General features: G+C 33.9%; 3 protein-coding genes across 16 annotated transcripts; 2 read left to right on the plus strand and 1 right to left on the minus strand.

Moving 5' to 3' along the window:
- Window positions 1-280: 280 nt before the first annotated feature.
- Window positions 281-9,869, plus strand: LOC140776077 (uncharacterized). The gene is made up of 14 exons (XM_073119636.1): window positions 281-430; window positions 531-681; window positions 1,390-1,467; window positions 1,696-1,811; window positions 1,955-2,008; window positions 2,961-3,048; window positions 3,140-3,232; window positions 4,088-4,128; window positions 4,466-4,519; window positions 4,753-4,916; window positions 5,532-5,601; window positions 5,876-5,997; window positions 9,542-9,628; window positions 9,731-9,869. Exons 1-13 carry the CDS (start codon window positions 335-337, stop codon window positions 9,558-9,560), a joined length of 1,146 nt encoding a protein of 381 aa, XP_072975737.1. The 5' UTR covers window positions 281-334; the 3' UTR covers window positions 9,561-9,628; window positions 9,731-9,869.
- An 18,376-nt stretch (window positions 9,870-28,245) lies between these two features.
- On the minus strand, window positions 28,246-37,220 carry LOC140775548 (type I inositol polyphosphate 5-phosphatase 10-like). 12 transcript variants are annotated; one of them, XR_012106773.1, is made up of 15 exons: window positions 37,071-37,220; window positions 35,349-35,424; window positions 34,408-34,584; window positions 33,821-33,934; window positions 33,590-33,665; window positions 32,952-33,017; window positions 32,769-32,841; window positions 32,550-32,654; window positions 31,798-32,413; window positions 31,515-31,708; window positions 31,324-31,432; window positions 31,043-31,191; window positions 30,587-30,802; window positions 29,652-29,773; window positions 28,246-29,566 (listed from the first exon to the last, which is right to left on the minus strand). XR_012106773.1 is itself a non-coding variant. In XM_073118914.1 (14 exons), exons 4-13 carry the CDS (start codon window positions 33,848-33,850, stop codon window positions 30,592-30,594), a joined length of 1,623 nt encoding a protein of 540 aa, XP_072975015.1. In that variant the 5' UTR covers window positions 33,851-33,934; window positions 34,408-34,584; window positions 35,349-35,424; window positions 37,071-37,220; the 3' UTR covers window positions 29,610-29,773; window positions 30,587-30,591. The 12 variants fall into 12 exon arrangements, 11 of the variants coding, with proteins under 11 accessions (XP_072975015.1, XP_072975013.1, XP_072975014.1 ...); XM_073118914.1 differs by lacking the exon at window positions 28,246-29,566 and having other exon boundaries at window positions 29,610-29,773; window positions 32,769-32,838; window positions 32,952-33,014; XM_073118912.1 differs by lacking the exon at window positions 28,246-29,566 and having other exon boundaries at window positions 29,610-29,773; window positions 32,952-33,014.
- Window positions 37,221-42,458: 5,238 nt separating this feature from the next.
- On the plus strand, window positions 42,459-51,832 carry LOC140775775 (phosphatidylinositol 3,4,5-trisphosphate 3-phosphatase and protein-tyrosine-phosphatase PTEN2A-like). 3 transcript variants are annotated; one of them, XM_073119200.1, is made up of 14 exons: window positions 42,507-42,598; window positions 42,669-42,715; window positions 43,859-44,365; window positions 44,666-44,767; window positions 44,836-44,892; window positions 45,559-45,624; window positions 46,136-46,312; window positions 46,396-46,482; window positions 46,569-46,633; window positions 46,739-46,815; window positions 47,565-47,611; window positions 48,500-48,630; window positions 50,592-50,661; window positions 51,175-51,832. In XM_073119200.1, the coding sequence occupies exons 3-14, from the start codon at window positions 43,949-43,951 to the stop codon at window positions 51,700-51,702; spliced, it is 1,824 nt and encodes a 607-aa protein (XP_072975301.1). In that variant the 5' UTR covers window positions 42,507-42,598; window positions 42,669-42,715; window positions 43,859-43,948; the 3' UTR covers window positions 51,703-51,832. The 3 variants fall into 3 exon arrangements, with proteins under 3 accessions (XP_072975302.1, XP_072975300.1, XP_072975301.1); XM_073119201.1 differs by lacking the exon at window positions 42,669-42,715 and having other exon boundaries at window positions 42,459-42,598; XM_073119199.1 differs by having other exon boundaries at window positions 42,483-42,715.
- Window positions 51,833-56,763: the final 4,931 nt, after the last annotated feature.

Genomic DNA, 56,763 nt, shown 5'->3' on the forward strand with positions numbered 1-56,763 from the left:
TTAATTAAGTTTATTTTTTTTAAAAAATAAGCCTAACTAATGGAGCATTGCAGTTTGGGCTATGTGTTATGTAACATCTATATGCCTTTTGGGTTGGGCTTAATGCAGTATATTTTGTTATTGTGTTATTATGACTTGCCCCGTTCCTGAGCTTGTTTAAACTCCAAATAAGTTCTTTTCCTACATGTTTTCCACTTAAAAGGACAACAAAAGGGTATAAATGTAAATTAATTTGAAGGATATCAACAGTGATGTCTTGCTCTATAAACAAACCATTTAACTCGCAAGAATATATTTGTAACGTACGATCGACCGCACCAACTCGAGCGTGGAGATGAAGACAATCCCCGTCCTTCTCTTGGGCTGCGGCGGCGTCGGTCAGCAGCTACTCCACCACGTCGTCGACTGTCGAGCTCTTCACGCCAAACAGGCATTTCTCTCTCTGTGTATATAAATTTCTACTCCCCATTTAGATTTCACAAGGACAGCTGCTTGATTGAGATTTAAACCTTTTTTTTAATTCGTACTAGGGTTTGGTTCTGCGAGTGATAGGGGTGGCTGATAGCCGATCGTTGCTCGTGGTGGATGACGCTACAACGATGGAGATGGACGATGCGTTCTTGATGGCGATTTGCCGCGCCAAGTCTTCGGGCTCACCCCTGTCGTCTCTTCTCGATCTCGGTAATTTTTAAGATTTCTTATAGTTATTGGTCGGTAAATTTTTGTATAATTAGAGTTCGAGTGTCTCAGTCTCAGTCAGATTTTAACAGAAAACTGCTCGTGGGGCGTTAAAGAAAGCAATATTTAGTAATTTCTTTTAATAAGAATATCCGTTACTCACATATTACCTTATTGGTCTCTCGATAATCAAATAATTATGTCCTTCTTTTTCTTCAGTACCTATCCAGTGTTACATTAAAATGGGTTGGGTTCAATGACTTCAATCATCATTTTGATTTAAGTTAGATATAAACTATTAGATTTTGATCCAACTTATAATAGAAGTAATTTAGTAAATTGACGGGTATTGTTAAGTTCACCAAAGTTGTTACCCAGTCAAATGGCAGGCTGTTATTTTTCTGTTACTAATGCAGGGTCGATCTATAAATAGTGAAAATGCACGACATGAGTTAGAAATTTGCAATTAAGTTAATAATGCAGTACAAGATTGTCTTATTAATCAATTTGTTTCAAAGTATGATGGATTGCCAATTTGTGGAACACTATATTCAGCGTGACTGTACTTTAAGTTAAGTTATTAATTGACTGTTTTTTTTTCTTTTGGAGAAATAATTTAGTAATTTCATGTCAAATTTAGTAATTGAATTTCAAGTGTGAATCTTCATTCTATAATCTAACTTTTACAGGGGTTTGGATACTTGATTTCAGGACAGTGCCAGTTATTTAAGGATTTTAATGCCACTATAAAGGTCATTGCTATTGCCGGTCTTCTTGGGAGATCCACTGGTTCGTAGAACTTCTAAGCTGAGATCTTGTTTTGGACATTTTATATGCTATGTGGCTAATATGTGATAAAGCATTGGACAATATGCCTAATGTTATGTCTTGTTTGGTGTGAGCAACTATAGAAGCCTCAAAAGATTCTATTTTCATTCTTTGTGCTACTTAAAAGGTATTTGGAACCTTCATTTGTTTGTTACCTCTAACAATGTCTTCTTCCACTGTTACTACCAGGTTTGGCAGTAGTTGATTGTTCTGCCAGTTCAGAGACTATTGATACATTAAAGCAAGTCTCAGGCCTAGGTTGTTGTGTTGTATTGGCAAATAAGAAGCCACTTACATGTGGAATTGTAATCTAAACTCAACTTTCTGCAATTTATTATTATCTTTTTCTTGCAAAAACATTGTTTACTGATATCTAATTAATGTGTTGAACCTTGTCAACAAGTATGCTTCTTGTAGTATTATTGATGACCTATTGTTTGGCATGCAGGAGGATTTTGACAAGCTTACCTTGCATTATCGTGGAATTCGATTTGAATCAACTGTATGCTCTTATTGCTAGTCATTACAGTTATAAGCTTCCTTGTTCTTTGAGTGTGTTGTAGTTGTTTGGGTTTGCTCATGGCTCTACCCTGCATATGCTTCTTCTTATATTTTTCTCCTTTGCTGTCATTCTATTTGAAACTTTTTCATTTTAGTGCTAAATATTAGTTGAGGTAATGCAAGAATGAGGGGGATTTATCTTAGAATTCGAGGAATTTGACATTTTTAAAAATGATGAGGACTCACATGTCATTCCTTAGAAATGTGATTTTTGTTGTTTCCAGAGCTTAATGAAAGATAGATTCATTTAAAGAGCTTTGTTAAATGTTACGAATCATGTATCCTTATGCTATAGATTTTGAATGAGAAAGGATGTACTTCAACAGCAACATAATGTTGAGTTGTAAGATAGTCATTCTAGATTGATGATCTTATTATTATTATTTTGAGAGAGAAGTGGGTGAGGCCCTGCTATATACTATTGAAATTTTAAAAGAAACAAAGAGAAAGGGGAGCTAATGAAGTTATAACTAACTTCTATACCTAGGTGATTGGTGTTCTTTCACTGTTCTCATCACTAATATATTTTGATGGTGATGTATTACAAATGGAAAAGAAGAAATATATGTATATCTACATATATATTCATAACCGTGGCTCACCAATTTACATATCAAGCAAGCCATAAGCACAAAAATTATGGAAAAACAATGACATCATGCATCTGAACTATCAAGTCCTAGTGAGCTAGAACTTTACAAAAGAGAGATCTAACTATCTTCTATTGCCCATGATTATTTTTTTTCTGGGCATTATTCTGAGAAAGTTAGCATTTCCTTTATCTAATTTTAGCACTTTCAGCTTCATCCCTTTGGATTCTTTGTGATGGTACTAGGTTTCATCAGAAAATGTTTGTTTTGCGTTCTTCTTAGCGGAAATCTTTTTCTTTCCAGGTTGGTGCTGGTCTTCCTGTAATTGCTTCTGTAACTCGTCTACTCATGTCTGGGGACCCCATTCACCATATTATTGGGAGCTTGAGTGGTATTTAATGATTCTAATTGAAGAAGTTGCTAATGCAGCAATGGAATTGATAGTTGGATTTTATATATCTTTTCTCGGTAAACAATGATAGGTACACTGGGTTATGTGATGAGTGAGCTAGAGGATGGAAAACCATTCAGCCAAGTTGTTCAAGCTGCTAAATATCTTGGGTATACGGAACCAGGTCTTAAGTTGTTCCTTGCAAATCTCAGATTCATGTGGTGCATAACTGCAGATATGGTAGAATTACATTCGAAGGGCATCGAAATACATTTTAACATATCAATTAATCTAGAATATTAGCTTTATTCAACTGGAATTTTATCTGAGATTTTAAGTTCTAAGACATTTTTTATCATGAAATTCCACTTCTTCAACTGCATCCTTTCTTGCATTAGACGATACTCTTTCGTGTAAAACTTTTATCTTAATTTCTTGTATCTGAGCTGACAGTTTGATTATATTTCTATGTGTGACTGCCATATGTTAAATACTTTCCGCATCTGTTGACATCTTATTGTACGAATTAAAGTCATAACACGTAACTTTTTAAACTTCTTGCCCAAAACACATCCTTTTCTCTGACTAAGTCATTTTGCACAGAGATTATTTGCAAGAACAACCCCCTGATCCACTGTGCGCATTACCATTGTAGTGTACAGTAGTATGCCCATTCCCTGTCCCTGGTGATAAAAGTTTGAGAATGTGGAAATTACTTCCCTGGTAGAGTGTGCATGTTTGCTAGCTTGAATAGGGGGTTCAGTTTGAGGCAGAGTGAGATATGTTAAGTTGAAGATAAATGCAACTGTGATATCTAGTTATGGAGAAAGTTAAGAGTAACTTCCTTTTGCGCAAGTAAATTATTTGATAGTAATCTCTAGTAATTTACTTTTGAAGAATGATTATCTACTAGAACTTGCTAAATACCTTGTTAATGTTAGAACTAGAGTGGTACTACTATAAGTGTTTCCTTTCTTTCACTTTTATAGCAAACTGCCATTTGGTGTTTTTTAGCTGTTAATTTTCTCCATGTTTGCAGATCCACGTGATGATCTTAGTGGAATGGACGTGGCAAGGAAGGTAAGGAAGAAGAAACCATCTTCAACAAAATGACTGCTTGAAGTTTTACTCTATTGCTTCTGCTTCTTCATTATGTCAGAAAGATGTTATGTTTTATTACCTCACATACATGTAAATCCAATGATATGTCCAGCTTTCATTACTTTTCTGGGTCTATTATTCCAGTTATTGCTTTCTTTATGCCTTAATGAACTTATTTTGTGTAACCAATAAGAATGTCAGAGGTTGGTTGAGTATCTGTCAGTACACATTTTCATAACAGAAAGACGAGTAATAACTGCCTTCTGAGAAACATCTGCAAGTAATATGATAGTTTTCATGGTTTGTACGAAAACAGGCATTGATCCTAGCAAGACTGCTTGGGTGGCGGATTGACATGGATGATATAAAGGTGTACACTCCAAAACTTGTATTTACTACTCCACTGCTTTATTTTGTGATTCATGCAATAATAGTTTAGGTTAAGCCGTTAAGGCTATTTCTCACTTATTGATGAAGTTTATAGAACACTGACGTGACAAATCAAACTCAGATCAATTGAGGGTGCTAATTGAGTAGGCAAGTTACATTTTAATATTATTTAAGCAGAAATTTTTCTCAGTTTTCATTGCTTCCCTTTTTCAGGTTGAAAGTTTGTATCCTGAGGAACTGGGGCATGGCTCAATGTCCACAGAGGACTTTCTAGGAAGTGGTCTGTCACAGCTTGATAAAAATATAGAAGAAAGAGTTAAAGCAGCCTCTTTGAAAGGGAATGTTCTTCGCTATGTTTGTGTGATTGAGGACCAGAGGTATACTCCCTAATGCTCGATTATTGTAATTTACTGATGTTTTTCAAGCTGATTGTGCTGCCAAATTTGTGAGAAAAATGTCTTATTTTATAGTTATAAAGTTATCTTAATTTGCCCACTTTTGTTTAGCTTTATATTTATTTATCTTGGCTACACAAGTGATTACATCACCCAATTTTGTTCTTGGCTGAAAGCCTAAAACAGTTTTTATCAGTCAAACAGGAAGAAAAAGAAAAAAGAACACAATATTTGAGTTCATAGAGATCGGTTGACATCTTTATGAATTATGAAGTTCTGAATATTCATAACTGTTATTTATAACCTTTTCATATTCTCTTATACTAACTTTACTCCTTCCAACTTGCCTTTGGAAATTTGAAACTTGGGTTAAACTTAAGCATGAGAGGCTCAAATTACATGAATAGTCTGAAGAAGCGCCTGATAGAAGTCCATGTAGAAGTCTAAATAGATTTTTGATTTTTTCTCTGATTTTGCTGTAGCAAAACTATACATCTGTATCCATGGTATTTCTATGGGCACTAGTTTAAATGAGTGTAATACAACTATCAAAGAACTACCTATTTCTTAGTATGCAGTAAAAGCTTCTTCATGCAGGTGTCAAGTGGGCCTCCAAGAACTTCCAAAAAATTCACCACTAGGGAGACTAAGAGGAAGTGACAATGTGGTATGCTTTTTTTCCTTCCACTATATTAGTTATTTCTTCTGTCATCAGATGGTTTTCATTTTTCCCCAACTCTCATGAATTGGTAAGAGGATTTTTTTTCATATTCTCTCACTTGGTTTTTTCATCATAATGCTCTCCTACTTGGCCCTCAAACAGTGCACACTTTTTATATACTGGAGACATATTATTTACATGCTACAATTCATTTCATAAGTTGTGAATTTAGATATCCAGAAGTTGCAGATGCCATTTACAGCTTGTTTTCCTTTTGCAGGTGGAGATATACAGTCGGTGTTATAAGAACTCACCTTTGGTGATACAGGGTGCAGGAGCTGGCAATGACACCACAGCTGCAGGAGTCCTTGCTGATATAATTGATCTGCAAGATCTTTTCAAGTAAGATCTCTAGCTTGTTATGAGATTTGCATTAGCATTAGGTTTACGGTGCAGAATGTTAGCAAGTTTACGACAGGAGCATGCTTAATCTGCCCCAATTTTCTTGTACAAGCAGTTTATCTTAAACTAGTTGTTAAGGATAAATCATATAAACTAGTAAATAACAATGAAGGGTCGATTTTATTATGCAGCTTCATGTGACTTCCCTCGACTCTTCATGAAGGACCAAATATTAAATCTAAAGAACTTCAGGCTACATTTTCTTTCATGGCACTTAATCATCTTAGAATGTAATTTACAAGGACCCATGAGTGTAAGATACTAGACTCGGATTGATTGAGTAAAATGAACTAAAGTCTGAGCGTCTGTCCAATGAGGAAATTGGTTACAATGGGCATCATTTTGAATACGGAATAATTTCATGATTCTCACATTACCACTATTGGAAGCAAATAACTAAAAATAGTCTAAGCAGTAAACAACTTATGTTCATTCAAATTACAAATTCTGCGTATTGAAGTCAATTATCAAATCATTACGTGAACGCTCAACTAGGTCAGGCTTCACTCGTTAGTAGATCATGAAATTAATGAGTTTAAGAAGTAAAATGCTAGATACACGTACAAGTTTGACATGGCACCGTTTGCAAAAAATGGTTTCGGCATGGACTGGTGTACATGTCAAAGAAAAAAGAAAATATGTACATATTAAAGCTAGTCAATTACATTTGATTTGAAGCATATTCATGATTGGTAGGTGACCTTCCCATAAGTAGCGTAACAGGTGCATGTCCATAGAAGGGACAATTACTTGGAAATGTACAATATCTGGAAATTCTAGAAGGGGCAGTAGATCAGGTTTTACTCAAAATAGTGAGAAAAAAAATTTGGTCTGTAATGAGAGAGAGAGAGAGAGAGAGAGAGAGAGAGAGAGAGATGCGTTCAAGACATGAAGCCTTTTCCCTCTTATTCCATAATGAGGACAATTAAGTTGTCCTTGGTTATTGTTAACATTTAATTAACGGGGAAGGTCATTGATGACTAGCAGTTGGCCTAAGCTTCCATTAAGAGTGCATTTATTTAAGTGATATAAAATGAGACTGGATTAGTTATTATAATTGACAAAGACTAAGAGCCTGAATTGAATGTGATATATCCTAAAAGATAGGATATAACACACCACATATTACATTTGGAATGCGATGAAATATTTTAAGTAGAGGAATTAGGGTCTTATTACTGTATGTATTTATATAAGAAATAAAAATTTAGATATTTTGATATACAAGTAACAAATTAACAATCTTAATTACTTAATTTTTTTTTGAAACTTTTATTTATATTTTATTAATATTTTGAACTTTAAAATTATTTAATGTATTGCTATATTAATAAGATTTAAATTTTTTATTTTTATTATTATGAATTATCCAAATTAACTTTATATTATTATTTATATTACTTTTAGTTTTAGTTCTGGTTATTTTTAATTGAATGTGATTAGTTTGGATAATTCATATTTGTTACAAATAAATATTTAATATTAAATTTTTAATCTTTTATTTTAAAATACAAAAGAATTTATTTTAATGATATAAGTTAAGTTTGAGATAATCCGCATCAATTTAAATTATAATTGGTCTTATTAGTTTTCTTTATTGAAGATAACAATGTAATTTTATTTAGTTATTCCATTCATATTCTTGTATAAACTAATTAGTGGAATAAAATTGGAATATGAGATTTATTAATTTGTTTTGATGCTAGGGATGATTTATGGAATATGATAAAATATGGAATATGAATGTAGGGATGACTTATGAAATATGGAATATGATAAAATATGATAAAATAATACGAGCCTAGGGATGACTTATGCAATCTGGCAACTAAACGTACCCTAAGGATTGTCCTTAACTCTTAAGATAGAGTTTCGATACCTACAGAAAAAAGAGCATTACCGACAGGAGATTTTTTTTACAAATGACAAAAATTAGTATATTTATAAAGAGCAATTGCTGGAACTGAAGAGATTAAGAATTAGAGTTTACTTCTTGGTGGAGCTTAATGGTTGCTGTACCAATATAAATGTTGAATGCCCAGGGTAGTATTGAAGGAGCATCCACAAATGTTGATTTACTTGTAAGATGATAGAATTTAATGCAATATAATTATATTGTGAATATATTTTATCTCTATGGTTGTTTCCTGATCAGGAATCCTCAATACAAATGTTCGTGCCTAAGTTTATTAAAATCATACTGTTTTATGATCTGGTCATATTTTGTCATACATATCTTATGTAGCACACTTCCCAACTAGCTGGTTGAGCCTAGCATAACTCCAACAAATGCATATAGTTTGGTATGTGTGCCATCATCAATTAATAACCCCAATCAAACCCATTCTTCTTTGCATTGCTATGTACAATTATAGATCACATATGACACATCTCACCACATCAGATAATTGCTAAAGTAAAAAGGAAGTAAGGTGAGAAGTTCTCATTGTCCCAATACTCCACCACTTCACTCTTGGAACTATGGCTCTCTACCCATCATCCATCATAGCCATCATCACCACATGCATAGTTCTCTACGTCGTAAATGGTCAGGCCCAGGCGCCGGCTCCCTCAGGCCCAGATTGCATGTCGGCACTGTTAAATGTGACCGACTGCCTCACATACGTAGAAGCTGGCAGCAACTTGACGATGCCTGACAAGCCATGCTGCCCGGAACTTGCGGGACTTGTTGAGTCTAACCCTGTTTGTCTCTGTGAGCTCCTCGCGGGAGCTGCTGAGTCATATGGCATCAAGGTTGATGATTCCAGGGCACTAGCATTGCCCAAAGTCTGCCGTATCGACACGCCGCCGGTCAGCCTGTGTTCAGGTTAGTGAGGTAAAGTTGGGTGGTGCATGCTATATTTTGCAGCTAGGTTTTGGCTAGAGTGTACTGGTCTTTGTTTCTTATCCGCATCACAACAGACCTTTTCTACTATGGGAATAAGGGCTTCTGTGCATAAATCTTTATATCGGATCCCAAAGATACTATCGGTGAAAACCGAAAATCAATCATTTCTGTGGTAGTGCTGATCGCTGATCTACTTGCCTCAATATATCTTGCAAGTATAAGGGGTTGGATAAAAGGTGATAATAAATTCAAATATCTGATTTGTGCTCATCAACTCTCTCTTTTGTATTTTCTAAAAGTATTTCCACATTTTGAAGTTTAATTAGCATTATTGGACCAGCTTATACCTGCCTGACAAAGATAGTGATTATACATTTTTGTTTCTCCCAATTAGTGGATATGTACTATGTTAGATATTTATAGTGATCATACTTATACATGTACAATGCCACCCTCATCCATCATCCAAGTTTTCTTTGCTCAGCAAACAACTTGTTTGTTCGACATAGAATGATTTAATTTTTATGTATTTGCTAACTGGCGGTACATGTCATTTTGGTGGATGACGTAAGTGCATGTGTAGGGTTAGCATTGATGGATCTGAAATTTTGGTGCTTAATTAAGTGATGCTTGCAGCTGTAGGAATTCCAGTTAACTTGGGCCCTTCTGTAGCTCCAATGAGTGGCACCTCTTCTCCATCCAGCGGCGAGCCACTATTACCAGGTGATTACTTTCCAAAATTATTCTTAATCGTAACTATAAGTACTGTAGTTCAAATGTGTACATTTTCTCTTGTAAGACTTATTGGTATCCAATTTCCTACAGGATCATCAAGCGCTCCAGTTGCCTCACCACCAAAGAGCAATCATGGAGGCCAAGTATTGAGAGCTGTCAATATTGCTGTTCTTTCCTGGCTATCATTTATCACAGCTGCCATGGGAATCTTCTAAGCTTCTCTCAATGGCTTGATTTATCCCAGCACTAAGTTGAAGTTTGCCTTCTTTTCTTGTGTCAATTGGAACCTTCTACTTACCACATGATGTGATCTGTTACTGTCATTTACTCTCTTCCTGTGATTTCGTTACATACTTGTCCAATAAATTGGTGTGGCTACAAGGGTGTGAAGCATTTAATTCCAATGGTCTTTTGTGATGCTCTTCTTCTTGTTGACGTATCTCCAACGGTGAGCATTTAGTCTAAGGCGGTGATTTTAATGGTCGACATGTGACATTTATTGAGCAATTTACTCTCAACTGCCTCTATCCCTTGTTTCTGGTGGAATTTTTTTTAATATAATTTTATGTGAACAGTGGTTAATAATTCAACACAATGAGCCAGGCCAGCAGGAGGAAATAATTGTGCTCTATTCTTTTGCATGTATACCCCCTCAGGAGCTCCTTGTTTGCTTTTGAAACCCTCCAAATTTTGTATTTGCATGAATAATCTTCAAAACCTATTGATTTTGCACTGATGCCTTCTGAGTTATTTATTTATAATATTATGTTAAAATCTGAAGCAAATAACGAAGATGTTCTTATTTAAGAACAATGTATACGAAAGAAATAAATTTATTTATCCTTTTAACCATTAAATAGATTATCGTTTTATTTTATAAGTATCTATATAAAAACAAAAGTTTTGAGCGGTATATATCTAAATATAAATAAATAAATTTTAGAGATATACACATAAATAAGAGATTTGTGAAGGGTATACATGCAAATTAAACCCTAATGAATAACTAAGATGTTAAGAAATTATTCAAGATGATTTCGATTATTTTATTTCTTTGGTATATTATGCTTTGAAATATATAAGCAGGGGTCGGGCTAATACTCTTATCTTTAAATTCGTCAATTTTTTTTTACATTAATCCAACTAAATCATTATAATTATAATTATATGTATAATATATATATATATATTAACTGATTGTGGGCTTGTACGCAATAGACTAGTCTCAAAGAGACCAACGAATAATCCAGTCATAAGATCTCACCATTGAGCTACAGTGAAAGCTTGTTCATTTGTATAGTTATAGAACAAAGATTAAGCCAGGCTTATGCACAACAAACCTCGGTTTAAAATTGTATACCTAGATTTAAGGCCCTTTAAAATTGTATACAAATTCAGGTTAGTAGGCCATGGGCTAGTCGAGGGCCTGCTTACACTATAATGGATTTTTCATTTTGCACCCTATTTTATGTATTTATTGATAGCTTTTCTCTGATTCTTAATTTGACACATTAATAAATTAAAGATTATCACCCTACCTGGGTTATTTTTGAAAATCATATGAGAATTTCATAAACGTCACAAGAAATTCTTTTATTTTCCAATTTTAATCAACAACGAGCCCAATTAAACACTTCAATTAGCCTTCAATTTATGCAAATAATTCTTGATATTTCTAGTAGAGAAAAAGATAACTTTGCTGATAAGTAACAGGGTAACTTGTCTCTATTTTAATAATTATAAAGGTTTTAGTCTTTTTATAGGGATAATTGCACCTCAGTCCTCGTAAACTGTTGCCCTTTTCATAAAAGGTTCCCCATTTAGTTATTTTTTGCACATTCACCCGCCTTATTATAAAAAATCTTTAAAATATACCTTCCTGTTTATTATATGTTAGAATTTTTTTTGTTAAATAAATTACATATGAGTACTGCATGATCAATTATAGGCTCCCTAGGAACTTTTCTAATCATATTTCAAAGAAAAGAAAAGAAAAAATTAAGAGTAAAATAGTTATTTAATGTTTTTTTTAAATTATTTAGGAGAGTTAATGTGTAAAAGAAAAGATGAATGGGTGCTTTTGAAAATAGATAATAGTTTAGAAGATGTTAGCATAATTATATTTTTATTACCATAATCCTCTAATTATCAACCTTGGAATTTCTAATATCCCATCAGTTAAGAGTACATCGAGAGTATCTAAAATAATGCATTTATACACTCAGACCAACCACGGATGCTGATTGGATAAAATCGTGAATCCCTCTACCACTCTATTCTTCTTTAACTTTGTTTATCTATTCACATCATACCTTTATTTATTGCAAGTGACTAAAGTTCTGAAAGCGAGAGAAAACCTTTTCTTCTTTTTCCTCTCTCTCTATCTCTCTTTCTTCCAGCAGCCATTCTGACTGCTATCATATATATTTGGAGTTAGTTAGAACATCAAATCAATGTCATCACATTTATGTAACTTGTGGGACATAGCTCCTCCAATGTTTTGTTATATATATGAAATAGCTCCTTCAGTGTGAATCTCTACGTCTCCATCTTCTTTGTATAAATTCCAATCCCTCTAATTCCAGACTGTATAAAGAAAAATATAAAGAATAATTTAGGAGAAACTTAGTTATCATAAACAAAAGTATAAATTGGATCGGAATCATACAATTTATTTATTTTTAAGCGCCATAGTGACCATTTTATATTTATTCTAGAGGAAAAAAAGGATAAGAAAATATTTAATATTTTATGTAAATAAGAGAGTTTATGTGAAAATTAATCATTATTGTGTGGGGTATAGATGTAACTAATATAAAAGATTAATAATAATAATAATAATTCATTCTTAATGAAGGGAATGCCACCAACCAACAATGAGATGCTGCTACATGAGGTTCAGATACTTAGAGTGTTTTAGAAGATTAGATCACATAATCTTCTTCTGAAAGAATCGTATCGACTATAACACCCTAGGCAGGCCAACTTGGTATTACATAATGAAGCATATCATGGTTTTTGATTAACAAAAGATAAGTGTACCAAAAAAGAAAAGGTCAAAGTGATCTTACTAATGAGTGCTCAACCACAAATCCAAGAGTTTTACATATATTAATTTCACCTCAATAGAAAAAGTTATTCCATGTCGACTTGTCAAACTTAACTGGAACTATTCTCTGCCTTATTTTTCCCTATATTGTGACTTAAACTATTGAGTCAGATAGATACCATTAGTATTAATAATGGCCTAATTCTATTAGTTATGCAACTTCCTCCTCATCTAAGCTTCACATTAACATATCTCACATTCATCACCCTTCAAGTGCTGTTTCTTTTGCTTGAAATGGAAAAAGGAGATCAAATTCTTTAAAAAAATATCCAGCAGCATAGTCTATCTTCTGTTCATGATCACTGTTTACTCCCTGAAGAAAAGGATATATATATATATATATACTGAGATCATTAAATGTTGAGAAGCTTTATATTTAGGACTGCACATCTCTATTGATCCAGTGATCAAGGATGTCTCAAGCGATATTTATCCGAAAACGCCCTCGACCTGCGAGAATGACAAGAACAACAAGCAAAAGAAATATAGTACTTCAAGAGGATCCAGGTGATGGAGAAGAAGGAAGTAGTGGGTTCGAGATAACTCTCGGTTTGCGCGCTTCTCCGACGACAACGACGACGACGACGAAGATCACACGAGAATCTAGGCAGAAGAACGAAGAATTTGGGCAGCCTCTCCAGTTCTTGCACTACTGCGGTGTATGTAGGCGTCCCCTTGGATTAGAACGCGATATCTATATTTACAGGTGCACTTAATTTTCTTGATCTTTCTCCATATAAGTAGTTCACAGGATAATTTAGAGGTTTTCTTTTTATCATGATGCATTACTGTGAATTTCTTTTTCCTTACAAGGAAGGCAAATTTATGTGAATTAGACTCTCTCTCTCTCTCTCTCTCTCTCTCTTTTTTAATATCAAGTTTGGATCGACTGCATTGGTTCTCTAAGTATGAAAACGTTAAGAGTTCTCAAAAATTCTTTCTCATGTTCTTCTAGTTAGTTATTTTTATTTACTTGTTGCAGCTTCTTTTGCTGAAGATTTTTTTAAAATTTTTTTTCTGAAACTTCATCAGAGATGGAGAGAGAAACATATCCATGATCAAGCAAATTAAGCTCAAAGCTGTGGCCATTTCTATGTACATATAAGCCTTCAAGTTTTATGAAAAAGATAGAATTTTTTTTATCAAAGATCCATTATTTTTTTGCCTTTTTTGTTTTCCTTTCTTAATAGATCCAATTGATTGTGTGGTTGTAGGGGAGAAAGTGCCTTCTGTAGCATGGAATGCCGAGAGCAACACATGAGATATGATGCTCAAAAGTGAAATCTATCTATCCCTTGCGTCAATGGATGGAAATAATGGAATATAGATATTGGATTCTCTATATTGTCTCGTATAAATATATTAAATCCAGTTTGTATAGATGTAATTAATTAATTTTCCTTGTATTTCTTACATAGTTCAATGTTCATTCTATATATATATATATCTTTTCGTATGATATTTATCGAATAACTTAAACTTTTAGATCAATTTATTATTCAATAATTGAGCCAAATTTTAATAATGTCTTCGTATGATCGTAATATTGTTGACTTGGTCATTTAATCCTAATTTAATAAAAAAATTGACACACAAACTTAGTCATTAAACATAAGACAAATAATACATATCATACTTTTTACACACCTCCTCATATAACAAACAATAAGATGTGTACCTCATCATATCACACCAGTAAATATTATATGACTAATTAATTCAAAAGCTCAAGCTACTAAGTAATGAATCAATAATATATATTATAAAAAGATCCACCTTAGATTACAAAAATCTAGTTGCATAATTGAAGCAAAGAAACATCAGTGAGCAACTACCCCCATTTGTCATTTTGGTGGGGCCAAGATGCACATAAAACTCAATGGGAGGATCTCCAGACTCTTAGTTGCAATTACTGCAGAGCTCCCATCAATCTCCAATAATTGGATACCTTATTTCAACTGGGCCCCACCATCACATATGCATTAACTAATCACCATTGGCTTGATTGGTGGGGCCCCACACCCATTATGGATGTAGGTGAGATTAACCCCTTAGGTGAGGATTAAGTGACATTAATTTGGAATCCTCTTGTTCTATCAAGTTATTTGAGAGTATTTTTCCCACAAAATAAAGAAAAAAAAAAAGGAAACCTTTTATTAAATCACAATCTACTTAGACCCCTTATATTTTTAAGTCATAAAAAAATATAAGGGGCCCAGCTACAAAATAATAATAAAAATAATAAAAAATATATAGGGTGTGATTTGAAAATTTCCTTTAAAAAAAATCTAGTGATCTTTCGTGAAGTAGCAATCAGACGGTCCATATCTGTTGCTATCGCCGGCCGCCCGAATCACGATGCACTTGTCAGTGTACTGTTCAACACTGTATACCGAAATAGGGTAAGCATTCATTGTCATAAAAACCTTTCAGATATAATGGACAGGATGTGAAATTAGTAGACTTAGACTGACCTTCGTCATGAGAGTTTATAATTCTCAATATGGACTTCATTTTGATGTCGAAATAGAAATAGAGGTTTTATTGATTACTAATTGAAACTTAATAGCATATAATATAATATAAATCCTTAATAAGATGATGTGTTTTTATTTTAACATACTTTTTTCATACTTCAAATTTAAAAGCATTTTTAAATATTTTGTTCATAAATAACTGTGTTTCATTGACATCAGTGTTTATTGTCGATAGATAAACTGTAAAATTATATTCAAAGTTGATTATATTATCTTTGTCCGTTAGAATTAATGGTGGACTAACCTAACAATTATAATTTGGTCCGGTCCACTTAGTATAAATGTTGAGAAATTTTCATACGACACCCTGCTTTATAATAAAATTATGGTTTTACCCCCTATATTTTTTTACTATTTAGAAATCTAATTCTATAATTTAGTAAATATGTGTAAAAGATAATACTAGATCCGTTGATTAAACTTAATTAAACTCTTAAGCTAATTATACCAAAAAGATTATCAAAATACCTTCGGCTAAATTATACTTGCTCAACCTATACTAAAGGTGTTTTAGTCATTTTTTTAAAAAAATAAATAAATTTTATAAAATATTCTCATCTGCTTGAACGGTGTTAGTTGAAATCTAACACAGATTATTTTCTGCACATATTCGCCAAACAAAGTGCTCAATTTATAAATTATAAAAATATAGGGTGTAAACCACAATTCTATTAAAACATAAGGTGTTATATGCAAATTTTTCTTAAACGGTTAAGTTCAAATTTTGTATTTAAATCGATCTAGGCCACAAGACTTCATTTAAATTGTTCCCAAGGCCCGGTACAAGTTATTGGGCCTAGTTGGGCCTTGGATATCTTGACTCTCTCACTTATTTCTTGTAAGGCACAAATATCTATAATCTTTTGCCCCATAAGGATGAGGTAGATAAACCTATCAAACAACTATTTTATCCTCAACTTCTCTATATTTCTTTTCTTTAAAATAAGAGTAAAATAATCCCTCAGAATTATTAAAATTAATCTCATGATAGTTATGTCATATTTATTTTTAAAAAAAATAAAAAATAAACAACTACTGGAAGAGCTATTTAGAAGATTTTATATAGTTGAAACATCAACACTGAGTTTAGCTTGTTCCGAGCTGAAAGATTTTATATAATTAAAATATCGAAACTAGGCTTAGCTTGTTTTGGGCTAGAAGATTTTATATAATTTAAACATTAAAACTAGGCTAAGCTTGTTTCGGGCTAAGTAATCACACACATACAACAAATTCAAAAATAACCTAACCTAGGGTGTCAAACCATGAAATCGCTTAAATATAAGGTGTCATGTGCAAATTTCCTCACATTTATGCGGGGACTATTTGTAGAAGACTCTAATGATTGGATAAGTCACCATATCATCATCATTTACCTACTGAGTAACATTTTTAGGAAATTATATAATCTATAGAGTTAATGACTACATTTATGAGAAAATCCAGGTAGGTAATCCAACTTACCATTTGAGAGATTAAGTGAATCTAAGAATGCCGGTTAGAAGTGAGGAACGTTGGTGGTGGTATGATTAGGAGTAGATTAATCTTAAGATTCACTGCTGGAGAAGCTATGGAGACAACTATTAATTGCAGTTGATATTTTAGCTTGCAAAAATTGGAGACTAATTTAGTTGCCAAATAGGATGAAATAATTGATAAGCTCTCACGAACACTTTGAAGGGATAGATAGGTGCAAATTTTGGGGGATTTTTTGGGTACTTACTAGGTGAGTTTAGCTATTGGGTTAGAATCTAATGTGGGGCCCTAAGTAATATATGGGAGGTATACTTCATAAAACAATAAGATTGGTGAATTGGCACAGCTCAGTCACTTGGCCAAAGGCATTTGATAGCCGTTGCAAAACCCTATTTTCAAAATTTTCCTATCTATGCATGAAATTACTAATCTACCCTTTTTGATTGCTTTCAAAGGTTGGCTAAACATAGTAACCATACTTTAAAACTCTCATCATTTTGAATAATCAAACTATAATTTCTTTTTTTTTCTTTTTCCTAAGTATAAACATAAATATTCGATACCAACATTTACTTTCCTATTGTGATTGTGTGATTGTGATAGAATGTTTGCTTAGATTTGTTACAAATTTTCGTAGATATTATTTGTACGAGAAATAAATGGAATGGATCGGCACAGCATAGAATACTTATGAAACTCAACTGAAAATAAATGTCGACGATCTCTCAGATGAGATCAGTTATTATGTTTTTCGGTAGATATTTAGTTCACCTGCCAAAATATTAACTGATATTCTTGTCGTATCGACAACGATCACCTTACTATATATCCGCAAATCGACGTGACTATAAATTCCAGTTGAAATTGGTGGCATTAGTTTTCAAATATGTACTATGTGAAAATCTATTCATTGTGAAATACTCTCATAGCATTTTCTTTTTGATATATTGAATGAAGGAATACCAAAAATAAGGAAAAATAACAAGCATGATAAGATTACCATGGAAACCAAGCACAAGGGTAAGATAGTAAACATAATTTTACAAATGCCAAATTGGATTTTTCCCACTCATTTGGGTGCCACCTAAAGTTTACTTTCCATTATTGGATATTTTGATCTTATTTAACCCCCTCCTCCATGTCACATTGGACCATGAAAAATTCTTCTTAGCCTAAGCATATACTGCTCTTTTCTTCCTCTTACTACATCTACTGTTACTTCAGATCATCTCACTCTCAAGGTAGTATTTAGAGCAGACTAAAAATACTCTACAGGGACTATACCTTCTCCTCTTAGTAGAATAAGCTGCTCATATTGTAATGCTAGTATGAGCTTGTTTTTCACGTATGAAATGATAGATTTGCTGTCGTTGTTGCATTCATTTTATTTGTTCCTTTTTTTCTTCACTTGAGCATTTCCTTTGCTTTTCCTTAAAGTGGATTAGTTTATAAGTTTTCTATAGATAATAACATTGGAACTATGCTTCCCACTTTTATCTGCTTAATTATAAGAGAATATATATACTTTTATTTGCCCCTATTCGCTAGTTTAATTCTTAAATTAATTAGACTTCTCTCTTTTTTTTAGCTTCAGTATTTTTTCCTTCACATATTTCGAATATGCTTGTTTTTGCTAGCCTGTCTTAATTCCATAAAATTATTCTTCTTTTTGTAGAGAAGATTAAAATATTCAGACTATCATATTATAATCAGAGAGTAGAATATAAAATTTATATTTCTTGAATCACTAGTTTTTATATTTCTTGCATATAACTCATGTTAAATTAGATACTGATGTTTTCTATGGCTAAATGTAATCATGGAGGAGTAGTTGGAACTTCCAATTATGACTGACTTCTTACAGCAATTTCTTTTCTTTTTTATATCAGATGCAGATTCTCTTTTCAGTCTTAGTGGATGCAGAAATCTACCTTCTTTTTGGTTTATAGATCATTATAGGAACTGATATATATATATAGTTATAGTTATAGTTATGCATTTCTCTTTTTCGAGAAGATAGTCATGCATTGCTCTTACGTGATCTATTTGCTTTGTACTTAAAACAAGACTTTTAGAGGTCCACTTTCTTTTCTGCGATACTTCTTATGTTAGTTTGATCCTTAAAATCATATAACTATCTTGAACTATCTACAGAAATATTGTTTTCCACATATCTTCATGTCCAAATTAATGTCCAGTTTGTCTAACTCTTGAGATTGGAGTACTATTTTTCTTTTCTTTTTCTTTTTAACAAAGGTTTTGACTTCAAATTTTGCTACTTAAAACTTAATGGCATAAAGAGACTTTCTTGTTAGTTTCTTCAAGTGCTGTCTGATTATGGAAGTATGCTAAAATTGAATATAGTCGAACCAAAAAAAAAAAGAGAGTGCATCCCACATTCTATTACATGCATGACTTGGTTTCCGATACAAAATATTCACATTTCAAGGATCACGCATTTTGTTCATTTTTTTTTCATACACTAATTTTGGATTCTCCTCCAATTTATTCTCTCTAATTTAATCTCAGAAACGATGAACCCTGAAAAGAGATCTACAAGCGATAATGCGACGCCGCAAATGCCATCTGCAACTGATGGTAACTCTGGGACAGCAGCTCGTGGGGTCGCAAATCCTGATGAGGCTGGTCCTTCTACTATCAGGGAAGAAGAGACGAACGAGTCGCAGACTGTGAATTCCAATGACAGCTCCTCTGATGAGGACGATGGAGACGAAGAAGTAGAGATCAGGGAGCTCGAGGCAAAGATTGCAGAATGTAAGGACAAAGTAAAAATCTTGCAGGAACAACAGAAGAACAAGGGGAAGCAGAAGGAGGTGTCTCAATCTCCAGACAGTCAATCCCGAAAAAAGAAGATGTCCAGAGCCCATGATGCAGTTCTTAGGAACATGCTCAAGATGATGGACTCATGCGGCGCCAAGGGATTTGTCTACGGCATCATACCTGAAAAGGGTAAACCGATGAGTGGTGCCTCTGATAGTTTACGAGCATGGTGGAAGGAGAGGGTGAAGTTTGATCGGAATGGCCCGGCAGCGGTGGAGAGGTACCATATCCAGAACACCCTACCGCCGAATGCATCAGAGAGTGGCAATTCTATGTCGGTGGCTGAGTCGCTCCTCGAGCTCTCAGATACTACCCTTGGTTCTCTCCTCTCTTCTCTTATGCAGCACTGTGATCCACCACAAAGAAGGTTTCCACTAGACCAGGGAGTTGCACCACCATGGTGGCCTAATTCACAAGAGGAGTGGTGGCCGGAGATGAGAATTCCAGAAAAACAAGGACCGCCACCGTACAAGAAGCCACATGATCTAAAGAAGTCATGGAAGATGAGTGTGCTAGTAGCAATCATCAAGCATATGGCGCCCGCGTTCGACAATTTGATGCGCCTCGTCAAGCAATCCAAGAACCTCCAAGATAGGATGACTGCAAAGGAGTGCTCCCTGTGGAACCATGTAATCCGCGAGGAGTTCAATCTATACTACAGACAACATCCAGAAGCGCCTCGACCAGAGGCACCGCTGTTTTTGGGCGGCGGTCCGGTGTCAAGCGGTGGCAGCAGTAGAACAGGAGGTTACAATGTGGACGTCAACAATGATGGCTCAAATGTTGAGGCGAATTTGCACAATGATATTCCAATGGATATTCTACTAGCTTGGCCTCCGAGGAATGTGGAGAGGAGAATAGGAGAAATGATTCAGAAGAGGAATGCTGAGATGCTAATGATACCGAATCCACCCGCTGTCTTTACATGCGATCATCCACGATGTTTGCATTACCATTACCAGTATGGGTTTAGGAGTCGGGATCAGAGGGACCAACACCTACTCATTTGCGGATTTCGGAACCCACCAAATCAGCAAATGATGAATGAGAACACGAGGCCACTAGGTGCTCAGCTCTTTGGTACGTATGGAAGTAGCAGTAGCTACAACAACAACAATATGATGTACCAGGGATGGGTGAGCACTCTACCGCAAGTGGCTCAAATTGGTCGCAATCCTTTTCACACTTCTCCTATGGCTGCAGATCCTAGTTCCTCGTTCCAACCTCCGAGGAACATATACAATGATAGATTTTGGCCAGCTTTTAATCCAAATCTACCTCCACAAACATTTCTGGGCCCAAGAATTCTGCAACAAACATTTCCCGGCCCAAGAATTCAGCAACAAACATTTCCTGAAGTAGGGGAAAGCTCTACCCAGAATGAGCTTCGTGCAAGACCAAGTTCATCACATCAGCATGGTAACATGATGGGGTACTACTATGGGAGTAATGTGGGAAGCAACACTTTGGCCGACAATGTCCGGAACACTATGCAGCAGTCCTCAGGTATGCCAACGGGAACTGCTTCATATGATCAGGCGACGGCAGCGGAGAACCAGCCAAGGGGCATGAACACTGAATTCATCTATGACCCAATAATCTTTGGGAATTTTGACGATCCATCTCATGGCGATAAGTCGCAACAAGGTGGCCCATCCCAGTAGTGCAGAATGATGAGAGTGGTTGACATAAATAAATATGCATGAAGAGCACCTCTATTTGTAGTTCCCTTTTCTGACTATAATAAAACTTTGACAATTAGCCTATAAGTTATTTCTTGAGATGCTTAATAAGGCATTCAAAATAGAGATAATGAGCTCTAGAAATAGTTTCGATATATTTGATCCATGCATGTCGATGTCTGCTTTCTTTCTTGTCAGAGTTAATTCGATGGTGAGAACAAGTTTCCTTTTCTCTGTAAGGAAAAAAAAACAGTAGTAAGAAAAACAATATTCTTCAGCAAAATCATCTGACAAAATGGTACAAGTATTTATCAGAAGATTACTAACTATTTACCAAGTAGCATGAAAAACCAATCAGCAAGGAGTTAAGAAAATAGACATCAAGAATTACCTCTCTATGCAAATCGATATTACAACAGAGTAAGAGAGTGAGCGGAGAATCCTAATTAATCTTCAAAAGAAAGGATTCCCTTCCGGTATCCCAGGGAGATGGCTAGACTGAAAAAGCTAGGTTGGCTTCCAGTATCCATAGTAGAAAGGAACCACTCAATGCTGAAATGAGGATGGAAAATAATGAAATAAGTCTTCTTGGTGACTCTGTACTGCTATGGAATCACATATTTATAGACATACAGTGGTGAATCATTCAATATTGTCCTTCGAGGCGAATTAATCCTATAAGAATTTGTATTTTATGCGTACTAGATATCGTTTACTATGCGGGGGTGTTAGATCACCATTGATTTTTGCCAATCCTAAACAAGTGTAAAACAACAATTAGACATGAATGATAGGTTCAATTCTATCTCAATTGTCTGCACGCGACGATACCCGCATATTAGCTTCCTAGCTTCGACAAAAATTGGTATGCAGTAACTGCATTTTCGTCGTGTTCCTTTAAGAGTTACTGAAAATACGCTATCCAACAGATTTACTGACCACCACAATTTATTTGTTGCCAGTGTATAAGAGAAACAATTATACATCTTATCATATAAGGGTGGAAACCAGTTGGATATGCATATCAAATAGTGGTGAAATCGCACAATTTATTCATTTCTTTCCTGAATGCATTTGATTATATGGATATCAGTATGAATCTAGATACATCAATACACGCAAACAAAGACTGAGATATATTTAGATAGTATACTGTAACATAAGAAAATGCCTTCTGAACGAATGCAATGATGCAATCAATAGATATTTGAAACAAATAATACAAGGCAGCTGTTTATTTGTAAATTGTTCTCCAAAATATAATGTATTTTACCCTCAGAGATGATATTCTAGTTACAAGACGTGCTATTACATACATTCATTTGTAAATTACTATCCATTCCTCAAATCTTTCACTCATTGTATTGCAGATATGTTCATCTGAATTACAACTTGGGATTTAATGGTAACTTATATCTTGAAATTGAAAAATAAAGAAAACATTATGACTTACTATAGGGATTGCAAAATATGCATGCATCTCCCATGGCTAATGGCATCTCCACCACTTAAAGCTTTCTGTTGTTTCTCAAGAGAAAGAGAATGATCAAACCAGACATACAATCAATTTAAAAAACATTTAATCCTAGCGTGTTTTCTGCTTACTTTGCGAGCTAGATACAAATTTCAATCGCATAGGGTGTCAAACTGTGGAATTGCTTAAATGTCAGAGGACTATAGTGTATAGGATATCTCCCAAGTAAAAGATAACCATAAATATTTTTTCCATTTGTAGAAGACTTTAATGATTGGATAAATCACCATATCACCATCAAATACCTACTGAGTAACATTTTTAGGAAATTATATAATCTACTGAGTTAATGACTACATTTATGAGAAAATCCAGGTAGGCAATCCAACTTACCATTTTAGAGATTAAGTGAATCCTAGAATGCAGATTAGAAGTGAGGAACGTTGGTAGTGGTAGGAGTAGGAGTAGATTAATCTTAAGATTCACTGCTGGAGAAGCTATGGAGACAACTATTAATTGCAGTTGATTTTTTAGCTTGCAAAAATTGGAGACTAATTTAGTTGCTAAATAGGATGAAATAATTCATAAGCTCTCACGAACACTTTGAAAATTTTGAAGGGATAGATAGGTGCAAATTGGGGGATTTTTTGGGTACTTATTTGGTGAGTTTAGCAATTGGGCTAATCCAATGTGGGGCCCTTAGTAATATATGGGAGGTCTACTTCATTAAACAATAAGATTGGTGAATTGGCACAGCTCAGTCACTCATTTTGATAGCCGTTGCAAAACCCTAGTTTCAAAATTTTCCTATCCATACATGAAACTACTAATCTACCCTTTCTGATTGCTTCCAAAGGCAAGCTAAACATAGTAATCATGCTCTTAAAATTCTCATCATTTTGAATGATTAAACTATAATTTCTTTTATTTTTTCAAAGTATACAAAAGTTCATGGCAATTGTGAATATTGGAAACTACCAACCTTTATATTCCTATTTATAAATTTTATTTTTTCACAAAAAAAAAGGAACCTTTACTTTCAAAATGTGATTGTGGTAATAGGTTATAGCATGTTTGCTTAGATTTGTTATAAACTTTGATGGGTTATAGTTGTACGAGAAATATATGGAATGAATCAGTATAGCACAGATTAACTTGCGGAACTCGACTAAAATTAAATTAACAATCTCTCGGGTGAGACTATTTATTATGTTTTCTGATAGATATTTAGTTCACTCGCCAAAATATTAACTACTATTCTTGTCGTATCGGAGAACTATTATAACGATCACCTTACTATATATATCGTTAAATCGACACTACTACAAATTCCAGTTGATCTCAGTAGCATTAAGTTTCAAATATGTACTCTGAAAATCTATTAAGTGTCAAATGCTCTCATGGCATTTTCTTGAACGAAGGAATACCAAAAATAAGGAGAATAACAATCATGATAAAATTATCATGGAAATCAAGCACAAGGGTAAGATAGTAAACATAATTTTACAAATGCCAAACTGGATTTTTTTTTTTCCACTCGTTTGGGTGCCACCTATATTTTACCTTCCATTATTAAATATTTTGATCTTATTTAACCCCCTCCTCCATGCCACATTGGACCATGAAAAATAGTCACTCTTCTTAGCCTAAGCATATACTGCTCTTTTCTTCCTCTTACTACATCTACTGTTACTTTAGATCATCTCATTCTCAAGGTAGTATTTAGAGCAGACTAAAAGTACTCTACCGAGGCTATACCTTCTCCTCTTAGTAGAATAAGCTGCTCATATTGTACAGCTAGTATGAGCTTGTTTTTGACGTATGAAATGATAGATTTGCTGTCGCTGTTGCATTCATTTTATTTATTCTTCTTTTTTCTTCACTTGAGCATTTCTTTTTCTTTTCCTTAAAGTGGATTAGTTTATAAGTTTTTTAATAGATAATAAGATTGGAACTTAATGTTTCCAACTTTTATCTGCTTAATTCTAAGAGAATCTATATTCTTTTGTTTACCCCTACTCACTAGTTTAATTCTTAAATTAATTAGACTTCTCTCTTTTTTTTAGCTTCAGTATATTTTTCCTTCACATCTTTGGAATATGCTTGTTTTTGCTAGCCTGTCTTAATTTCAAAACGTTATTCTTCTTTTTGTAGAGAAGATTAAAATATTCAGATTATCATATTATAATCAGAGAGTGGAATGTAAAATTTATATTTCTTCAATCACTAGTTTTTTATTTTTGTTGCCTTTAACTCATGTTAAATTAGATATTGATGTTTTCTTTGATGGCTAAATGTTATCATGGAGGAAGGAGTAGTTTTTACTTGCTCTTGGAACTTCCAATTATGACTGATTTCTTATAGTAATTTCAGTTTTTTTTTTCAGATGCAGATTCTCTTTTCGGTCTTAGTAGATGCAGAATTCTACCTTCCTTTTTGTTTATAGATCATTATAGCAACTGCTATATATGTATATATACATCTACTTAATTATGAATTTCTCTCTTTTGAGAAGATACTTATGCATTGCTCTTGCATGATCTATTTGCGTGATCTAGATTCACTTTCTTTTCTGTGATACTTCTAATGTTAGATTCACTTTCTTCCAGTTTCTCTCACTCTTGCGCGTGGAGTACTACCATTTTTCTTTGTTTTGACAAAGGTTTGACTTTAAATTTTGCTTAGCTATAAAGAGACATTCTTGTTAGTTCCTTCAAGTGCTGTCTGATTATGGAAGTGTGCTAAACTTGAACATCGTCGAACAAAAAAAAAAGTACATCCCACATTCTATTACATGCATGAATGCATGAAAACTTGGTTTCCCACAAAAAAGATTCAAATATCAAGTATCACGTATTTGTACATTTTATTTTCATACACTAATTTTGGATTCTCCTCCTCTGATTTAATCTCAGAAACGATGAACCCTGATAAGAGATCTATAAGCGATAATGTGGCACCTCAAATGCCATCTGCAACAGATGAGAACTCTGGGACAGCTCAGGCTGCAAATCCTGATGAGGCTGGTCCTTCTACTATCAGGGAAGAAGAGATGAACGAGTCGCAGACGGTGAATTCCAATGACATCACCTCTGACGATGACGCCGACAACGAAGAAGTAGAAATCAGGGAGCTCGAGGCAAAGATCGCGCAATGTAAGGACAAAGTAAAAGTCCTGCAGGAACAACAGAAGAACAAGGGGAAGCAGAAGGAGGTGCACCAATCTCCCGACAGCCAATCCCGAAAAAAGAAGATGTCCAGAGCCCATGATGCAGTTCTTAGGAACATGCTCAAGATGATGGACTCATGTGGGGCCAAGGGATTTGTCTACGGCATCATACCTGAAAAGGGTAAACCGATGAGTGGTGCCTCTGATAGTTTACGAGCATGGTGGAAGGAGAGAGTGAAGTTTGATCGGAATGGCCCGGCAGCGGTGGAGAGGTACCATATCCAAAACTCCCTACCACCGAATGCATCAGAGAGCGGCAATTCTATGTCGGTGGCTGAGTCGCTCCTCGAGCTCTCAGATACTACCCTTGGTTCTCTCCTCTCTTCTCTTATGCAGCACTGTGATCCACCACAAAGAAGGTTTCCACTAGACCAGGGAGTTGCACCACCATGGTGGCCTAATTCACAAGAGGAGTGGTGGCCGGAGATGAGAATTCCAGAAAAACAAGGACCGCCACCGTACAAGAAGCCACATGATCTAAAGAAGTCATGGAAGATGAGTGTGCTAGTAGCAATCATCAAGCATATGGCGCCCGAGTTCGACAATTTGATGCGCCTCGTCAAGCAATCCAAGTACCTCCAAGATCGGATGTCTGCAAAGGAGTGCTCTCTGTGGAACCATGTTATCCGCGAGGAGTTCAACCTATACTACAGACAACATCCTGAAGTGCCTCGACCACAAGAACCGCTATTTTTGGGCGGCTACAGTTGTCCGGTGTCGAGCGGTGGCAGCAGCAGCACAGGAGGTTACAATGTGGATGTGACCAATGATGGGTCAAATGTTGAGGCGAATATGCACAATGATATTCCAATGGATATTCTACTAGCTTGGCCTCCGAGGAATGTGGAGAGGAGAATAGGAGAAATGATTCAGAAGATGAATGCTGAGATGCTGATGATACCGAATCCACCCAGTGTCTTTACATGCGATCATCCACGATGTTTGCATCACCATTACCAGTATGGGTTTAAGAGTCGGGATCAGAGGGACCAACACCTACTCATCTGCGGATTTCGGAACCCACCAAATCAGCAAATGATGAATGAGAACACAAGGCCAGTAGGTGCTCAACTCTTTGGTACGTCTGAAAGTAGCAGTAGCTACAACAGTAGGATGTACCAGGGAGGGGTGAGCACTCTACCGCTAGTGGCTCAGGTTGGTCGCAATCCTTTTCACACTACTCCGGTGGCTGCGGATCCAAGTTCCTCGTTCCAACCTCCTCTGCGGAACATGTACTATGATAGATTTTGGCCAGCTTTTAATCCAAATCTACCTCAGCAAACATCTCTGAACCCAAGAATTATGCAACAAACATTTCCGGACGTAGGGGAAAGCTCTACTCAGAATGAGCTTCGTGCAGGACCAAGTTCGTCGCGTCAGCATGGTAACACAATGGGGTACCAGTATGGGAGTAATGTTGGAAGCAGCAGTTTCGCTGCAAACATCAGGAATACTATGCAGCAGCCGGCACGTATGCCAACGGGAACTGCTCCATATGATCAGACGACAGCAGAGGAGAACCAGCTAAGGGGCATGAACACTGAATTTATCTATGACCCGATAATCTTTGGCAATTTTGATCTCAGTGATCCATCTCGTGGCGATAAGTCTCAACAAGGCGGTCCATCCCAGTAGTTAAGAATGATGAGGGTGGTTGACAGAACTAAATGGGCCTGTATCAATCTTGCAAGAGCACCTCTATTTGTAGTTCCCTTTTCTGCTTATAATAAAACATTGAGAATTAGCCTATAAGTTGTCTCCTGAGATACTTAATAAGGCATTCAAAATAGAGATAACAAGTTGTACAAATTGTTTCGATATATTTTGATCCATGCATGTTGATGTCTGTTTTCTTTCTTGTCAAAGTTAATTTGATGGTGAGAACAAGTTTCCTTTTCTCTGAAAGGAACAGAAAAAAAAGGTAGTAAGACAAAAATTATTCTTCAGCAAAATCATTTGACAGATGGTACAAGTAGTTATCAGAAGATTACTAACTATTTACCAAGTAGCATAAAATCTGATCAGCAAGGAAAGAAAGAAAATAGAGAGTAAGAATTACCTATCTATGCAAATTAATATTACAACGCAGAGAGAGAGAGAGAGTGAACGAAGAATCCAAATTAATCTTGAAAAGAAAGTATTCCATTCCAGTATCCCAGGGAGATGGCTAGACTGAAAAAGCTAGGTTGGCTTACAGTATCCATAGTAGAAAGGAACCACTCAATGCTGAAAGGAGGATGGAAAATAAAATTAGTCTCCTTGTTGACTCTGTACTACTATGGAATCACATATTTATAGACATACAGTGGTGAAGCATTCAATATTTTCCTTTGAGGCGAATTAATCCTACAAGAATTTGTATTTTATGCGTACCACAAATCGTGTACTATGCGGCGGGCCTAGATCACCATTGATTTTTGCCAATCCTGAACAAGTCTAAAACAACAATTAGACATGAATGATAGGTTCAATGTCTATCTCAATCCTCCGCATGCGACGATATCCGCATATTAGCTTCCTAGCTTCGACAAAAATTGGTATGCAGTAACTGCATTTTCGTCGTGTTCCTTTAGGAGTTACTGAAAATACACTATCCAACAGATATACTGCCCACCACAATTTATTTCTTGCCACTACATAACAGAACAATTATACTTCATACCATACAGGGGTGAAAACCAGTTAAATACATATCAAATAGTAGTGAAGTCGCACGGTTTTTCTTCATTTCTTTCCTGAATGCAATTGCTTATACAGATATGGATATGAATCTAGATATGTCAATATACATAAACAAAGATTGAGATATATTTAGATAGTCTACCATAACTTAAGAAAGTGCCTTTTGAATGAATCTGATGATACAATTAATCGATATTTGAAACAAACAATAGAAGGCAGCTGTTTATCTGTAAATTTGTTCTCCAAATATAATGTATTCTACGTTCAGAGATGATATTTTAGTTAGAGACGTGTGATTATATACATCCATTTGTAGATTACTTTCCATTCCTTAAATCTTACACTCATCGTATTGCAGATATGCTCTTACGCATTACTAAATTTTATCAACTTGGGATTTAATAGTAACCTATACCTTCAAATTTAAAAGAAAAAGAAGAGAAAACATTATCATGTACTAGAGATACAAAATAGGCTTGCATCTCCCATGGTTAATGACATCTCAACCATTTAAAGCTTTCTGTTGTTTCTCAAGAGGAAAAAAAATGACCATTTAAAGTTTTCAGAAAAAAGAATTACAATGGCAATTCCACTATATTTTCAGAAAACAAATGTTACTGAAGAAAGTGTCCTGCTTTCATGAGGGGAGAACAAATAAATTTGCTCATCATTTGTCTCTCTTCAAAATTAATAGTCAGTTATATTCCTCACAAATGTAGCTTACACATTTTATCCATCTTACTTTCACCCTCATCCCCCAACAGGAAAAGTAGAAAGAAAAGAACCCAAAATCCTGATCACTTACAACCAAATTGAATGACATACCGTTGGAAAAAAAATAGTTAATCAATATGACATTAGGCTCTCAGTCCCTTCTGTAGTCAATGCATCTCAAACTTACAAAGAAAAATACAAATGAATTATCATCACTTCTAGTCATTATGAATGTAAGAAAATATTGATGAAGATGGCAATACATACCAATTATGTTGTTAGTAGGATAATATTGTACAGATAAACTTGTACCGATCACCTATTCATGTGTGTATCATTAGTGTGTCACATAAATTCTACGAAGAAATGATACATCTTCCATGTTGTACCTGTTGATAATATGGAAACAGGATTAGTGTCATCGACATAAAATCGCATTATGATTTATGTTAGAGTATTGAAGAATTAATAAGTTCATAGAATTGCTATCATATGCATAGAATGTGCTAAAATTATGTAGCCCAACAAGTATATCAATAACGAAAAAAGAAAATCTCAATCTAGTATTAGGACTAGCTGATTTAAAGATCTTCAGAACATCGTAAGAGGAGTTCTTAGCAAACCACATCCAAAGAGGGCTTTGCCAGAAAATCAGAAGGCCTTTCACCATGAAAGTACACATGCATGCTAGTGCTTCAGTTATTTTCCAAACAAACAAAACATACTGTTGTGATTGTCATATCAAAGCCAACCAACTGAGGTCCTACTAACCATTTCTTCTAATGTTTCATCAATAAGCTCAGCTGCTTATATGTTAATATGTGCCCACTTTATTAGCACTATAACACCTCGACGTGTATTGGTATTGACATGACCTACTGTACATGAAACTAGACGAAGAAACGTTTATTTATCCATACATAGGATAGCTTGAGAACACCACTTGAAATTTTGCTGACCTGATTCCAATGTCATGTCCTAGTATGATATGTAATAACCATTTAGGATGTTATTTGTATGCATTAATAGAGTAATTCCTGAATAATAGCCTCTGTATATCTTGACTGATCTGCAACATCAGATAATCAAAGTCCAGACTACAGCATGGATGCAAGTGTGACACAATTATCTAGGTCAAACAGTGATACTAGACTTTCATCAAAATAAAAGAAAGTGATGTAAGATTGTAGACAGTTGCTAACCTTAATTAGGAAGTGAGGTTACTACTTGGAAGTAGAAGCTCTTCTGCACCAATTCTCATGTTGGGAGTTGATAAGCCCTTCTTCAGTTTTCCATCAAGCACCCCAACCTCAACAATGAAAACTGCACATACTGGACGATGGTCGGAAAATTTTGACTCCCTTCGGATGTAAGACAATTGCATGATTCCATCACCATGCCATAATATCCGATCGCACCTGAAAATGTTAAAGTTACAATATGACATCAGGTTCTACAATTAAGGGAACAAAAAACAGAAATTTTGCAGCCACTTATAGGCTTAGATGTTACACCTTTCTAAACATTAAAAAAAAACTGCAATTGTTACTTTTACTAGCATCTGACATCTTCATGGATGAAAACTATAGGCAGGTATCTCGATATATGAAACAAATTTATAGAAGTGTAACATGGAACTTAGGTACCACAGATCTTACCATGCTGGAGTTCTTCTTTTCTTCTTTGATGTCACAGTCTCTCCAGCATAATCATCTGAGTTATAGGAGTACTTATATGTTGGAGCAAAATAGATCTTTCCCTCATTCCAACCCTTAAACACTCGGCCAGCTTCTCTTTCAATCTTAAGCTGATCAAAGCAATAGATAAACCAAAAGATTATGATTTGTAATTGTGTACAAATATTAAAACTTGCAGCTGTCTGAATAGTTAAAATTATCTTGAGAAATAAAAAGAAACACGGGTTAAAGATGCAAGTTACCTGATCTTTCTCAAGAAGAGCATCCCAATTATTATCCTTGAGAAGCTCCTTGGTCTTGGAGTAGCTCAGTGAAATCCGGTAATTCAAGTCTCCTAACCATATGACCCGACTGAAAAAACAAAGGAAATTGATAAGAAGTCAGTTTGCTGAACATGACGATATATAACTGCAACTTGTGGCAGGATTCTTACTCATGGTCAAGGATTTTCACTAGGATTCTTCGTCCAGATCTTCTACAAATCCTTCGAAACTGAGTATGCTTCAAGATCTCTATGACATCAGAATTTCTCCTCAATTCATCTCCTTCTTTCTCTCCTGACGCCAAATGGCTACAGACGAAACAGAAGCTTGTCTGATGCAATGACATGCTCACAGATATACATCCCTGAAACCGAAAAATTATAAGCTCTTCAGACCAAGGAAACAAACAAAAGAAAGGCTATCATGACAAAGAATGGCCGGCCAGGCTCTCACCTTGTTACCAAGACAGCCCATAATCCCAAGGCCGACACGAGAGAATCGAAGATGACCTATATGCTGGACAAGTTCCTTCCTCACCCACACGGTCAGAAAAATACCAACCATCTGTCTGCTAGCTATAAGGTTGTACCTTAGCTGGTTGCTAGAGTTAGATACAGCAGCAGCTATATCACTAACCGTGAAGCTGCCAGATATCTCTTCCTCCTCAATGTCCTCGTCCTCAACTGAGGGATCACTCTCACTAATATAAGACCGCCGGCAGCCGAAACATGTCTCCCTGTAGGACTTCTTAGCCACTTCCAATGGGCAGTTGCAGGACTTGAGCTGTCTTCCCTGTGCTGTTCTATATGTTTGGCTTAGTCCTTTTAGTGAAGACTTCTGGAAGAGTAATGAACCACTGGCTGTCTTTGAATGATTTAAATTAAGGCTGGAAGCTTGAGAAGAAACAGAACTGGTACAAGGAGATGGACTGTATGAGAAACTGTGATCTGCATCAGCTTCTGTTGGTCCATTCAATGCTTGGTTTATCAGAGTAAGCCATCTTGATGCAGGCTCATTATCTTCTATAACAAGCACATTTCCAGCATTTAAAGGAACTATTTCCTGGAAACTGATCGAAATGTGAAGAAGAGAAAAAGAGAAACAGAATAGTTCAGCATAAACAATAGAAAATTCTATAAACATGAACAGCATCAAATATGGCATCTCATCTAAAAGATACAGCAAAGTGATATGTTGGTACATACCCTAAAACATAAATATCTGAGTGGTCGTCAGCAGGAAGAAAGTCATTAAGGTTCAACCCCATATGAGGAGGTTTCCCTCCTACATTCCATGTTGCGACGAATATTCTGTACAGAATGATAAAGAGCAAATTAGAGTTGCAGCAAAGACGGATAGAAGAGAAAATAACAAATAAATAAATTAAAATTAAACAGATGACATAAGAAATTGCACCCATGTACCTGAAAGCCTCAGGATTTGTAATATTTGATACTGGGGAACAGATTGCACTGAAACTTTGGCTCTTGCTCTCTGCTTCATTTAAGTTCAAAATAGGGAATAAGGATATCAACTTAAATGGACAGAGAGATGATGATCTTGAAATGTTAATGCAGATAAAAAGCTGCTGAAGAAAAAGGAAGTACCAGAAAAGCTTCTGTAAAGAGAAGGTGTTCTTGGTGATTGAATTGGACTCCCACCAAAATCAACTGCTATATTTAAGTGCACAGTTAAATGTACTAGAGAAGTTCTAGAATATGACAAGGATTCAATTGAAAAATTAAATATTAGCAACATGTACTCTTTTTTTCTTGTCTTTCAAGGAAAGAAGTGCATAGTTGTATACTCATGGTGCTGTAAAAGAACTCGAACAATAACGTATCATTCAGTTTTTTCTCCAATATTCTTTTGCTTGCCATTCCATTTGTATCAACTGGACTATTTTATCTCCTACTATTTGAACTTTTACAAGAGGTTTTCTTACTGTTCTCCTAAATTTAGAAGAGTCTTTAGGAAATGACTCACCTTCAAAGAATTAAAGGATAAATTATCCTACTGTTTCCATCATTGAGAAATATACTCCACTGCCAAACACATCTATTCCCATTGTACGATATATTCCTACTTTCCACAATAGTAAGGTTTCAGATTCAGAAACGTGCACCAACCACAGAATTAAGAACAAACTGCAATTCTTGAAAAGAATAGATTCTTCTATTTCTTTATGCTGAAAGAATGAAAGACTTCAATGACAAGATATCAAACTTCAGCACGTAAGACCAACCAGAGGAGTTGATTGAGCTCTCAGTTCTCTTTGATGCTTCCTTCTCCTTCAACCCAAAGACTCGCGGAATATTAAACTACAAAGACCAACCCAAAGAAGAAGTAATCAGCTTTCTTTTATTCGAATAGAGGAAAGCTCTCAGTCGACTATACGAAAAGGTTCAATCATTTAAGAATAAATTCTACATGAAAGAGAAAAAGAAATCTTAACTAGTGGGCTCAAGAGAAACACCTTCTTTCTTCTTTCTTTTGTAAAGGTCATTTCTGCAAAGTGCCTGCTTCCTTTTCCGGGTAATAACTTGAGCACCCAAAAGCTCCTCCAAAACAAGTCTCTTCACAAAGTTGACTGCAAACCAAGATCACAACGTATAAACACTACCACATTCTATGGAAGCTTTACATGTTCAAGGGAAATAATTGAAACCCAAATCATTTGTGGACAACTGGACATTACACAACAAGAACACAAAGACTCAACTTTGCCAACCTAGGCAAGCCCAAGATCACATTTTTATACCAGATCCACCACCTCGATCAACCTTCCTCCCCTGTTCTAAAAGACCATCAATTCTCCCAAATACCAGACCAATAGGACTCCTCAATTGGAGACAACCCAACATGAGAAGAAAAGCCACTTCAAAACCCAAAAAAGCCACAACCAATGGGAAAATAAACGCCAAAAGGCCATCTGGGTCCTAAAGAAACAACTATTGTAGGATCCAAAGGAGTTCATAGGACATGAATGTTCTCCTCTCAGGGAGAGATATAGAAAGCTGCGCCATTGTCCGGCATTAACGAGAAAAGAAGGGGTGGACTCACGTGGACGTCTTCGGTTCGACCAAGGACGCAGTCAAATCTACGAAGTCTTCGAGAAGTGGTGAAGATCGCGTAATGAACTCCGTGCTCAGTCTTTTTGTCTTCTCCCTTTTGTTCTGTTCCTTTCCTCTTCGGACCCCCAAATATCTTCTGTTCCAGTCTTAATACTTAAGTTTAGCTCTGATCAAATCAAACAGAGAACCTTATCAATGGAGCCAGAGTGGCAGAGTTACCGGATAACACCCAATATTTTAGTGATTTTATAATTAACACCCCGTCTTTGACTAATATCCTACTATTAATTTAATTTATCTTTTTATAAATAAAATTATAAAATTACTCCTGTGATACTTTCTAACCTAAACTTAGCTAACCAATTTTATTAAAGACATCTTATCTTTTATGTTTATTATCATTGGAACTCTGTATTTATTTATAATGAGTGAAAATGCCCTACTATTAGTTTTCTTAATAGTAGTAGGTTACTATACAGTCAAACAAAGAGAATTTAAACAAAAAGTAACATAATATATTTACTGTGTTTTTTATTTATGTTAAGTAAACCCAAGGTTCAAATAATAAATATTTATATAGAATGGTGTGAATGATAAACAAATTAGAAGTAGACCGTTGTGGGCCACAAATTTGGCTCGTTTCCAACTCATGTACCAGAAAAAACTAACCAATTTTAACTTAGTTAGCTTAGTCAAACAAGCATTCGATATATCACGTATCAAACCAAAATTTGAGTCTAATTACAAGGAGCTCCTCAGCAAGTTTGATAGCCCTTGTGTAACGATAATAAACCAAAAACAAAAGGGTCGTCTCGAGAATTGTGCAATCGATCTTAGCCCCACGAGGTGCCTCGAAAATTGTGCATATTCTTCTTCTTCTTTTTTTTTTTTACTCACAAAGTCGTGCATATCCTATGGTAAGTAGCTTACTTGGATTACGACGTCACGAACCCTTCGATGCCACGCACTTCGTTTACGAGGTTTACCAGCTTCTCTTGTACTTTTCCTGAGAAAATTACGAGGTTTACCGGCCTTCTCTTTAATTAAAAATAAATAAACTATTATTATTATTATTATTATTATTCACACTTTACTATATGAATATATATATATATCTTTTACTCTTTACAGTTTGATTTTAATAATTCAAAAACATCATAGTTTACTTTAATTTAGCAATACGAACTAAGATACCTAAGATATCTCTCATTTTGATCTTAAAAATAATTCTTCCTTCTATTTTTATTTTAATGTTGAAAAAACTTATCCAAATGTATTAAGATTATTATACATCTATACTTAATCATACATTCTGTACGGTAACTATTTGTTACAATAATTGATGTCAGTTGTTCTTAAGATATTAAATGTCAAATACAAAGGTTGAATAAGAAATATTTATACGTAGTGTGAGAGATAATAAAAAATAAAATGCATAATACTTTTAAGAGATGCATATAACACTCCTGTCTTTTCATAAAATTATAGTTTAAGCTCTTTATTTTTACTATTTATAAATCGAGCTTTATAAAAGATATTTCGTCGGTTAGATCAGTTAGTTAAATTTAACTAAATTTATGAATTAAATTAATTATACTAAGAAAATATTAAAAAATCCTTAAAAAATATTTTAATTATTTTAGAAATAAAATATCTCTACTTAACAAAAAAAGGTATTTTTCCGGTAATAACTTTGTTAGCCAGGACCACAATTTCTCCCTCCAATTCCTTCTCCTTTGCCTCCGTTTATGCACTGCTGCTTCCGGCTTTGTCCAGACCGGATAAAGCCCCTAGCCGGCAAAGTTCATCATTGTAGGCAAAAGTCAAGACATTGAAATCTTCTCATGCCCTCTATGTAGGGAGGAGGTGTAGGAATCTCTCAAGCATTCTTTTTTTAATGGAGTGTAAGTTAATCCAAATTCTTTGGACACTTTCTTTCGCCTTTAGGGATCTCTTCCTTTTCCCCCTTCCATTTCTACCGACTGGGCCAACTGGAGGCGAGCTTAGTCTACTATGGTGATCCTTATAGAATTAGCTAAATCGATGAATTTTCAAAGAAGAGATTCTTATTGCCTCGGGCCTCCGTTATCTCTCCTTGAGATAAAAGCAATGGAGTCTCTTGCTCCTGTGCTCGGCTCTCTTAGCCTTGGGAATATATTGTTCTTTTCCTCCTCCCATTTCTCTCGCGTCTCTCCCCTGTTATCCTCTCTTCCTGAATAAATATAAATGGGCTTCACCCGCTAACACCTCTTTATATAAAATACTTTTATTTAGTGCTACGGATATCAAATCCTATTAGAGAGCTATATGCATATGTTTCAAAGGTATTATAATCTCTTTAAAATAAAATTCATTTTATTTATTTTTAATTTAACTTAGATAATATTTATTCAAAGGTATTAAGATCTTTGAATAGGTATAGTGTTAAAAAAAATTGCAGTTAGTATCCGGTATTTTGAACTTATTACGTTTTCCTCCATTTTGGAAATCGAATAACTTCCCGTCGGCGTTACGGAACTCAATGCAGAAGCGTAACGCTCCGGCCAAATGCTCGTCGGAAGTTGGAACTCGACGAAGAAATAGAACAAAACTATTTTTGAGTGTAAATTAAGGGGGGAAAAAGGGAAAAAGAATTGGGTCTAACGTTCGTACCGGATTGGACATCTTCCTACGCTCCCGTCACCGGTTGATCTCAGCCGCCGGATGCGTGCCGGCGAGGGGGGTGGTAGCGTATCGTGCCGGCATTTGGTGGAGGAGATCGGCGAAATGACGTCTTTTTCCGGAGATGGAGAGAAAGAGAGACGTCGGTTTTAGTGCCAAAGCACGAGGGACTTATAAGCGGAATAGGGGAACCTGCGAATTAGGAAAATTGTATTGACTATAATGCCCTTATCATTACTCAAAATATGGTAATTAATTTCTTATTAGCAATATTTTTTATTTTATTTCTTCTATTAATTCCGAAGATAATTCAAACTGCTTTATCAAATTAGGCTTTGATCGTGTCCATTCAAATTTTATAGTCTTATGTATTCTCTTTCGAGGGTAATTAGAATAGTTGAATGCATAATTAATATATTAACACGTTCTGATTGACTAATATAAGTTTGCTTGCTTTTTTCTGGGTTTTTTTTATTAACTAAACTACTCCACTTGATAATTATATTAGCGAATATAGTCCACAAGATCTAACTTATTAATTATAGGGTGTTATTTAAAAATGTACTCATTTCAATAAGAAGGGTAGTTTTGTCAACTTGAGTTATGACAACGTGGAACGGTGTCATCCCCGAATCCACGGTTCTGCTATTTGGATTAAGTTCGGTACGGTCGAATCCGGTTACGTGGGTTTGCATATAAAATTTCTATCAATGCAACAGATCCACCGTTCATCCTCGTAGACCGCTGTCTTCAACGGTGGATGTGATGCTCGCAGAAATTTATTTATAGGCCGTTTACGTTTGTCGTTGGTAGTTTAACGTTAGATCCGAAACATCGGCCCTTGAAGCGAGGATTAAGGCCTAGCCCTCCGATTAAATAAATGGTTTTTTTACATAATTGCCATTGAAAACTTTTAAAATATCACAATTACCGTTATATTTTTAAAATGCCAAAATTATCAATTTTTTTAGTCTTTTTAGTTTTTAACATGATATTCATAACATATTATTATTAAAGTTAGCGAACACATATAAATGATTAAAATATTCTCTCTGTTTTAAATTTAGAATATATAATATTTATCGATAGATTTTGTCCAGCGTAAAAGAAAATATTTTTCGTTGTACTAATAATGGATTGATACTTCGAAAAAACTGGAATAATTTTGGTGGCAATTAAAATATTTTGAAGAATATAATAGAAATTATGATATTTTGAAAGTTTTAAGTAGCAATTATGTTATAATCTCTTAAAGAAAATAATTACAATTAATTAAATAATTTAATGAATATTTGTTCTTAAATAAAATATTTTATACTTTTACTTGTCAAATATAAATGATTGAAGCATGGCTTGATACTTCTAGTAAATTAAATCTTAGGAAATTTATAAGAAACATCCCACCTTTTCCTTTTATTATCACTAACATCCTATTATAAAATTATTTACAGTCTAATTTAATAACAACTATTGACAGAATATACAATATTATGTTGCTTTTTAGAATAAAAAATAATTAAACACCAGAAGTAACACTCAGCAAAGTTGTCTGCATGAGTGAATATTGATGTTAATTTAACTTATTTATATATTAATGGTTTTAATGAATAATTAATGCAAAAATTAGGGTGCTGGTCTTTTATTATAAATTTTAGGCTTTTAACTTTAATACTAAGCCCTGCTTCTTAATTAGATTGAGAGGGCAGTGGAAGACCAGAGAGATGTCAAATAGCCTGTTGCAAAGCTAGTAATCTCACCATCTCTTGAATTAATTGCTACATGGATTTTGAAAAGTAAGCGAGTTCTATGATGCATCCATTCATTTTAGTTTATATCTACGATTCAAAGTATGACCTTGTCACAGATCAAATCAGGTCAGACTCAGATGAATACAAAAGTTCCAAAAAGTCTTTGTACATCTTTGGTTAGTGGTTGTTTTCCTTCTCCCAGTCATTTTGTCCTTAATTTCGTCGAGTGAGAAGGGATAAATTTTGATATCCTCATGTTTGATTTGGATATTCCAGCATTGTGTCGGGAGAATTTAAATCTCTTAATCAAATTTGATGGATTATCTAAATTTAGGTAGTTGATGATGAATTCAGGTACAAATTTTGAGCTTTCCAACTCTTTTTTAGTTTTTTTTTTCTTTCTTTCCTTTGTGGAAAGCAATATATTTTTATGTCAATATTTATAATAAATATCCTTGTAAATAAATTAGTTATTCTAGCAAAGTTGTTTTTCTCAACAAAAAAATAAAAGAAAAGGAAAAATAATTTCTTTTCGAATACTATCAAAACATTATATATAGCACAATCGATACAGTGACGCAAATTCAATAATGCTCGGACTAATACATGATAGTTGAGATGCTTGGAATCCTCACCCTAATACATCGCAAAATTTACAATATTTAGAAAAAGGTGTCTTTCTTCTTCTTGTAGATCGGTCCAATTGTATGAAACTCTTTTGTACTTCTAAGGTGACTTTATATAGTTTGGTCAAAAATTAATTATTAGCTTGTCGTTAACAAATATGTAGAGTTATGATTTTATTTGTACGTAGTAAGTTAGGGGATGAAAAAAATTTCCTTTTTAGTTGGAGTGTTACTTTCATAGTATAAATACGGTTTTATTATGAGAGAATCTAGTCAAATATTATCTAGTGTTATCTTTAAGTGATCCTATGTCGGCATCCTTTAGTTTAGTCCAATTAGAGTTCTAAAATAACACGTTGAAATTAATTTTCTTCTTATTTGAGTTTAATTTCTACGCACAACTCAATCTTACATAAACTCTGTGACTTAACTATAACTTGAGTCTATTTCATAAAAATTTATACATGATTTTATTCATGAATTTATCGTCACAAAAATAATACCACATACAACAACTTAGCCAATCAATAAAATTTTATTACAAATAAAATCAAGATAGTTATAGTTATTCGCATTTTTGATATAACTTGGTGAGTTATTCTAAAATTTTATTACAAATAAAAGTTAAAGATAAAATTATCCAGACAAATGCCACTTATTATTATTATTATTATTATTATTATTATTATTATTATTATTATTATTTTCTATGCCATTTGTTTATTTTGCGACATAGACTTTCTAAAATAGAAGCCTTTCTTATTCACATATATCTATCCATCTTATAACATCACCAGTAATGGACGTGCCACCAAACTATTCAACGTGGCACAGTAGATAACGCACGCAACGCGAAGGGGATTATGAATTTAATACGGTGGAAATGACTGCTGGAAAATTAATTTTTGTTACTATACTAATATCATATTAGATGTCCAAATATTTATATTTTTATTAGATATATTATAGCTAACCTAATATTAACGGTCGTATTGTTTATTAACATCAATACTTTCTTTTTCAAGCCCAAACTAGTAATTATAGCTTGACCCAAACCCGACCAATAAACATTAATATACTAAAATATTTATAATTATTATGAACATAAAAATTTAATATATACATTAGATAAGCCCTGCCAAATTGTAGATCGGGTCTCATAATTTAAACTCGACTCGATCTGACTCTATGGAATTAAATTTCTTGACCTGATCCGCCAAATAACGGGTCAGCGGGTCGGGTCAAGCAAATGTGACTATCCATGGGCATAGCCCGATACCTTTTTTACTAGTGTGACTTGGGCTTGGGCCAGAATTGAATTTAATTCTCAAGCATTGAGCACAAACTTAGATCCAACCATATTATTTTGATAGGCCTCAGTCCAGCTTAATCCTTCATTTATCTTGATAGGTTTAATAAATATATGACATTTTTCAGAAAATTTTATCTTAAACATCCTAAATTTTATTTTTGTTATCATTTATCTGCATTTTCCTTTTATAATTATTCACATATGCGACCCTAAGTTTTGAAAACATTAAGGTGGAGCTCCAACCGGCCCCAATTTTTAAAGCTTTTTGAAAATTTTAAATTTGTTCAATAATTATTGCATTCAACGATTTTAATTTCATCTGTATCCTTTATTAAATAATCTAGTTAGTTAAACTGAGTATATAATTAGTTTTACTAATCAATTTTTAACAAAAATATTACTATTAGAAAGGTCTCATCGAGATTTTTAAAATGAGTCTAATATTAAATTATTTTTAAGTTAATTTAAATTTAATTTTTATTTATTTATAAAAAAAGAGTCTAATATTTTATTACTTATAAAATAAATATGTTTATTATTATTTAAAATCAATGTATCCTAAAATATAATTACTCAAAATTATTTTCCAATGTAAATATTTAATATTAAAATACATCAGATATAAAATATATCAAACAAACATTACATTAAAATTTATATTCCTTCATTTCCGTGCCTTTGCCATAAGTATTCAATGAGCGCATTTCAAAGCTCAAAATGAGTTTCTCTATTTTAGATTTTTTTATGTCAGTAAGGAATCGTTAAAATCGTTCATCATCATTGGTTTCTACCTTTTCAACGATTAGAGGTTGAGTAATTTTGATATTTTTAGTTAATAACATGTAATTCTATTTCAATATTTATTTCGTGTAATATAATTTCGATGTGTTTAATTAAAAAATTAGTAATTTAAAATTACTTCTGAAACTATTGGATATCAGTCTTATTTTAAAGATTTTGATGAGAGTTTTTTAACTATATATTTTTTATTAAAAAATAATAATACTAAGATGATATATTAAATAGTTTAAAATAGTTTATATATATATATATTATTATTATTTTAATAAATATGGAGCCCGGTGAGTTGGCACCGGGCTCTTAGCTCCAAAGCTCTAAATATGAAGCATCCATTGGAGATGCTCTTAGAGGTTTCTGTATCTGTTTGGAAGGTTTCTAAACTTAAAACAGAGAAGGCTTCTAACATTAACCTAACAAATAAGAAATTACTCTTAGTACGAAAAGACCAAATTATTTTTATTTATAATAATAAGGTAGGAAAATACACTAAAAATTTAAACTAACTATTGGGTATAAATTATAATGTACATAAAATTGTATGTTACACTAATTTTTCAATCTAAGTACACTCTAACTTAGAGATTTATATAATTTAATTGTATTTAATTTATAAATTGTTGACTCTAATATATAGTGCATAAATAAATTGTGCATACTTCATTATAACAAAATAAATATAAATTATTGAAAATATATGTATTTACCTTTTATATTCTAAATAAAAAAATTAAATGTAATTAAATTACAAAATCTTCTTAGGTGAATTATGGATATTTTTTTTATATTACATTTGAGGCCATTTATAATTAGAAAACCATACACGAAATTAAGTGATAAGAGCTCACAGATTTTTCGTCGGACCCACGTCTCCGTCAGCGGAAGAATAAATAAATAAATGTTTACTTGAATTACGACCAAACCCTATTCGATCCCTCACTGGTCTACATCTCGAGATTGGTGCTCCGATGGTGTAATCTCGGATCCCTTCGACCTTGGACTTGATACGATCCGTGGATCGCGTATCCATCAGCGGTAAATTTCTCTCTCTCGCGTAATCTGAATCGATTATATTCTCTCTCTCTTTCTTTCTGTCTCGATCCAGATCTCCTCCCAAATCGAGCTCCTATCCTCCTATCGCAGTGCTTCGAGGTCAGCTCTCCCCGTCTCACTCTAATTTTATCTCTAATTTCCTCCTATTTCCGTGTTTTTCATGTGTCGTCTTCGTTAGGTTTCAGAATGATTCATCGATTCCCCAGTCTTTTAGCTTTCTCTTATACGAGCACCATCTGGATGCTCTGTTCTTTAATTGCTGGATTTGTTGTGTTTGGAAGAGGTTAATTGTAAACCGGAGGTGTAAATTTATGAACAGGGATGCTGGAAAGCAATATTTAGCAAGAAAGAATAGTGAGATAGGATTGATCTGGAGTAGAGTGGCGAAGATATATTCTTGATGGACAGTTGAAGCATTTATTAAACTAGTTTTACCCCGATAAGCATTTAAATGTGGCGATGTGCTTTACTAGATATTTACTAATTGGCAATATACAAGATTCCCTAATCTTCTAAGAGTTCAGAATTAAGGCAGAGTCGGTAATGACAATAACTTCGACCTAATTGCCTACTGTTTAAGCAATTCCTGCAACTTCTATTCCTGGACAGAAGTAAATCCAGAAAAATGAAAGAGATGTTTTGGAAATTCCAATTCAGTTTCACAAAAGATGGCTCTTATTGGCTAACTTACAATTTTCTAGAATCCTTGATTTGGAGGTGATAGAAATAGTAAATGTTGCTGAAATCATTAAAGCGCTTTGTTATACGATGACATGTAATGATCTTTTTTCGGATTTTACTTACATTTTCGTTTTATAGTAATATATTGTTCTTTGGATTTTCTGTTTCTTATTGCCTTCAACTTTCCGCACTAGTTTTCTGCTTAGGAACTGGGTGACTTCTTAGTGGTATTGTGTATGTTCTTTGGCATTGATTGGATAAAAGCATGCTAGGACTCTATGAATTGGCACTTTTGAACTTGAGCCCTCATCGGTCATCACAACTTTTTGATGCAATCAATTCACCAAAGACAAATTATGTCTAGTCAGTTCATGGAGTGTAGCAATATCCTAATCCAATACTGAGTTGAAATGTGAAATTTTTTAGCACCCCCCTCGTGTATTAACACATGAATTGAAGTTAATTTATTAATTTAATCCGAAATGTGTTGGATGCATGCTAAATTTTGTACTGAAATTCTTCTGGATGTATGCCCACTGATTTTAAATAATTATTTTGCAGTTATGTGGCATATGTGATTGCCTGGTGGCTGGTGCTTGGCACATACAAACAATTGTCACTGATCTTGGGAAACTTTTAGTTGGTTTTTAAATGGACTCGCAGCATCTTGATACTCCATCTTCACCACCAACTACAGCTCAAGATAGTCAGAATTCTTCCCCTTCTACGCGAGATGCTTCTGCACGAGACACACAATCCATATTTTCTGGAGCTGGCATATCCTCATGGGCCAGAAATCTCAAAATTCCAATTCCTTCAGGCCAAGAAGATCCACAATCTGGCAGTCCTGGAAAATCAACATTTGCACGTTTCACTAGTGGTCTTGGATTACGTTCGTCTCCAAAAGCGGCCCAACAAGATGAGAGTGCTGAGGGAACCACCACCACTGCACAACCTGGTGTGCTAGGTTCTTTGACAAAAGGGCTGGTGGATTCATCCAAAAGCGCAGTGAAGGCTGTGCAAGTCAAAGCTCGCCATATAGTCTCTCAGAACAAAAGAAGATACCAGGTATACATGAATTACGATGGCTTGTCAGTCATGCTGAAAGTTTAATAATAGAGATTTTTTTTCTTGATTTTTTTTCCAAGAAAAGGATTTTTTATTATTTTGGACTTATAATCTATCTAGAACCTTTCTGCATACATGACTATAGCTGCATACTTATTTACTTCTTACTGTATGGTAAATTGCTTGCAAATTCTAGTTATCTTCACTGTGTTCTTGAGGTAACTCATGCTTAATATGATAACCAAGGGAATTCTTAAACTTGAATCTTCTCAAAGGATGCAATTCTTCTGTTTATACCAGGAAGGTGGATTTGATTTAGATATGACTTATATCACGGAGAATATAATTGCGATGGGTTTCCCTGCTGGTGATATGAGCTCAGGCTTCTTTGGATATGTAGAGGTAATTCTGATGCTAAATAGTTAGATTCCTGCCATCCTTCTTAGAAGTAACAATATGTGGTAATGCAGGGATTCTACCGCAACCATATGGAAGAAGTGATCAAGTTTTTTGAAACACATCATAAAGTAATATATCCTCTCTTATGCATTGTTTCTTTACTTTCAATGGTTGCTCTAATAGATATTACTCTGTATCTGATGGAATTCAGCGAGCCAATTGATCATTATGAATCTTAGAAATTAAAATATCAAATCTAGTGGGGGAGCTAAAATTATTACCTAGGCTTCATATAAAGATGAAATGCTTGAGCTTTTTAGTGCACGTAACTTACGTTCCTGCACTCTTTCAGAATAAAACTACTTGATTAACTGCGAGAAATTTAGATAATAGTCACTAAGACTTGCATGAATTCCAATCGAGGGAGCCTAGTTCCCTAGGGCTGTATAATAACATCTTCGATAAGCTTAGTACCATTTTTAAAGAGTCATGCTTAGCGTGATCATCCTGCATGAAATTGATGAATCTTTTTCTCGATGAAGTCACCGGAAACTTTTGCTGCACTTGAAGTTGGTACTTCGGTAGGTTGCATGAGTTGTTGACCTCCTATATGATCTAACTCCATTGTGATTATTTTTATGCTCAGTTCTGCTATTACCTTTTGTTTGAACATGCTTATATTATTTTCATTTTTCAGTTCTAAATAATTCTTCATAGTTATCTTAAGTTATTCTTCTTTGGCCTCTTGCTTGAGATTGTCATTTTCTTTATCTAAACTAAACCTTTTTGTACAGGGAAAGTACAAGGTGTACAATCTGTGTTCCGAACGGCTGTATGATGCGTCACTCTTTGAAGGAAAGGTGAGGACAAATATCTTACATATTTGTTTATTCTCACAGATTCTGTAAAGCCTTTTATATGAACACAACTTTCCTGAATCCATTTTGAGAAACTATGAGTTATCCATTTATTGCCGTGGAAATTTGGACTTGCAATAATTGAAGAAATCACTTTAGAAAATCTCAAGAAACCTCTTGGACTTCCTTCCATAAGTCCAAGCATCTCCAAGTCATCTTCTTACCCATCTTCCATTTTTATTCAATAATTTTGTTTCTTCATTCATGATGGTTAAACCAGAATCCCAGCTTGTATGCCACATGCTCATGCTCCTGTTGTAGTGCCAACTTTTCAAGTTGTACTGTACAAGAGTTGAGAGTTGCATGCTACTGGAGGATTAGAAACTGACAAGTTGGACTCACTTGATATTATTTATGAGAACCAGCTAAACCTGAATAACTTTTGTGATCTATGATGTTGAATATTCTGGACTGTCCAATTTTCTCAATGAATTCTACTATTATGTACATTCAGGTGGCATGCTTCCCGTTTGATGACCATAACTGCCCCCCTATCCAACTTATATTATCATTTTGTCAAAGTGCCTACTCTTGGTTGAAGGAGGATATTGAGAATGTGGTGGTTGTTCATTGCAAAGCTGGTATGGCGAGGACAGGATTGATGATTTCTAGTCTTCTTTTATATCTGAAGGTGAGAATTATCAATTTTAGCAGACAATTTGATATATTTCCGTCACTTCTTATTCCTTGAAGAATCTATCTTATAATGTGCAGTTCTTTCCAACTGCCGAGGAGTCCATGGAGTATTATAACCAGAAAAGATGTTTAGATGGAAAGGGGCTTGTTCTCCCAAGTCAGATTGTCAGTCTCCTCCTATATAATATCTTATTTTTCTCACTTTGAATCTTTTCTGTAACATTTCTGACTTTGATTTATAATTTCTCCAGAGATATGTAAAATATTTTGAACGCATCATGACATACTTCAATGGTGAAAATCAATCGGACCGCAGGTACCTTGGTGTTTTCTGGTTGTTTGTCAAACTGTGAATAGTTTGGCATACCAACATACCAATTACATGTAACAAGTGATGTTTTACCTGCTCTTTTTTTTGCAGGTGCATGCTTAGGGGATTTCGCCTCCACAGATGCCCTTACTGGATCAGGCCTTCGATTACTGTCTCTGATCATAATGGTACTTGCGACTTCCATCATTTCATCTCTGTGCATTGTGACATTTTCCTTGTCACAGAGCTTGTCATTTTCGTATCACAGGATTTTAGCCTTTTCAGGTATCAAAGCTAAGATTGTTCCTTCTCCTAGCTGCTGATTTTAGTGAAGACTGACCTTTTGAAACAATCAAAACAGAAAACAGATCCTAATGATTATGAAGTGCATTGTTTCTTTTAAAGAAGTTGAGCATTCTCATCAGTGTTTGATTTGAAAAAGTACCATCCCAATATCCTTATACTATAGTTCTTATGTAAGAGAAATCAAGAAATGCATACCCAATACTGCTGTCAAGTGTCAACCATTTAAACATTTCTTTTTTCTTTTTCTGCAAAAATAGAAACAAAAATATGGTTTTTTCCATGATTTGTACTGTCTATTATAAGTAGACTGCCATGACACTTGCTGCTATCTTCTATTTGGCAGAGGCATGTGTAGGCTGGCATGATTCCTTTGTTGTGTATGAATCAGATAACCATCAACGATATGCTTTCTTTTATCAAGTGATCCTCCTATCAAGTTGATTCAAATTTTCAATGTTTTGGAAATGACCAGCTACAAGATGAGCGCTAGTTCTTGATGGGGGGCAAATTGTTTTATGTTGTTCATTGGCATGCACCACACTAGAGCATATTTTCATATCCCTTATTTCAATCAATTCATACAAAACTGATAATAAGTATGACCTTTTTTAATCTTCTTTTTATGCCACAGGAGTTCTCTTTTCAACAAAGAAGCATCCAAGGACCAAAGATCTAATGGTATTTTTTTCCTCTAAAATTTTAACCATTTTTTGTTAGATCATATTTTTATATTCGTTTTTGCCTTCACTGATTTGAATGAAACATATTCTTGATGGCTTTTCTCTCTATATTTATTTAGTCTGAGCGAAGCCTAACCTATTTTCAACTGAGTGGTGTCCAGATTGCTGAAGTAGGATGCAATGTGCGATGTTTTGTCCTAGTTCTTATGACCAAATGTCATGGCTGATACTGAACATAATTTGTTTGGACCAATTGCAATCCTGTTAACTTTACTTAATATTGATTGTAATTTGCCATGTTAGTAGGCTTTTATATATGCAGATGAAAAAGTTGATTTCTTTGAATTTCTGGCCATGAATCGCCATGGTAGTCAGCATTTGCAGAACATGTGAGCATTCCAGCCCATGCTATGCTGACATGCTGAATCTTGCCCATTCTTTGCTGCACTGACAACCAACCCGCATTGCTTGTAGTGCTGCAAGTGAAATACTTGGTCTTTTATTTAGTCTTTATTTCCTTGAGTTTTGTCCCCATCTCCCAAAGAAGTCTCAGGGTGAGGGACCTATTTTCAACTTTCAGGAGCCAATGCTGCATGCTCTATGCCATTCCTTGAAAGAGCTTACTATCATGCATGCTTTAATGGATTCCACATACTGTTAGAACTAAGATTGATGTTTTTGAGGTTACTACTGTTGATATAAGTTGTATTTTATGATTGCTATGCTGCAGCATTAAGTACTTCCCCCTCTCCTTTCTCTTCTTTCTTATTCCCTATTTTCGTTATTAGCTTACCTGCATGATAAAATTCCCTCCCTAAAATATAGTTTGCAGTTCAGTTGACATTAGACAGTTTATTAAAAAGTTTATTCATCATTATATTTTCAGCCTGAAGATTATTGGTTCAGTGCACCAAAAAAAGGGATCATGGTCTTTGCTTTACCGGGTGAGCCTGGTCTAACTCAGGTATCTGGTGATTTCAAGATTCATTTTCATGACCGCCAAGGAGATTTCTACTGGTGAGAGTTTTTATTTCTCATGGTGTATGCAGCTGGTTTGCTCAAAACAAGTATTAATATTCTGGATAGTTTGGTTTTGTTAGATTAATATGAAATATATGCATGTTGTGATATTCTTGAGCGTCAAAATGTAACAATAAATGAGTATAAATGTGATGAGTAACTTTTTAAAAGCTTGAAAATAAGGTTACTTGAAATATTGGAAGAATAAAATTCCTACTTCACCTTTAATAAGATGGTGAGCCAGTTGACATGCGACCTGAGAGATACAAAAATGAATAGGTGGATATGGTACCAAGATATGAGAGATCAACACAAGGAGAGAGAATAAAAAAGACAAAAGGTCATTTTATGTTATTATGACAACCATAACCCCCACCACCAAGCCTTTAATTGCATCTATTACGGATTGTTTTCTCTATTTGGTGCAAGATTATGTCAAACAAAGTGTTTTAAGTTTTCTTTTTTTTACTTTTTGCCATGCCATTTTTTGGCCTATTCTTTCTTCTAGGGTCCATTTGGTCGTCAGAACGTGAGAGAGTGGAGTGATTTTAGGAGTTTTATTCCTAGGAAACTTACTGCATAACAAAAATTTGAACTTCTTGATGTTTGGTGAGACAGAGTGTGAGATTAGAATTGTAAATTCTTTGTACTTTTTAGTTGAGAGATGAAAAATCAAAGTTATAACTTTCAAAACAAAAATAAAAGGATTTGTTTATATATATACCTATCTAAGGTTTTTATTTATATGTATACCCTTTTAAATTTTAAATTTATGTGTATATCCTTTAAAAGCCATAGTTTTTGTATATATATACCCTTCATGTAATTATTTAATAAATATAAGTTAAAATCTTTAGCTCATGTTTAATTCATGAATAGTTTTTTTTCATATTCTGGAACACGACTCCTTATTCTAGAATAACAATTAAACATCATAATAACTCTATTCTAAAATACAAATATTATTCATCATAATTATATCTTATACCACACACTAATCTAATTATTAATTTACCCTTGATGTCTATCCAATCAATCTATTTTATAAAATCAAAATATATTCATGATTAATTTTAAAAAAATAACACTTTTTTAATATCTTTTTCTTTACTCTATATTATATCAAAGGTAATTATTACACTCTTATTTTAGAATATAAGTGAACATGTTTAATAGTTATTTCTAGAGTAAGGACATCATTTTGAAAATAACAAAGAAGAATATCTATTTTAGAATTGACCTTATTCCTAAAGTAAATGAGACCTTAGTACGTGAATACTATTACCATTAAGTGAAAAGAGTGTGTAAAAACAAAACATAAGGGTAGAAATTTTAATGATTAGTTTGGTTTAAAAGGTATTCACAAAAAAAAAGTTTGAAAAGGTATCCATATATAAAAACCAAGGGTTTAAAGGAGATAAACATAAATATTAATTGATAAGCTATTCACTCTTTTATTTGAATCAAATGACACACCATCTGCCTTTTTAACTTCTCATCATGCTAAAAGATGTAGTAAATAACATTTATCAATTTTGCTTAGTTCTATATCAACTATGAACATGATAAATGGATTAATGGTTTAACTTAAGTATTTCTTCCTTTATATCAGTAGTTGGTTGGATCCTCTAAATGACATCCCTATTGGCTATCCAATATTAGCTAATAGGAGGATTATAATATTGACACACTTAGTATGCCTGTAAGGCTTGCCTATTGCACCCAAGTAGTCATGTGCTTGAGCCATGGAACAATCTCCTTAGAAATTGGGTTAAGGCTATGTGCATCTTACACTCCACTACACCCCTCTTTGCGGGAGCTCATGCAGACAGCATATGAATTGTGACTAACATTGATGGCTTACCTTAATTTCTTTATGTTTTTCTTGACCTTTGAAGATACCTTCTCATTGGTTGATCTCTTACTGATGATTATGTGCTATTCCCTTTTGTTTGCAGTTGGTTAAATACAACAATGATGGAAAACAGGAAAGTACTGAACACAGCTGATCTTGATGGTTTTGATAAGGTAAGATATCAATTTAAGAGAGACTGATTTATGGAAAGGTAGCCTTTCATAGACTATTCTTACTATTCTTATTTGTGGACTACAAGGAATCCAGAATGTTGTTTGCACTTTGCAACTCACAGCCAATTCATAAAATATGAGAATTTTAATTTAGGTGAAATGTTTTGATGTTTTGACCTTCTTGTTGTTTTGTATATATAATTATATATAACCTACATCTGAACCTGGATAAACTGCTTAAAACACTTGCCCTTATTCGGATCTGCAGAAATTCCATCACATTAATAGGGTCCAGATCCACTATCAAGCCGAATATTATCTATTTTTCTGCATAAATCGAAAGCTGGTAAAGCCAAAATGTTGAAGTGTTGAACCTGTTTTACTTTGCAACCCTATTTTGTTGGAAGCTTTTGGTTCTAAGTTGTAACTTGTGATTGTATTATTGATTTTCATTATAGCTTCTGGGCCTTCCTTTCTTTTAGCCATTCTCATGAATCCAACTTTGTCTTGCAGAGAAAGCTACCGTCTCCTGGATTCCAAGTTGAGGTTGTTCTGGTAGATTATGATGGCTCACAAACACCGAGACCAACAAATGCAAGTGCAGATAAGAAATCCGATGGCAGCTCAACCACTGGCACTATAACAACAGAGAATAGCTCAACATCTCCTAATTTGAATAAGGAAACGGGAAGCCAAGATAAGGATGATGTCTTTTCCGACAGTGAAGCAGAAGAGAGTGGTTCATCCAAGAGCAGGCACAAGGTGGCGAGCAATGTGGAAGGATCTGCTAGTTCTGCTAAAGCATCTGAAGCAGTGGCTACTCCAAAGGAAGTGACAAGTGTAGCACAAGGCATTGAAAGAGTTTCATTGAAAAGTGAAGACGGGGCTACTAAGGCACCTGACTATCCACAGAGCAGTAAGACCTCCTCTGTGTCATTGCCACCTGAGGTGGAATCTTCTAGCATGAGTGAATTCAAGGCAATTGCTGCAGATGCTTCTGTATTTTCATTTGGTGATGAAGATGACTATGAAAGTGAGTGACCCATGGTGGCCGAAAACTTATTACGTGTAAATAAATGCTTGTAAGAGATTCATGAACCATAGAGAAGCACGCAAAACACCTGTTATGGTAAAAGCAAGTGAAAATTTATTTATTCTTGCAGTTCTTGTTTATGGTAGCTCTGTATATTTCGGTGATGATATTCATGGTTGAATTGATGGAGATTTGGATCAAACCGTAAATTTGTTTAACTTTTAAGTTCTCCACAGGTGGTCAACTCTGCTTGTTATTTTTGATTGTTGTCCTTCTTAAGATGGAATTGACATAAGCTTGTAGCTTGTAGCTCGTCACAGATTCACAAGAGAGCAATAATGAGCTTGAAAGAGATAGGTACTTGGGGTTTTCATATCTATGCAGGCATAGAGGGAGCTCCCAAGTCACCTTCTAATATTCTTATCTGTGCATGGAAGACGATTTTCTTTTTCATGTGAGGCGTCTACTAGCTTTCAATTATTTTGAGAATTAATGTGCTTTGCCTAGTTATGAATTCAAGTGGAAGAATTTTATAAAGTTATAAATATAAATTACAAAGCGAGGAGGAAAGGTAATAATATGACTCATTTTTCTTCTGGCTTCCTAGAGAGCTTTGAAGTAAGATCCGCAAAAGTGTTCCACCGATTCGACCTCCTCGTCATAAGGGGCATAAGAGAAACATCCTGAGTAATCTTTTGTTTATTTATTAGATTAGACTTAGTATGAAGCTCGCCTAGCATGATTAGCTACAGAATTTTTTTGAATTTTAAAGGTAGAGGAAAGTGCCAAAGCTTGGTGTAATAAGAGAGACTCATGTAAGCTGACGTATTTGAGTAAGTTCCTAATCTCCAGTAACTCTTGATCGACAACAGGATCTACTAGCTTTCAGTTGTCTGGGAATCTAAGATTTCAATATACTTTTCTGTAGCCACTCAAGTCAGTCTTACTATTCATTCGCTTATCTAATTGTGTAGTCGCAGCCACCTTTTCTTTTTTGTTTGAGAATCCTAATTCTAAACATCTTAACACTTTTGGAGAACTAGATTGCTTTAATAGTTTAAAACCTTAAAAAAAGTTTCCTTGTCAACTGCATCAAAAATGGACAAGAAGGATCTTATCTATGCTAAAGTCAAATATCATTATTCTTATTCGCTGGCAGCTTTGGTTTTGGGTAGATAACCTAGTGTAATGACTACCTTAGTATATACCTGACTCTATCAATTCCAAAATGTTCTTAGAAGACGTTTGAATGAGATAATTAATCACTATATTCGTGCAGTTGGTTTAAACTACTTGGAACTCAAAAGTTTGACACCCCAGAGCTGACGTTGCGAACTTGCAACAATGGTGTTTGAAATCTTAATTGATGGCAATTAATGCCACTTTTGATTGCGGCAAATGCTAGCCAATGCAATACTAATCCTTCTTCGCCAACTTTTTTCTTCTTTCTGGATACAAAAAGAGATCTTAATTAAGAATCACATGATCATTAAAGCAATGCAGCATCTTCTTCTCCAGTCCATTCCTAATTAATTCAAGAGCGTATTCTATAGGGAACTCATTGAAACCCAGTGCCAATCTCTCCACACATATTCTCTAACAAAGATTATGCTATAACAAACCAAATAATTAGTACATCATTATATGATATCAGAAGATATATTGAAATTATCTGAGTACTCGGCAACTTGCTGAAGGTCCTTTTGAACTTCTGGAATACCGACCATTGTCACGAGCATGAGAGAGATGGGCGTAGGAGTAACAGTTTTTTTTACAAACTATATACATTAAGGAGTAACAGTAGTTAGATTAAAAGTTACTGTGCAGTATCTGGATCAGAATACAATCATCTAGATGCAATATTATTGGATTGGGTCGTTTTCAGGACCACCATCCAATCTAATTAGTACAGAGAGACAACAATATATATATATATATATATATATATGCTTATTGTAAAGCATTTGTAGGACCTCCATTGAGTTGGCTATGAACAAAGTTGGCATATATTCTGTTCAGAATATATAAGCAGATTGTATTCTTTTGTTTTTCTGAGTATAATATGATTCTTGAGTATTCTTGAAATACAACTGCTTTTTTTAAATAATAATTAAATATCATAATCACCGTATTTTATAATATAAATATTATTCATAAGAATTACATTTTATATCACACAATAATTCAATTATCAATTTAATCTTAACATCTATCATATTAAACTACTTTATATCAAATCAAAAGATATTTATTATAATTTTATAAAAATAAATATTTTTTATTTTATGTCATATCAAAAATAATTATTACATCTTTATTTTAGAATATTAGAAAATATAGAAATAATTTTTCTATAATAAATCCCTCATTTTATTAATAACAAATACGAGTTATTATTTTTTATTTCAATCTTATTCCACATATTAACTAGCCCCGGTGAATGCATAATTAAACCTTGCTTCTGTAAATGAGATGTTATTATTGTTATTATTATTATCTATTGGCTGCGTATTTATTGTGGTCCCAAATATTCGTACATAATAAATTTCTTTTGTCCTTTTTTCTTATTAAAGATTTTTCTTGAACACAAGCGATAGTACAATATGTACCACCAGTTGATTCTGTTTGCACCGGTAAATATTTGGATATCATTTTTATTAAGATTTAAATGCAGTAAATTTAAGTAATGAATTTGATAATTTCTAGTAATTTTTTTTAAAAAAAATACGGCCTCTTGATAATAAAACGTTGGATGCTTTAGGTAAATATCTTGCCATATTGTTTCAATGCTTATCATGAAAAATATAAAATATAAGATGAAAATAAGTAATTTGCATGCTAATCCATCAGCAATGGCAAAAACATTTGTGGGATTGGATTGATAATCTAATAGCCAAAGCTGAACTTAGCGTGTTTCAATTCTGACCATAATTAGGGTTACTGTATGAAATTATATATTTCTGTAGCACATGAAATTTCTCTTTCAGTATATATATATATATATATATATATATATATATATATATATATATATATATATATATATATATATATATATATATATATATATATATATATATATACTTAAACATCCTTGTCCAAGAAAGAAGAAAGAATTTGAGAGGTAAAAATAAAAAGATTTAGAAAAATAGCGAGAGTGTTATTTAACCTAACTAACCTTTTTTTTATTTTTATTTATCTAAATAAATTATACCTTAAATTTAATACTAAATAGACCTATGTAACTTTAGCACTACGTAAAACAGTGATAAGTTCAATATTTTATCAAAAGAAATTAAAAAAATAAAATAAAATTATGATTTTAAGCGCAATTGACTGTAGAGAATAATAAAGTTATTAACTTCTAAATTTTTTATATATCTCCACAATGACATATTTTATGACTAACATACATAGATAACTAAGCACAAAATTACGATGCTAAATTTTTTATTTATATCTTTCTCAATCAATATCATTATATTTATTTTTATTTTATCTTCATAACTTCATATCATGTCTAAAACAGACTATCAATTAGAATATTATGATTTACAAAAATAAGTAGTTCAACGTCACAATAAGACTGTTGAATACTTTAATATTTATAACAGTAAAACACTTAACTATTTAGCGTTTCATGCATATTTTCTTTTCCAAATAAAGTGCTAAAGTTTTATGTGTTTCTTCTTTCAATAAAGATGATGATTAGATCAATGTTGATGAGATCAAAATAAATCAGTTTTAGTATTAAATCTGGGTGTAATCTATTTCGGTAAATAAAACTTAAAAATGTGTCATTTTAAAGAGTGAGCGATCAAAATGGTAAATCTGGGATCAACTACATCTTAATTAAATTTAAATAGCAGTGCACCATCACTTTTGTCTTTTTTTTTTCCCCACTATTAATCACAATAATTTAATACAAAGGGTTTGTTGTGACTATTAGTAATTATATAAGAATTGGCTTGATCAAAGATTGACTCTATTAATATCACCAAACTTCAATGTAGAACCAAGACTTTTAACATACATTTATATTTATATTTATATTTATATTTATATTTATATATATAGGTGGCCATAAAAGCTTGTTGAAAAGACGTCATTTTGCCATCAAATTTAATAATGTACAGACTAGCAGTATTCTAGTTGCCAAATTGCACATGCTACTTTTCAATGTTCACGTGGAAATTTAGGTAGAGAAATTTTTTTTGGGTGCAAAAAAAGAGAGTAAAGAAGTAATTAAACAAAGTTTCTTCCTTTGAGAAAGGAAAGATTGAATCAATTATTATCTCAAGAAAACTTATTAAAAAGATTTCCATTTGGCATTCATAGTTTACTCTAACTCATCTATATAATAATTGGTCGTTAAAATTGAGACATTGTAAGCGAAATAAAGAGGTTGAATAATAAATGTACGATGTTTTTGATAAATTTTCATAGACTGATAAAGATTTGTTAGGATGGTCCTAAGACGAAGTTATTTCTTTAGATGAATCCTAATTTGACAAAGCTTAAAAGTTTAGGGAAGACTCTGGGAATCACGAATGTCTTAATCATACAACTCGCCTCATTATGTACTATTTGAGTCCCTAACTTAAAGAGTAAGCTTTTCAGGTTAGTTTCAGGTTAGTTTCAGGTTCAATCAAGATGTCTTCTTCGCTTATTATTATCAAGTACTAATTACTCAGCAGTGAAGATTTTGGTGAATTTTTCTAAGTGATGCAGTTGATTTGAGTTAACAAATCAAAATTATTCTGTGACTTGTCCATCATGAGAATCCATCATCAGATGATAAAATAAGTGAGAAAGATTTGTTATACCCTATTCCAAGAAATGGTATTGTGTTTTTTTTTTACATATATCTTACAATGTCTAACTCTAGTACCATAGGCTAATTAAAGAAACAGTTTGGTGGGATCTCTTTGTTGCAATCAATTGTGGCCAGGGTTAACTCAAGTCATCTCATTTAAACTGTGATTAGTCTTGAGAAAAGGCTTCTCAACTCCCAAATTTAAAGCCATTGACTAGTATTCATGACCTTATCTGAGGGGCAAAGTTAATTG

Source organism: Typha angustifolia, chromosome 14 (assembly GCF_048772165.1).
Source record: "Typha angustifolia cultivar Huaian chromosome 14, ASM4877216v1, whole genome shotgun sequence".
NCBI classification, from domain to species: domain Eukaryota; kingdom Viridiplantae; phylum Streptophyta; class Magnoliopsida; order Poales; family Typhaceae; genus Typha; species Typha angustifolia.

Excerpts from the sequence above, each read along its gene's own strand:
- LOC140775775 (XM_073119201.1), top strand. The coding sequence starts at position 43,949 with ATGGACTCGCAGCATCTTGATACTCCATCTTCACCACCAACTACAGCT. Across the intron at positions 44,366-44,665 it reads AGAACAAAAGAAGATACCAG|GAAGGTGGATTTGATTTAGA; the intron begins GTATACATGAAT and ends TGTTTATACCAG. Across the intron at positions 46,816-47,564 it reads TACTGTCTCTGATCATAATG|GAGTTCTCTTTTCAACAAAG; the intron begins GTACTTGCGACT and ends TTTATGCCACAG.
- LOC140776077 (XM_073119636.1), top strand. The coding sequence starts at position 335 with ATGAAGACAATCCCCGTCCTTCTCTTGGGCTGCGGCGGCGTCGGTCAG. Across the intron at positions 2,009-2,960 it reads GAATTCGATTTGAATCAACT|GTTGGTGCTGGTCTTCCTGT; the intron begins GTATGCTCTTAT and ends TTTTCTTTCCAG. Across the intron at positions 3,233-4,087 it reads TCTTGGGTATACGGAACCAG|ATCCACGTGATGATCTTAGT; the intron begins GTCTTAAGTTGT and ends CCATGTTTGCAG.
- LOC140775548 (XM_073118911.1), bottom strand. The coding sequence starts at position 33,850 with ATGACCTTTACAAAAGAAAGAAGAAAGAAG. Across the intron at positions 32,655-32,768 it reads ACAAATCCTGAGGCTTTCAG|AATATTCGTCGCAACATGGA; the intron begins GTACATGGGTGC and ends CATTCTGTACAG. Across the intron at positions 31,709-31,797 it reads TGGGCTGTCTTGGTAACAAG|GGATGTATATCTGTGAGCAT; the intron begins GTGAGAGCCTGG and ends TTTCGGTTTCAG.